General features: G+C 36.4%; 3 protein-coding genes across 3 annotated transcripts in view; 2 read left to right on the top strand and 1 right to left on the bottom strand.

Moving 5' to 3' along the window:
- The first annotated feature begins 915 nt into the window (after positions 1–915).
- LOC149847182 (uncharacterized) lies at positions 916–2678 on the top strand. The gene is made up of 4 exons (XM_089993469.1): positions 916–1134; positions 1223–1372; positions 1477–1630; positions 2506–2678. Exons 1-4 carry the CDS (start codon positions 916–918, stop codon positions 2649–2651), a joined length of 669 nt encoding a protein of 222 aa, XP_089849595.1. The 3' UTR covers positions 2652–2678.
- Positions 2679–14150: 11472 nt separating this feature from the next.
- Positions 14151–41468, bottom strand: LOC149847183 (serine/threonine-protein kinase Nek5-like). Its single transcript, XM_089996861.1, has 15 exons — positions 41248–41468; positions 40870–40977; positions 40710–40776; positions 40541–40606; positions 25702–25748; positions 25553–25598; positions 25324–25404; positions 23408–23450; positions 23273–23322; positions 19361–19442; positions 19185–19234; positions 18798–18871; positions 16642–16693; positions 15893–16558; positions 14151–15751 (listed from the first exon to the last, which is right to left on the bottom strand). The coding sequence occupies exons 1-15, from the start codon at positions 41325–41327 to the stop codon at positions 14300–14302; spliced, it is 2964 nt and encodes a 987-aa protein (XP_089852987.1). The 5' UTR covers positions 41328–41468; the 3' UTR covers positions 14151–14299.
- A 30275-nt stretch (positions 41469–71743) lies between these two features.
- LOC149847184 (NDR1/HIN1-like protein 10) overlaps positions 71744–72089 on the top strand; it is a 1247-nt gene continuing 901 nt past the window's right edge. Inside the window, exon 1 of the mRNA XM_089996862.1 lies at positions 71744–72089. This exon is cut by the window's right edge and continues 901 nt beyond it. Within this exon, the coding sequence (XP_089852988.1) occupies positions 71855–72089 (235 nt within the window). The 5' untranslated portion in view covers positions 71744–71854.

Raw genomic sequence — 72089 nt, forward strand, 5'->3', positions numbered from 1 at the left:
CTTTTTCCTCACGGAAAAAGAGCTCAAAATACATGGGACTCACTTTCAGCGGAAAGGTTTCCCGTGGAAAGAAAAGTGGGGAAGAGGCGCAAACAGACCCTAAATCCTTTTGAAAAAGGATTCACGCAATGTATAGATACCAGACTTAGGTTTGACCCAATTCCCGATTAAGACCAGCAGTCTTTTATTGCGAAAAGCCCTGAAAAATAATGTTTTACAAGAATGAACTGGGTCTGGTTTAACTAATAATTCTAGGTCGCAGGTATGGTTTTTTATGTAGCAGGTATGATCCGATCAGAGTCAAAACCGGCTACCAATACACGTCAGAATTGGATTCAGGTCATTACTCACTGAATCGGTAAAGATCCGACCTGTTGACACCCCCACTCATTGCAAAATGGATAAGACGAAAGGGACACCGGACACGCCTTCGCTGTGTATTTTTTACTAAAATAAAATACACGGAGACACGACACGGGAGGTAAGTTTGTTTCGGACCCGACTTTGGTTTGGACAAACAGAAGCGTACGGACCGTCCGGCGGGTAGGAGCCGAGTGGCGCCGAGCGGGAAGGAAGGATAGCAGGCGGTCACGTGACTCAGCGGTCACATCAACAGCCACAGTCCCTTTAATTTCCGAATGCGCCAAAATCGGATGGCCAGATATACTTCGAAAAGAAAGACTTTTATACCAAATTCATCAATTCAGTAAAGGTGGCAGTTTACGGATCAAAGTCTTGACTTTTATGTTCAATCGTTGTTTACCGCATCACTTACTCGACTCCATAAAAAAGACCCTCAGTCACGGCGCCTCCCTGACCCCAATATAATGAAGAGAGCGTGGCCTCTTAAATTTCCCTCCAAGCCCTGCTTCTCTCTCTCTCTCTCTTCTGCCATTCTTCTGTGGGGTTAGGGGGATGGCGGATTTTTCTCCTAATGTGGAGGACGGAGAGCTCTGGCTGCCGTCCGATGTGTTCTCGGACGAAATCTACTGTCCGAACCGTCACCCTCCCTCCAAATTCGAACCGGAGTTCTGCGAGCTCACGTCCTCCATGGAGAAGCTCGCCCACCAACTTGCCTTTGCCATTCTGGACGATTCCCACCACCATTCTCCCCACCTCAACCCCTTATCTCAAGTAAAATCCCAACGTCTCCTTTCTATCTGTCTCTCACTACCGTTTTTGTTGTTTGAAGGTACTGATCTCTCTCTCCCTCTGGGTTCAGGTGAAGCCCAAAAGGAGCAATGAAGGGTACGCGCGTTTCGGCTACTCCGGTTTTCAGGTAACCGGTTTTGCTAACAAACCGGTTCAGCAGAGCGTCTCGAGGCCGGTTCTCGGTTCTACTCAGCTTCTGATCAAACCGGGTCATAACCAGGTAAAAGAAAAATGGATTGTTTCGGTACATCCTCTTCGCATATTCTCATCTCCTTCTCTCGACTCGGTTTTGATGGGTAACCGGTTTTTCTTCTGTTTATGCAGGGTCTGATGGTTTCGAGGCCCCAGAGCCAAAGCCGGGGGTTGCCGTTCCGGGTGGTCGGTTCGGGCGCGAGCGGTTTCATCAGGGAGTCGGGAGGCACGGGTGTCTTCCTCCCTCGCGTCGCACGTTCTGAGGCTTTCGTCAAAAGGAAACCCGGTAATCCCTCTCTGCAATTTTTTTCCCAAGCGTGTTTGCTTTTACACAAGTGGGTTCATATCTTCCCTTCTTGTTTGGCGCTTGTTTACGAGATGGAATTTCATGGTTTAAGTTCGTCCTGTTGAACGGTTTTGTAATTTTTCAAAATGCCCTCTTAAATTCAGTTATAAAAGTATGCAACCTCAAGCGGTTTTTCGAAATAGCCTTAGGTCGTCTTTTGATATCTTCCCCTTTTTTTTGTCAGTTGCACCGATTTGCTTGATTTCTTTTGATTTATGGCGATTTGTATCTTGTTTTTTAATGGGAAACATGTAGTTGGACATCCCCACAAATCTTATTAAATGAATGCCTCCCTCGTCTTAAAATAAAAAAGGCCAACCACTTGCATCAAAGCGCTTCAGCCCGCTTTTTGCTAATATATTTCCTGTAAACAAGCTCTTATTAGAAATGTTTCCTGAAAAATGTGGGTTTTTTTTTTGTGAGATATTTGTTGCGAATATATTTCCTTATGAAGTAAACTTTCCCGTGTTAGATTTGTTTTGAAGCTTGTTTTCTTGGTGTGAACCATTTTTTTTGAAAAAGAAAACTGTTTAGTGGAGAACCAATTTTCCTTTCCCCCCTCCCAGTTTTGGTTCTCATGGCCTGTGAATGGAAATTCTTGGTGTAGATTTGAATGCTTGCTTGCTCATTTCAAAGTTTTAATGGGATTTCACCAATTGGTTTGTGTATCTTTGTAAAGACTGATACCGATATCTTTTTTTATGATTCCGTGGGGTCTCTCTCCCCACACGAGACATGGGCCCCACGCCACCAAATACCTGGGACGCTGACAACCTTATCTTTTACCCTTTCTCTTTTTACCCATTTATTATCAGCTGTGAAGCCCATTGAAGAGCTGCCCTCCTTGAGAAATGCAGGAGGGGGAGGAGTTTGGAGACATGGTGGGGTTGGTTCCATCCAGAGCTCACGCGGGCACCGCCACCTTTCTGATATGGCGCTTCCTTCCGAATGGACCTACTGACTGCTTTTGCTCTCTGTAAAAGCCTGGTGTGGGCTTCCTTTCCCCATCCTTGTTTCTTTTTTTGGTTTTGTATGAATAAACTAAGAGGTTTGGATTTCGGAAGGAAGCAAAGGAAAGATGAAGCAGAAAAGAAATAATGAATGATGGTTTTGCTGTACTTCTGTAAAAAGAAAAGGTGTGATAGTTGAAAATAGGTCTGAGACGCTGTGCTTCTTCTTCCTAGCTGTCTGTGTGTAGTGGTACTACTGTAAATATAATAAATGGTCTGAGCGTTTTCCTTGGTTTTCATTTATTTGGGGATGAAGTGTTTCACGAGATAGTGATGTTCGGTGCGGGGACTGTTTGATCGGAGGGTGTTCCTAAGCGTTTTTTTAGAAGTACAGCTCTTGGTCTTGGTGGGATGTCTTTATTTGGGCTTCTGTTGTTTTTCATGATCTGCGTTGATGGATGTGGTACTGGTGTCTGCACTATTCCGTAGTGCATTTATGTGGGTCCCCTTCTCAGTTTTTGGGGGGTTGGGGGAAGCGTGGTTTGGTATTAATGCCTCTTATATATAATTATTGTGTTACTGAATGGCTATCTGTGCTGTCTGAAAGTGGTTGTGTACGTGACGATTGTCTGCTGGACTACTGGTCTTTGATTCTTTTTCATTAGTTGTGGTCCATGTATATATGCGGGGAAAAAAGGGTTCCACTCCCAACTATGGTGTTTTTGTACGTTAGAGGATTGAGGTTTATCCTTGTTGCCCTTTTCATTAGAGGGAAGAGTAGGTTTTATCTGGATCAGGGTTATTGCACGAAACTAGGGCCCACTGATCTGACTTGGGTTGATGTTCATCTTGTTTAATCCTTTTGAGATTCAACCTGGATCCGGATTGAACTGATGGTGTTTTTTCGTGGATCCCATGTTGCTGGGATGGGTTTAGACTTTTTATATGTTGGTATTGAGATGATTGTCCATGATATGTTTGATATGCTAAGGCTCTGTTTGGGAGCCTTGCATTGGGGGTGGAAGCATGTTTCCATGTGTTGCCAAAATATGTTTTTACCAAAATGTGGTGTTTGAAGATGGAGTTGCCAAAAACCTCTAAGTGATAGTGACTCGAGTTGAAATGTGTTGGGCCTGCTAACATCACATCACCATGCAGTGTTTTGGCAACACCACTGCTCCCAAACATCCGAGACCAGGAGGGAGCTGGGGGAAACGGCAGCGCTCTCGATTTATGTCTTCCCAAACACAACCTAAATGATGGTTAGCGAAAGCTTGTGAAATTTCCAGGCCAGTTCTTGGAGTTTTGTAGATAAGTGAGTTTCCTAACATTTTGAGGTGGAACAATGATGCTCTCATTCTTATGATTGGCGATAAATTTGTAGCCCACATTCTTTCATTTGTTATTAGCCTAGCTAAAATTGTTCCTTGCTAATCTGGGGTATGATATATATTAATCGGTTCAGTGTTAGTTGAGCCTTGAATATAACAAAATCTTGATCATTGGTGTCACCACTAAATTCCAATTTTGCTTGATCACCAAATCTTGTTTTTGTTTAAAGTTAGATTAATGGGGACCATATGTTTCTGATTATCAGGTGGAAATCTATTTTTTTCTTATAGGTCCAATAATATGTGAACTAAAATATCCAGTCTAGTGTACGTTTTTCCAGTGTGCTAAACCCAAAATGCTTGCATAATCCGAACATCAATCTCCTATGGGTCAAATCAGGGGATCGGTACCAGCTTGAAGCATTATCAGGCCTATGGCTGTCAGCTCAACAGCTGAACTTCTTATGCTAATGCATATATTGGGTAAAAGTCAGCATGACCCGGACCAAGTCCATACCCGTGTCCGAGATGATAATGATAAAAAAGATTATGTAGAGATGATGCAATTCGCCTCATGGTCTTCGTGAGAATTGATAGAAAGGGAGAGGATTTGAAAAGTGAAAAGATCTTTAGGGCACGTTTGCTTGTTTCTCATATCATTTGAAAGCACATGTGAATTCATCTCATGTTTGATTGCACATGAGAAATGGTGGCAAATAAGAGTTGTTGGTGAGTGAATGATCTTGGTGAGAGAACTATTATCATTTCGGGACAAATAAACGTTTCATAGATTGCATCCAATCCCAGCCCAACTTAGTGTTTTCGAAACACTCAGTATCTTACAGTTTCCTTGTAGCAAAATCTGAACATGCATAAACGGCAGGCCTTGAATATTGTCCAAAAAAAATCATCCCCAAAATCCTAGATTTTGGAAAGAATGTTATCCATGTAGTGTCCAAGTTTAGGAATTCAATAGCCCCCCCTTTTTTTTGTTTTTTTTTAAGTCCGGCTAGGCCAAAGGAAAAAGTCCTCTTCAACATCTACACATTGGGAGATGTTCAGTAAGTAAAATGCTTGAGGTCTCCCTTGCTCAGGGCGGAGTACACCCAGCTTCAGCCTTGTAGCAAGGGACACCCATGGGTTTCAAACCGTGGCCATCCCATGTCAGCTGACAAACCAAAGTTACCCTTAACCCGGGAAGGTGAAGTCCTTGTGGGCGAGAATTCAATGGTTTAGTGATTAAAACTCTCAAGAATATTGCTTTTTTTTTAAAGCACTTGTAAGGTAGCGCAGAAAATAAGTATCTCGGGTTGGAAATCGGTTAAGGTGGGTGCCCTGGTTATAAGGTGATGCAGTGAACAAGAGTGTTTCTCGAGTCCCGCATGATTCAATACCGAACTATGCTAATCAACTATGAAAATAAAAGAATAATTAGAAAATGCAAGAAAATAATTGAATTTCATATTTCAACTTTTACTTTTTGATTGTCCATCTACAAAGTTCCTCTTATCTATAAATAGATGAGATTTTTCTTAATTCTAATCCCAATAAATTTCTAATCTAATAACCCTCTAAAAGATAAAACTTATCATGATCTAATAAAATCAAGATATTGAATATAACACATGATCTAATGTCTATTACAAATTAAACAAATACTAAAATGATCCAAATACAAAAGATCCAAATGATAAAAAAATCCAAATTATAAATTAGATCCAAATGGATGTTTATAGTCATGGGTCTTATGCTCCACTCCTGCATCATTCTTCCTGAGTTGGAGAAGACTTGCCCTCAAGTCTGGGTACCGTTTACGTTTCTTCCAATTCTGTTTCACCTGGTGGGTTATGAGCCCACATACTACTCTATAAACCAAACAACATTCACTACATGCATACTAAAGCCAAAAACATTTTTTTGGATCCAACCAAAGTCATCTGGATCATGATACTGGTCTGGGTCAAAGGGATCAAACAGTTCTAGTGTAGGCTTGATCCAATGTGTCGAAGTCCATGAGTAGAGGATTTGGACCTTTCACTCCATCATTTTGCGCTTCATATACTATTGTTGATGCACTCCAAATAAGTTAAGGGTTTAGGGTAAGTTTGATTCAGGTGATTTGGGGTCCAATACGTTTTGGATTTGGTTAACAGACTTTTGATCTGAGATAGGTTTGTATATGGGTAAGTCTTGGGGAGGTCTACTTGAGATTTGATCAAATGACTTGGGTTTAGGCTCAAGTTAAGGTTTTCAAATGTTATGAAATTTGGATCCAATATAAGAAATTTGGATTCAAGGTATGAATTTGGGTTCAAATCTTTTTTAATTAGATTTGGGTCTTTAGGAGTGTCTCGGATGGGTTTTATGGAACAATTATCTAAAGTGGATCATAATTTGGTTTCACTTGCTTGGGTTTGGGTAGAAGTTATAGGAACAAACCTGGTTTGCGTTAACCATTTCATCTCACTCCAATCATGGATCCGTCCAAGTCCTTGATTCTCACGTTTTGTCTGCAACAAATCCCACTACACATAGTTCAAACCCTACAATTGTGACAAAGCCATCAGTGTCTTTCAATGATCTGACACACTATGCAACTCAAAAGATGACTCTATTGATTGGATCCAATTGAAAAGCTCTACATCAAATTTGCCAACGAACTCAGGTACATCCAATTTGAGGTCTTGTGTACTAGGTCATGCATTCTCACGCACACGAAAATGATGTCGCTATGGGGTACCCATCCTCTTTGAACATCTATAAGTGTTGGTACAATGGAAGGCCTGTGATGTGCCCCCCCAAATAGAAGAACATGGATCTGGATCTTTTAGTAGTTTAGGTGCCCAAACCAATCCAAAATTGGGGTTTGGGACAATATAGGTAGGCCTAAGTAGGTTGTGATGGGGTAAAGGCGGTACAAGGTCTATGTAGGGTTGGTTTGGATAGGAGTTGGTTTGAGTTTTGGTTAAGGCGGGGTTTGGATTATAGTTAGGGTTTTGGTATGGATAATATTGGGCTTGGTGAAAATTTGGTTGGATCGTGATCGGATTGAGTATCGGATTAGTCATCTAACCTAGATAAGGATAGGTTGAACCCTAGATAATATCTTAGGGTATATGGACCTCTTTTAGACCCAATCCAAATCCATAATATGCATGCGTCTAGTCTGGACTCGACCCAAAACATGACTAAAGTTGGGTTTGGGTTCTATAAGGTTTGATTTGAGTTGGATTTAACATATTGTGATCAAAATACCCGAGTTTGGGTTGATCCAGACTAAAAACAAGATCAGACCCAATAAATAAAGGTATGTTTTATGCTAGAACCAAGTCTAGAACCATGCAAAATGATTCTGGATCAACAAAACTGACCTAACCTGCTACAGGCAGGGCAAATTGGTTCATGTTGGTGCAAACCGTCAGGGATTCCTTGTTGCTAGGGCACCCGACAATGGGTGGGAATGAACGCCACCCATGCTTTGCGTGCCACCATTGAGGGACCATCTACATGGAGTGGGGCAGCCTTCCCAACCAGCCTCTGTCGGCAAATTCTCCTCGGTAGACAAACGACGACAGAAGTCAGCCAGGCCACCTGTTTTTATAATTGGCAGGGTTATGATTTTTTTACAAAAGCCTGTGATGTTATCCCAATAACATTTTTTATATTGTGATAATTGTTCTTGTATTTTATTAATATTATAAAAAATCAATTTAAATGAATGAAAGTATTGACAAAGTTATATTTTTTATAGAAACATCGGATGTTATCTATATAACAAGGTTTTTATATTATAATAACTGTTGTAATTTTTTAATATTATTAAAATTAAATTTGAATAAATAAATTCATTGGCAGAGTTATGATTTTTTTATAGAAACATAAGATGTTATGCAAATAACATGTTTTTTATTCTATGATCATGTTTACATGTTAGAGTGTGCATACATCAAGGCATACACAGAGTTACTTAACTTCACAAGTGATGATGTTCACATATTATAGTTAACCTCCTAAATGATATTTGCATGATAGAGTTTACAAATATCAGGATATTTACACAATTACTTAACCACCTAAGTGATGAAGTTTGCATGTTAGAGTGTGCAAACATTAGGACAATCATGCAATTACTTAACTTCTCAAATGATGATACTCACATATTACAATTAACCTCATAAATGATGAAGTTTGCATGTTAGTATGTATCAACATCGGGATAATCATATAATTACTTAATCGACAAAGTAATGATGTTTGCATATTAGAGTTAACCTTTCAAATTATGATGTTCACATGTTAGAGGGTGTGGACATCAGAATATTCATGTTGTTACTTAACCTCTCAAGTAATGAGTTATGAATCTCATAAGATTAACTATTAATATGTGTGAATGTTTTGAGGTTTACACAACTCAAATATGAGAACCTCCTCAATTCCTGCTCAAAATCACCTTACAGAAATTTGTTGTTGATACAGTCATTCAAGATGCATTTTATCTATTACTTGTTTACACATTCATTAATCACTTTTGGCATATTACACGTTGCTCATAAACACATTCAACCCTATATATAATCACATGCATATTCATTTGTTAAACACATATGATCTCAAGTTAAAAACTAGTTATTAATACGAAAAAAAAAATATTAACAACACATGATATATAAGCCCATATGGGGTTAAGGATCATCATATACATGTTAAAGTAAACAACAATTCATATCAAATTTTTTCACATTTCTTTAAAAGTAGTTTCTTCATCATACACATGTTAAAATACACAATAATTTATATTAATTTTTCTATCAAGAGTGATTTTTTCATCATACATATGTTAAAGTACACAACAATTAATATCAAATCTTTCCATATTTCTTCTATAGTACTTTATTCATCATACACCTTTGACTCTACCCCACTAGCTATCAACATCATTGGTGTGGTTGACTCTGCATTTTTTGTTGACCTCTTCTTTCTTTGCCTTCTTCTTCTCTAGATCCTCGTAGTATTTGATCATCAACATACTTAAATATTTTATTTACTTCTTGAAGGTATTAACAAATAATTAATTAACTTATATTCCAAAATACTTAATAAAACTATACATAACAATGCACCTACGTGAAATTGAGTTGCTTCCCTTTTCTCAAGTACTTTATGTATATTAGTATAAATATACTTGCAACAATTGCATTATAAAAAGTATGTACGTGTACATATTGAGTTAACAATCATGTATAAAAGTAATTACTTATTATCTTATTGAGGAATCTCTTCCACAAGTCAAATTTGTCATTCAATATAAAGATATTATCCTGCCTAATATAAGAGCATACTAAAAATATTATTGAATAAGTTAACAATTTATACTAGATTTGTAATATCCTTATCTACATTCATTGTGGTCCTAGTAAAATTATACAACTTGAACTTCTTTGCATGGATGTCTATCTTCTAAAGAACTCAATGTTGATTGCCTCAGTTAAAAGTAATTAAAATTTGCAACATAAATAAGGTTGAAGACATAAGCATATATTATATATAGCGTAAATGTAAATGTAAATGTAAGTATGCACTATGACAACCACCCAATACACTATGACAGATATCTTATCAATTTTTGTAAAAGGATGCATCAAGTTATAATTCTCCAAGAAAACATGAGCCCTACTTCGCCTATTGAGTTTGCTAATAATTTTTTGTTAACAATAACATTAAGTAGTTAGTTTCTATGAGTCTATAGAAAAATAGGTTTATTACTTTTGGGATTCATCGAGAACCATGGGTGAAGGTATATAGTCTTTGGCAACTCCTTTCTTATTAACCACTTTTACTTATGGATACATTCAGTTCTGGTTCTAGATGCTATATAAATAATATTTATTATATATTATGTTACATTTAAATCAATGTATAGAAACAAAGAAACTAATATGCAAACCTAACAATTACATCACACCAACAATGTCTCCATGCTAAATGCATACTCGTGCTTCGATTATTCTGGTTGCTGCTTTGGTTGGTTCTCATCCACCTGTTCTCATGGCAAATTACAATTAAATATAAACATGTTACATATAATACAATTAAATGTACAAACGCAAAACTTGTTTTCTTATACATCTTATCAAAATTGATTTTATGTTTACAAGTAGCTATTTGTTTATAACCTTTCTTCTACTATGTTTTTCTTTATGTGCTTTATCCATGTATTGTCCACTCAATGTCCCTATCGCTAAACACCTAAGATATACATAGAAGACATATAAACAATAAATTCATTAACCTTCAACAAAAATATTTGAATAGTTCATTAAAAAACTTTATAAATATATAGAAATAATTTATTTAATAATTCTTAATAGATACACACATTTTACATTAAGTACTCAAATATACTCTTATGCATGATTTTGCCTATTGTGGCCAATCTCACCACATAGATTGCACTTTAATGACATAACATTCTTTGTATTGTTTTTTGTCTCTTCACCTTAAGTTGCCCTGGTTTACACATCACCTTCAGTGGATAGATTGGAATAAGAGTCAATAAAGGATTGTGTGAGACATTATGTATCATTGAAAAAAAGAGAATGCATAATATGCAACTATATACGAATAAACTTTGAAATATTTGGTGTGAGTTCTTTCTCGTGCATATAACAATCACTCTATTACTACAACTCTTTAAGAATTTTATTTTAGAGTTATGCCCGATCACCTATTTTTTCAAAAATTCTTGATAATGCTTTAAATCATTAAATCTTTGGTCAACAACAGTATCTTTATCATTTGAGTCTATTGTTAGCCACTTAAAATATTCTCGATCATCAAGTTTTTTGTTATGCAACTCATCAATCATTTTAGATGCATCTACTTCATTGATTTTCAATTGCTCTTTATTGTATAAGAATCAACTAAATAAGAACCTAGTCAACCATATATTATTAGTAGAAAAAAACTCAATTCTAATAACCAATAAATGCTCATATAGCTTACACAACATGCCAAAGGTTCAATTTTTTAATTACCATTTTTGCATCATTTGCATCCGCTATTAATTTTCCTATCACATGCAGCTTGTTCCTCTCCTATCATTTGAGAGCCACCCTCATCTTACACACTATAGTCACCATCATTATTCGATTCTTCATTATTTAAAGGATAACTGCTACAACTAATTAGTTGTTCAAATGCACAAACTAAATCACATGACATTATATTTATCTTTTTATTTTCTTGTATGGATGCATCATTCCTATATTTTTAAATTTCATCATTAACTATAAAAATAACATATACATCACCTATATATCAAGCATAGATTGCACAATCCAACAAATTGTGCCTTATTATGTCATCCGCCTTAGAAGGTTGGATGTTACCTACATAATTGCATTGAACATCAATAACAGTAGTACATGCATCTTCTAATCATGTACAACATTAATTGTTTGTTCAAGTTGATAATTGTCTGCACATACGCCATTTATATTCCTAATTGGTTAGGACAACTGCATGCTCTCTGTGTGCATGTTATAGACATCCATATTCCCAACTGTTTGAGAGAAATTCATATTTTCTACACGATTTTTCTCAACATATATTGCCTAAGATAAATGCATATTCACCATACATTTTTTATTATCTTTTAAAGCTTTGCTTCTTTAGTGGTTATTTTGTTTATCAACTACTTCTTGAAAATCACTTTTAATTGTTTTTTATTCAACTTTGTCATATAGTGCGATGTAAACAATTAAGTAAACATGACTACTACATAACATAGAGTCAACATTATCGTCATTCATAATGAGTTTTAATTTTTTTTAGTTTTCTATGTTTACAGAATAACTATATCAAAATCTTAGATATTCTTCAATATATTTGGTTTTACAAGACATCAAGGGCATAAATTCCTTAAACCTACTTTTTTAAAGACCATTATAGATCTTCAATAAGGGTCATTAATGGGGTGGTAGTATACTTTAACCCTTTTTACGACCATCATTAACTATCTATATTGACCACACAATATAATATGCATTAAAGGAAAATAACATGTAACAAAAACCCATCCACATAATCTTCATATATTCAATCAGCATAACTGCCTACATCAACCACGATTGTTGTCTCACACTAAAACCTAGTTATTTCAACCCTAACACTAGTACCCCAAGTTAATACTTGTGCATAATCAACCCTGAACCCATTACTCCAAAACAAACCAACTATAAACATATAATTCGATGTCAAATATTAAATAAAATATAAGAAAAAATATATAAATCATTCATAACAACAACCAAACACAAATACTAAAAGGCCATATATATCTATAAAAAACCTTAAGAATGCAAGATAACACATGCAACTCACTCTACATCCTAAGGAAGGCTGACCAAAAAGTTATCGCAATCTTGCTGGATGGTTGCAAAATGAAATGCCCAAGAATCACCATAAAGAGAGCGGAAAAAGGGTTAGGGTTCTAGCGAGAAACAAGAAACAAAAAATAATGACAAATGACTTTATATATGAATTAAAAAGCATGCAAACGTAAGGACATTTGCAAAATAACATTCACACATTAAAATAGATTCACATATAGTATTTGCAAAAATTACGTGTAAACATCTTGACTTAATGTGCTAACCTATTGATCTTGAATCAAAATTATGCGAAGTTAAGAACATTCATAACACACATTTGCAAAGGTCACGATATACATCTGTGACTTTATATGAGTTTTTAGTTAAATGAGGTTTACATGACATCTGCACGAAAGTCAGGACATCCACAAATGTATGGAGCAAACCTGTCGAGCTTGAACTTTTAAATTCTAAAGGTTCACATCGAGCTTGTGAATATCAAAAGATCTGCATATTTCAAAAGCGAATCTCCTGTGTTGGGATTCAAGTTAGCATATTTGCAAATATTTTATGTGAATTTTATCAAGTCCATAAAATTTTTATGTGAATCTCCTTGTTATTGAGATTTTGTGATGAATCTCCTTGTTATTGAGATTTTGTGATCTTCATACGCCGTACATATCTATCACATAAACATCACTAGGTTCACTTTTGAAAAGAGTAAAAATGTCCTTGAATGGTTGAGAATAAAAAAAAATGGCATTAAGACGATTTTGATAAATCATGAGGCATTTTAAAAAATATGCCATTTTATGAGGACAGTACGGTCGTTTTCCAACAGTTTTACTTATTGGTTTAATGTTGTTTTGCATATTGTGCTGGTTATTTGATTTAATCAGATTCTGGGTGTTTTGGAGCTCGAGCTTGGCACTAGGGCCCTCAGCTTGTTCCCAGCTCCTATTTTATCTCCTTGAATGTTAATTATGTTTGGATCTTCAATGATCCATTCTCCAATTGCACAAGTAGGTACCAACGGGAGATCTTGTGGGAGCTCCTTCTGCCATAAAAGTAGGAAACCTAGATGTGGAGATGGGCTTGATTAGAGCTGGACAACAGCCCAGGCTACCCACGGGTATTAATAGCCTGGCCTGTCTATGCCAGGCTTGGGCCTAGTTTTTCATCTAAGGGTCAACAAAAAACACCTACAAAACCTAACTTGGCAGCTAACAAAAATGTGACATGGCTTAAATGTCAGACGGGCAATCGCGCGTGTAAAAAAACCTTTAGTGGCAGTTGAGACTGCCACAAAAGACCTCTTTTGTGCAATTTTTTTTGCGTTGCTGATCCGTCGTGCGTAACTAAGTCTGACTAGCGACGGATGAGATGATATCCACTGTTACATCTCTCTCTCTCTCTCTCTCTCTCTCTCTATATATATATATATATATATATATATATATATTAGGTACATGGGCCTGGCCTTAGGTCCGGGCCCAACCCAAGCCGAGATTAAAACCTGGTCTGACTAGTCGACTGGCTGGGCTTGACCAGACCATCAATGGGCTGGTCAAACCCATCCATAAACTAGGTCAGGCCATCCAGGCCCAGCCCGTTGTCCAGCACTAGGCTTGGTAGGTTTACCATCCAGCTGGGACGTCATTTGTTGTTTAAACTGTGGGGGTCATGCTGAAAGAGCCAGGATCAGGTGCATCACATGGCACACACAACTTTGAGTGTGCCTCTGCACCCGGCTGCCCTCCATCTTTGGCTGACAGTCTGTCAGTTGTGGGTCCAAAAGCAGATATTGAAATTCCAATTCAAATAAAAGAAAATAATATGAACATAAGAACACCTTTTCTTATCGGATGCACTGAGCAAACAAGGCCGAGCTGAATAAAACAACAGAAAGAAACGAGGAAAACTAGGAAACTCAACATTCTGGATCCTGCTATTAATTCAAGCAGGACTCCCAGAACTCCCCTCGTTCATCCCCTTTAGGCTCTTTGCCAACCATATTGCTGTCTCCCTTGGGGACACCTTGTCCTTCCCAAATGGTCTCAGCACCACTGCAAGCTCATCTAAACGCTTCTGCTGTAGCAGGTCTGCAGAAAGCTCCAGCAGCCCTTCCAGTGCATCTGATCTCTGTCTGTATGACTTGACATCCAATGCCTCCCATGCTTGACTCTCATCCTTGTCTGGACTCTCATCCTCGTCGTCGCCCATGTTCTCAACCGAACATTGCTTCACAGCTTTAGTTTGTGAATCCTCCTTCGTCACATTAAGTAGTTTACCCACATCCATACTCTGTACGCCCATTTCCACTGTTTCCAGTACTGGTAGCTCGCTGCCTACTCGAAAACTGCTATGCCTTATTACATGTATGACGTCGTCAAATGCTGGAGGAAGATGTGCTAATGGTTTCTCGGATACTTTGCATTCATTCTCAGAATGCAGGTTCTTCGAGGTAGCTGAGATGGAGCAAGAAGCTGTGTCAGGGACACAAGAACGAAGTTCTGTGACAGTGAATTTGTCATCCCCAGCTGGTGCTGAAGCAGCACTAGGCGCAGGCTCAGTTTTCGTGTCTGACTCACTCTGTCTGATTGAAGATGGTTCGTTTTCATGAGAACCATGATGTTCAAAAGTCAGGGAAAAAGGAGGCGGACTTGACTTCACCTCCTCGTCAATGATAACACTATTTTGAAAATCTCCATTTGCTTGTGGTTCTCTGGCCTTGGATAACAAAGCACTATCCATGTATGCAGTGCTCTCTATGGATTGATTTTCAGACCTGGCAACTGCTATACATGAAGTAGAACATGCAGAGGGATCAAGTTCAGGAATTTTGGTACTCTGTATGTGATCTTGACAATCAGGAATAGAAGGCTTACAGAATGGATTACTCCATTCCCTCTCAGTGCCAAGTTCAAAATCCTGCATCACTGTCTCAAAAGATAATTTAAGACGAGTATTAGATGTTTGAATTCCAAGGCATGGGTGTAACCCTGGACTTTCTGTATGTGAAAGGCAATCGCCGTGACTTGGCATCCACTGCACACATTGCTGCTCATTCCCTCTTATGGTGCCAGAAACCTCAACAGAAAGTTTAAAATCCTGCATGGTGTTAGATGATGATTTTGAACTTGAAACATCTGTTTGTATTTCTCTGCATGCCTCCAGTGGAGCTCTTTTAACCTCTTCGTTGAGCTTACTTTTTGGTCGCTTCATTCCACCTTCAGCATGTTCAGATTGTTTCATCTTCACAGGAGATAATGTTCTTGCCAGACTGGGAATTGCAGGTTGTTGTCGTGGCTTTCCAGAAAGTCCACCTTCTGCAACAGGTTTCAGGGGACCAGATGATGGCACTACAGCTTTTGCTTTACTCTTAGGTGAAGTCTCAAATGCAGTTAACTGTATAAAGGAAACAAAAAGGACAAGAGAAGATGAGGGTTTTCCCTTAAAAGTTGGTTTGCTGACTAAGATGAACTATCCAGGCCACCTGAACAAATTATGTGAAAGAAAAAGGAGAGAAAAAACTTGTCGACATCTCACCACATGCTTAAACGGGTGTGTCTTTAGTGCCTTCTTTGATGGATCAGCATTGGTTTTGGGTGCAGCAACACCATTATCATTAACAGGCTTCGGAGAGGATGTAGCAACAGGAGGCTTGAAAGCAGCAGGCTGTGCCTCAATGTTAGTCTTTTGGCTAGATACTCCATTGCTCTTGGAACGAGAGCTTCTTACAGGTGAGCTGTCTTCCCCAGCTTTGGCCTCCTCTTTCAAAATAGTCTTCACATTTTTTAGTGGTTTTACTTCAACTTTAGGTTTGTGATGATCGCAATGATCATTGATTGTATGTTGCTTTTCTTCTCCACTTCTCTTAATGCATGGAGCACACTCATCATTTGATAAACAAGATGTCTCTGCTGATGAATGAGTGCAGTTATTAGCACGGTCCACCAAATCATCAGTTGAGCCTATTGCTGTCTCACTAGCCTTGTGGTCATCCAGCCCAAGACAGTGGCTGCTTTTCCCACTTGACTGCACACTCTCCCTGTCACTGTTAGACATGCTGCTGTGGTGGCTTTCGGCGATGCTGTTATTATGGTGTGAACTGCAGACGGGCTTCTCAGGTGGAGTGGATGTCACAGAATGCGTTATGGCATGGTATTGATCAACATATGGTTGCAAGTAAGGATGCCTTAAGATCTCAGATGCCTGGAAATTTTGGTAACCCATTATTAAAAGTCAAGGAGAAATGGAAGTATGACTTTGGCAAAGCAGTTGAAGCAAGATCTTACACTAGGACGATGCTCTGGATTCTTTCTCAGCATACTCTTGATAAGCATTTTCCTGCATTTTATGTCAATGTGTGATTCCTCTTACAAAATTGAATATGATCTACTATATCAAAAGTATATGATAAAAAATTCAGGCAACACATTGTGGTATTTAGAGAGTAAAAGTGCAGACACACAATCAGGGATGATGATTGAATCAATTGACAAAAAGGATATTTAGCCAAACTTGATGAGCACAATGCTCAAGAAGAAAAGGTAGTTTGTAAAATTAATTGCATAAAAGCTACACTTTTGCTGATTTAGGCCCATGCAGCAATAAGAAAGGTTGTTTCCAGGAAGCAATTCTCCATCAATCTTCCAATGTCTGGAACCACCTTTTGATATTATTTTTCAAAAATAATAATCAAATAATTCTAGAGCATAGTAAGAATACAAATTAATCAAGCAAATAATTTTGGCAATCATGGGAACGTGCAAAAAAAAAAAGGTTTTTATTGTCTCATAAATGTAGAAAAGGATTCCAGATAATAAATTGATGGGGTTAGATCGCAGTAAGGCATGTGTTTCCTAAAATCTTAAAAATTTATTACACCAAAATTAGAGTTATGCAAGTGTAATGACAACCAAGATATGGCTTTCTCAAGGATAAATAATAGTACAATTAGAGCCTAAGGATTAATCATGAAATGGAGTGTCAATATTCTTATTTGAAGCCCTAAATGTAATATTGCCTTTTAGTATGGTTAGACTATAAATTGAACTATGTATTAGTTGGAGGCCTTGATAGAATCTTCTATTTAAGTTTTTCTAAACTGAATATCCGTGTGTGAAATCCATGATACAAATTGTGTGTCAATCTTTTTCTGCTTGGTTTTCTAATATTACTTTAGAAGTGATGCTAAACACCATGAACTTCAAAATTATTTCGTGGAAATTGTGCACAAGCATGCACGAGCACACACACACAAGCACATGTGCACATGATACTGATGTCACAGAATGTGTAAAGCAAGGTTGCCAGACTAGGAAGCAGAAGCTGAAGCTGAAGCGGGACACGATACGGGAAGCGGAAGCGAGAAGTGATGCATTTTAAAATGTATAGGAAACAAGAAGCGAGGAACAAAAAAAAACATAAGAATTGAATAGGAATCAAAATGGAACACAAATAAAAAATATAATAAAGGTGATTATTCTAAAATTTCATGATTTTTTAGTGTAAGAATTAAATTTTTAACAAAATCTAAAAATGATGACTACCAATTAGAGAAAACACGTGGAAGTGAGTGAGAAGCATGAGAGGAAACCATAGTCACAGATGTCGACGATATTTTCAAAATATTGTGATATTATTGTTGTAAGTTCAGCAAATGATAATATAGGTAAAATATTGTGATATTTTGAAAATATCGCTAATTTGATAATATCACGATATTCTCACAAGAATATCGCGATATTCTTGAAATATTATCACGATATTATCAATTAGTTCTACTGTTTTTATTTAATTTTTATATTTTAAATATGTTTTTCTTCTTTCTTTCACAATTTTTACTTATTTCTTTTATTATTTATGTATTTTTTGTCTAAACATGATGTTTTCTTACTTATTTTTTTATATTTTTTAAGCCCCGAGATTTTCTTGAGATTTATCACCAAACCTATAATAAATAGCCGATAATGATATTTGTGACTATGGAGGAAACACATAAAAACATGAAAACTAGTGTACCAAAACCGTAAACTGCCTCTATTGTCAATCACATCACAACGAGGTTCCTATCCATGCAAGAATTGGAACCAGTGAGGGATTGACCCTGCAAAGTGGTATGATCCTGGGTGAGTTTTGGGATCAGAGACCAAAATCATGCCAGAAAGAGACTTTAAAAATTATTACAAGTTTATAACATAAGGCCTTAGCCATTCAACCATCAGTTATTTTGAAAATCAAAGAGGTGAAACTTTCAGCTCTCTTCACTGTCGTCACACCAAAGGAACTGGAAAACTGAATTCATATTGATGGCTCTCGTTGAAAAAGGACTCTTTCAAATAACGTGTTTCTAGGTTCCATTTTGGAGTTAGATGAGCAAAGCCAGGCACTCTAAAACCCAGAACTAAAAAGGAGTGAAAAGCAAAAACATAGTGTCACACATACTTACAAAGAAGAAGAATAACATGCAGGCAGCGGACCAATTGAAGAACGATTTATTTTGCTTATAAGCCCAGCCATATCCTAAAGCAGATGCATATGACCCAGAATCAGATAAACTAGTATGATTGCTCTAAAGAGGCAAATGTTAATAAAAAGACTAACATTCAGCCAAAAAAGAAGCCAACAGAAAGGGGAAAAAATCATGTATCAGGTATCTGCTCTACCTTTCTGTCATTTTGCAGTTAACAATGCATACATTTACTAGAAATACACAAGTTATTTGCAACAAATTGTATAAAACAAGGACAATTTCTTGCAGAAAGATACTGGATGGCAGCACAGTCTTAAAGTTTAAAAACAGGCCATGGGATGTATCAAGGTGAATATGCCTTACAAAAGCTTTAAATGCTGGACGATGTGCAGCAATCTCATACATACAGCAGCCTGTGAAAGCACAAGAAATAACAATTTTAGTCCAAAATAGGATAATCATACAAAATGTTTAAGAATTAGTAACCACAGAACGAAGAGAGAGAGAGAGAGAGAGAGAGAGAGAGAGAGAGAGAGCACCTAGAGACCAAATATCGGACTTGAAACCATAAGGAATATCAGCCAAAAGCTCTGGACACATGTAATTAGGAGTGCCCACCACCTGCAGAAATCATGAAAAGAGACAAAAAGCTACATAAGTATTAGCTTTTCCTTCCATCTTTCCTGCTCCAATTGAAATAAAATAAAATAAAATATTTGTAGGTTATCATTGTGACAAATATTACTTAAAGTAGTTAACTGCACAGATTCTTGTAAATTTTAAGAAAGTATAAGGTTAAATAGGCTTTTTTTTAAGCTAAGGTTAAACAGGCTCATCAGAACCTTGTGTTCACATTATCAAGGATGAAAATCACAGACCAGATCTTCAATAGATAGCAAAGTAGTATGGTAATACATCATGACAGAAGAAAATTAATGAAGAATGTTTTAGAAATTCAGATAGTAAAACAGTTACTATGTTGCCGGACTAGGTTATGACTTGTGATACACTCTCTAGAAAAGGTGATCCATGAACTCATCTTTGTATCATATACAGGCAAGTAAGAATGGTAGTCACCAAGAGCATGATTTTCAAAGTCTATGTAAGGTATAAACAGATAAATGAATAAATATTATATATATGTCACCGCAAATGAGTTTTTCAATATAGTTTTCAAAATACCAAAAAACATCAAAAAAAAAATTTATTGAACTTGTGTCACAGTTTGTTGTTAATTCCTTTTTCATGTTTTATTGAATCTTTTCCATTTTTTAAACATTTTTGCACAAGACACTAAAAAATATATATTTTTCTATTTCATTTTCCAAAATACCATCCTTTGCCAAAATTTCCAAGACCTTCAAGAAAATGATTAGTTTTAAGAATAGTTACTAGAAGCTTACTAGTAGCTCCAACGCATGCTTCCCAATAAGTGTGCTTTGAAAACATGTAGTGTGAAACTATCTGAAGCTTCAAAGGATATATGAATCCCAAAACGTGAACCTCACTTCCCACAACATTTGAACTTCCTTGATATTGGGAACCTGCTTTCCTTGCAAAGGAATCACGCTTCCCTTTTAGGGCGTGTTGTTGCCCAGTCAAAAAAGTCAAAGAGGGTTACTTTATCATGGAGAAAAAGTCACTGGGGAACCCAGTGGCTTTTTTTTTTCTTCAAAAAACAGGGAGAAAACCCCCTCCCAATGCAAAAAGGAAAAAAAAAAATTCTCCCCTGCTTGAATTCATTTGTGGGACCCACCAAAAAGTGATGGTTTTTATCCCCATTGACTTTTTTTACTGGGAATTCAAACATGCCCTTAAAATTTGTTTTTATTCTATAAAAGCTGAGATATGAGGCGTATTTTTTTCATTAAAAAAGAAAATTGAAAAGATAGAGTAAAACCAAGGTTACCAGACTAGGAAGCAGAAGCAGGAAACAAAACCAGAAGCGAGATATTTTAAGATTTATAAGAAGCGGGAAGCGATGAATCAATTTAAAAGCGAAATAGGAATAAAAGAGGAAGTGATATGAGATCAAATGGGAAGTAAAATACAAATCAAAGGAGAAAGAAAATAAAAACTAAATTAAAAATGATTATTCTTAAATTTTTTTATCTCGTAGTGTAAGAATTAAATTCTTCTCCAAATCTAAAAATGATGGTTGTCAATTTAAAAAAAGTACATGAGAAGTGAGCAGGAAGCGTGAAAGGAAGCACATGGAAAACATAAAAAGAAGTGAGAGAAGCATATAGGAATCATGTAGGGAAGCATGGAAGAAACGTGTGAGAAGCATAGGAGAGGTGTGGGAGAATCAAGATTCCTATCAAGTTTCGGAAGCAAGGAGTTTCACACTTTCGAAACGAGTTTCAGGGAAGCACACTTTCCACCTAGCTATGAAGCTTTTGGTAACTCTGAGTAAAACATACACTTCAATGGCAGCCTATGTAACATGGACACTTCTAAAAGAGCAATGCACCCATGTCACACCCGAGTCCATGCGGGTGCGACATTTGGACATGGCTTATGTAGTGTCATGTGTAGTCAACCATACTTGAGACCATTTCTGTCCAAAATTGGACTCTATTAACCCTAACCAAGTGCAGTTCTACACATAGATATACACATACATATGCACACATATACATACATACATATGCAAGTAAATAAATAAATATATTTACATCCACACCCCCACACCCAAGTTTTTTGAAATTGCCGTGTCACACACTTTGCACCCACACCTGCACCTGCACCTATGTGACATAGATGGCAGCTTGTACCTTCCCAGTTGCTTCCTCTACTGCATCCTGCTGGCTTCTACTATCGGCTTTATAACATTTCCTGCACACTTTCCTCAATGCTGTCCAAATGCCTTATGCTTCACCAATGAGGCCATCGCTTAAAAACTCGCTTCTCGACTCCTGCATCATGCATCATTTGTTGCACCTATTTCTTGCCTTAATAACTGTGCATTTAAGATCTTGTACCAGGTTGCCATGCTAGGAGACTGCTGATAAGATTATTATTGAGTATATTTAGGTGCTGCTAGCATCCACAGCCTTTAACAGAAGCTAACAGTTCATTACAGCCTTTTGGCCCCTTGTGTATTTCAAAATATGATGGTGATCTCCACTCATTGTCACTAGCAAAGGCAAATAAGTAATTTTTAAAAGTAAAAAGAAATTTATTAGTTATACGATACAAATATCTGGAGACTTCTAATGTGCATATAATGTACTGAAATGCCCTTTTGGTGACAATTAACCTAAGGAACCACCACAGTTTTCCAGAATTCAGTAGGGGGCAAAAAGAAGTGTTGAATTAGTTAAGATATCTACACACACATACACAAATACATGTGTAGATAAATACATATATCCATACATACATAAATAATAACAAGTTCACCGCTTCTTTTTCCTCCTATCATATTCTGAAAAGTTGTGGTGGTTCCTTACATGCATCAAAAGCAGCACCTATGTTGTCTCCTCTAAATTCATAATTCTTGTGTCATTATTCATTAAGAATATAATATATCCCATGTGCCAATAATATCAACATACGATGCTAATTCTCTTGTGATTATTGCTTGCACTCTGAATGAACCATAGCAAGGTGGCCAAGAGATGTTCTATCTTATCAAAGAAGGTAAGGATGATTGTATCTGTTGAAGTCCATGTAAGAAAAGGTAACTTTAGGACAATATCAGAATGCATACTTTTAGACATTTTATGGTGAAAACAACTGAATCACTTATATTCTGGAACCAAATTTAGAAATCAATCTGAGTGAGCTGCACATTCTGGCACTTGATGAGAACAACAAAAAAAGTGTGGCAACAGATGTGGTCCATGGACGATTGAATTTTAAGAGTCATTAACACACATCAAATAGGTCAAATCACAAAAGGAATTGCAGAAACAGAAAAGACCAACTGAAAGGTTTGTTAAACATAAAAAACTTGATCAGTTTTCATATAATGAAAAATTGATCAGTTATGAAAAATTGATCAGTACTTAAGTGTTCTGAAGAGATTGACCACAATATTCTATCATGTCAAAAGCTAAAAGAAAACAGATAGAAATGAAGCATTACAATCTGAAATCGCTACAACTTAGGTCTCATCAATGGCTTCCTACTTATCAAACAAGATACTATTCTGTATGTTTCTAACAGAGAGTAATATATCAATCCAACACTAAGGGACCAATATTCAAGTATCTAATGAATAAAATGCTCAACATGATATCTATATCTGTTACATCTTTCATCCTTTTCAATAATAAAAATGATAAGGTAGGTGATGTCAATTTGTAATGATAATTGACTAAGGAGCATATGTATTTTCATCCAGCAAAAAGAAACAGCAGCAACTTGTCTAAAGAGTCATATATAAAGTATAAAAGAAACACTGTCAATATAAGAAATCATGATTAAGAAAAAGTGTGACTTACAGAAGAAGCTAAATCATCTGCCTTTAAAGTTTTAGCAAGACCAAAATCACCTGCACACAGATAGAAGGTAGGATAAAGGATATTCACTATTGACAACAGAAACTTGCCTTTGTCAATTCTTATAGAAGCACTTACCAAGACGAACATCGCGGTCCTTAGTAAGGAATATATTTGAGCACTGAAACCAGGGATACATAGAATCAGCCTAATGCATATATGTGATTGATACATTGTCCAACATATGATTTTAAATGAATAAATTCCTGGTGCAGCCTTCAAACCATGCTCGTGCAAGTAATATCATAGAAACAAATGACAAGAAGATGTTAAACCTATGATCCATGTGACAGGAACATGTCATTTTGACTTATTTATCCTAGGTCTAGGTCAGATAGCACAACTGGCATTTCAAAAAATGAGCTGTACATAGTTGAAGCCATAGTGACAAACGTTTTAAACAGCAATTTCTCATTTTTCGCGAGAAATTGAAAAGATTTCATAAATCTCGCACTTTTTTTGGCAAAATCTCGGCAATAAAAAAATGAATTAAAAAATATAAAATTTATTTTTTTAAGAAAATATTAATAAAAATTATTTAAAAATAAAAATACATGTTTTTTTTAGATAAATAGCCGTTTAAAACGTAAATATCGCGTTTAATTCGAGGTATTTATGTTTTTTCATAAATCTCGCAAGATTTTCAAAATCTCACGACAAATTGCCATTTTAAACTTTCAGGCAATTTCTCGCGATATTATCGCGAGATTTTCATAAATCTCACGATATTTGTCGCTATGGTTGAAGCTTCATCTGATTATTACCTGAGACTATTTAAATTTCAAATCATGAATAAAGCATACAACAACAACTACGCCTTCATCCCAAAACAATTGGGGTCGGCGATATGAACCAAAAAAGAAAATCATTCTGGGTCTTCCACATGAATCCTTCTCCTCCAATCATTTCTATCCAATGCCATGTCCTCGGTGAGGTTCAAAGTATACATATCCTTTCCTATAAAACATAAAATTTTAAAATGTGAAGGTCATATTTTTGACCTCATCAATTTACAAGTTATTCACATGGACAATAAAGAGGTTGTCTCTCGCAACCTTCATAAAGATGATTAGAAAGAAACACTTCACTCCCCTTGATATAGGACTAATATTTAAGGTCCACATAATGCTTATAGATTGTATAAGCAACAATTGGATACGTTAATGCTGCTAATGATGTTGATGATAAATTTGGAAACTTCAATTCACTAAGGTAGATATATTGCATTTAAGGCACCATATATCACTTGAGAGAAATGTTCCAGAGTGGACATGTAATTGACTCAAGAGGCCATGGCTTCAACTCCTTTTCTCTAAATTTATTTTTACATCTCTTTCCACCTCTTTTGTTTTTAAATCAATTTCAAAACCATCATTTTCTTTTTTAAGGGGAACCAACCATTATACATAAGAAAAAACACGAACAAATAATAGTTAGTTTGTTTAAGATGCATAGGAAGTTAAAGGTGTGTGTATCAGTGAATGCCTCGTGTCCTGATATTCACAAAATTCATTTCCATGCCATGCTTGTGTATGTGCAAATGTCCATGTCCAGGACATAGCTAATGGTAGCTCCTCCAACTTCTATAAGCAAGAAATTCAAAAGCAAAATTTTCTAGAGATGTCTAGACTCTAGAGTTTGAAATTATGTCGAACATTTGAAAGTTTGTGTTAAATCCAAACAGTTGTGGTATTCTCATGCAATTTCACCAAGAAATTCCCAACGTCTAGAATGGAGATAAGAAACTTTTCAAAAAAAAAATCCTAATATTTTTTTATTATTATTACTGACATTAGTGTGTGTTTTTCTAGAGAAGTACATGTCTGTAGAAACATATCCATATAAGGGCCCCCATTGATGGCATTCCAAAAATGAGATGATATTATGTAATCAAAAAATTAGTTAATGATTCAACAGAGTCTGTAAGCTGGTAAACAAGATGAAGCACACTAAAGGTTATTGAATTTTTGGAGTCTCCATTACCAGCAACCAACCTTGAGATCCCGGTGCATCACAAAATTTGAATGCAAGTACTCCACAGCCAGTAACAATTGTGTGAACCATTTGCACAATTTCTGACCAGTATTGACACAGACTTATCAGCATGACAAAATTGAAATTGGATGGAAATTAGCAAGAAATAAATGCAAGTATCAAGTGTAAGCAACTCAATGACAATCTTATTAAACATTAACCTCATTGGATAAATTAAGATGAGTATACCTCCTCTGAGAATAATTCACCGTTTGATCTTTTCATCAATTCAGCCCTAAAGACATAAGAAGACATTGCCACTAAGAATGATTTATGATGAATTAGCAGGTCATTTTCTTTAGTATTAGTAAATATTGCTGGTTGGAATCGACACTCACATGTCTCCACCTTCACAATATCCTGTAATAATGCACACATAGCAACCCTGTATTCATGCAAAAGCTCACATAAGTATTTGATATAAAGCTTAAATAGATACACAAGAAAAAGCAAAAAAGAAAATTATCATGGCAAAAGAACAAATACCACATTTATTAGGATAATCAAGTCCACATACTTAACACAACTTACATGATGGATGTTCCTGGTGTTGATTTCAATTCTCTTGGAAGCTACTAAGGCTTAACATATTCAAAAGATTCTCTTTATCTAGACATGTGACCTTTCCTAGCCTCTTAACTAGTGTCTGAAGTACTATAAAATTATAAAACTCACTACAAAGATGACCTTGCTATTATATCAGTTTTTTACATACCACCCATCTTCAAAGAAATAGTCCACTGTCCCAACCTTCCCCCCCCCCCCCCCCCCAGACACACCTAATAACACAGACATGCATGTATATATATGGGTGTTTCTATGGTGGTGATGTACCACCATAACTTACAGTACACCTTGATTTACATAGATATATGATCCAAATGCAAAATCTAACATTTGGATCATGCTTAACATGTTCTGTTTACTATTTCCATGTGTTTAAAGTTGACTGAAATATGATGTTTTATACCATTTCTAGACCACCCTTATTTTCATGAATTGTGAGCAACTGGTTTTCACAGACTCAAAAGTAGGATCTTATGATGTACTAGACATGATAAAACCTTCTAGCATATGAATAAACCATGCTAAACATACATGTATGGTTAGATCCACCATTTGATGGTTACATCTATGCAAACAAGAGTGTGTCCCACCGTAAGGTATCATGGTACAAAACCACCACACACACACACACACACACACACATATATATATATATAGGTTAATCTAATGTTAAACTAGTTGTATTTAACATTAGATAGATTCAACCATTTTTAAATTACTAAAATACCTTTAAAAGAATGGCATTTTTTGAAAACTATAGTTACTTTTGAAGTCGAAAGGTAATTTTGATAGATTCGTCAAGTTATTTTTTTTTTGGAAAAGGTGTTTGACTTTTCATTTCTCTCCAAGTTAAAAAGAATTATAATGCCCAAAAAAGTAACCATGCATTTTAAAAAATACCTTTCTTTTAAGGGTGTTTTAGTCATTTTAATATGATTGAATGTAGCTAATGTTAAATACAACTAGTTCAATGTTAGATAAACCCTATACATACATACATAAAATAGAGAGAGAGAGAGAGAGCAATATGATCATTGCTATGCGCAACCATTTTGTTGGGTGCTTGACTTGTAAATAATGGTCTTGGATGTTTATCGCAGAAGTGTGCCTGACTTTAAGCTTTAACATGAACCAAGACATGGTCCCCATTGGCCTTCCATAGAAACAAGTCATCCAAGATGCAGTCACCCTCATGCATAAGCTCTATTGGCCGCTTAGTAGTGTAAGATTATGATCATTCCAATTACTCGTGAGGATTACAGGTTCCAGCTGAAGTGCATCTCATCTATCAACAAGTTCAATTTCACCTGTAACAATTCATCGCATTTTGGTAAGGTGGGCAAAAACAGGGCAGTTTTCAACTACCCAAGTTTGGCTTGGTAAGATCATGGTTCAAACTCTTTTTCTTTCGACTCAAAACAAGCTTGAACTATAAATCAAGGTTGCTTTGCTAAACCAGCCAAATTATAATGCTTAACATGGTTTTCTAAGGGTTCAAGAAACTCTTTCTCTTTCTCTATATATATAGGAAAAGTGGTAGCAGTCTACCACTTTTCCGGCCTACCATGAGTGAACAGGAGTTCTTGGGTTGTTTTTCGCTAATCTGACCTTGCATATGTGGTCAACATGGTCGATTTGTTAGGAAATGACACTTGGATCATGTTTTTTTTATAAAAATCATGATTTTTAAGCCTTAAATATTTATGAAAATTTTAGACTGTCGTTTTTTAAATCTTATAAAAACATACTTGCATGTCCAAATCAGACGATCTAAGAGACAATTCCTATAAAATTAAGCATGTAGAACTGTTGATGATTAAATTTAGGTTCGAAAGATGGAACTTAGTTGCATTCGCGTAAATCCTTCTTAAAAAGCGTACGAACGCCATTACAAGCTTTGACCGTCCTTCGCCTTGTGGGAAATTAGAGACAGAACAGGTTTTCTTAACTCCATAGCTCGAATCGCCATCGTGGATTCGCAATATGCAAAATAAAAGATAAAATCGTGTATAAGCACCTAATCCGAAAAATAAATATGATTGAAATAAATAGATTAGGGATCTGATGAAAATACCTTTTTTCAAACGCGGGGGTTCGTTTGATCATTTAGGCTTGTTCTTCTGTCTGTAGTAGATATGATCGTTCTTCAGAGGCAATGTTCGGACATCTCCCATTTTCCCCTTGATCATAGGGGTGGACCCTTATTTATAGGCGTTAAGAGATGAGGTTAATTGGGAGGAATCATTGTTAAGAGAAAGTTTATCCGAGGGGAATATTATCTCGGGATTGTGCACAAGTAGTTAGAGATGAGGCAAATATGTTTCATTTGAACGACTAAACTGGTTTGTCCATCCCAAGATGGACGTCTAAACAGGTTTGACCGTCCACCGGAGAGGATAAACCAAATGTTCAATTGGCTGGACAGTTGAACTCAGATAGCCGTTCGGGAAGGACAAGGTGGTTGGACCGCTGAACCGGAGTAGCCATCCCAAGTCGGAGGGCTGAACTGAGATGGTCGTCCAAATGCGGTGGACAGCTGAACTGTTTTAACTGTCCGATAGATTTTCTCGGTTTTCTTGCATTGTTCTCTTTGTAAACTCCAACCTACAACTTGATTCTTCAAAAGATGTTAATATTTTGAGTATCTTAGGAAAAATTGAGTGCCTATAGATGCTTATCTTTGTCATTAATCGATATAATTTGGTTTATGACAAAGAAGTAGACACTCAAGGTTTTGGAACAGTAGGTTGTTGGGACCAGTGTTGTGAAAAGCGTTGAGGCGTAGCGAGGCGCTCTATCAAAATCTGAGGTGAGGCGTAAGCCTCAATTTTTTTAAAAAAAACTTTAAAAAACTATAAAAAATATCTAAAATTATAAATAAATAAAAAATGTTTTATTGATGAAGCAACAACCAACAAAAAATAAAAAATCTCAAATAAATACTGAAAAAATATGAGATTAACATGTAAAAGTAACATTAATGCAACAACTTGATCTACATAAGTATCTAAGAAACCAAAATTCTCTCACAGCATGAGATATTCTTATTTATGTTGTTTTTCAAACATTAGAAACCAAAAATCTCTTCAATTAAATTGATCTTTTGTCGCATTTGCAGGAAAATAAAACAGAGCTAAAAAAAACATAGAATAGCCATCTGTAATAGAGAAAGCATGTGTGTTCAATCCAATTTCAGCAAGCAATGAAGTTAACTGACGCAAAACCGAAGCATAAGTGTTATCAAAATCGAGATAAAAGAACATTTACAGTTCTATAGAATCATTCTCATGGAGCCGAATCATTCAACAACAAAGGAAAAAGACCCAAATACTCAAATGTGTATCAACAACTTAAAACACTCTACCAAATATGCAACAATCACAATTGCATCATTTATTTAGATGAAAATAACATGTATACATCTATGAAGCATCTAAAGCCTGTAGTTTTGATATATTTATATGTATATCTAATAAGTGAAAATCAATATTAAAAGTATATCATGTCATTGGTATTGTGTTTGCTGAATTTGCTAAAGAATCTAACTTATGTCTAGAGACTCAACACAATACACATGCTCTATTTCTCCAACTTCTGTCATCATAATATATCAGCTGAACACCTTTGGGTTAGCAAACTCGGCAAGTTTAGTCCCTAACTAAGATATTGTTTTTTAACTCAGTTAGAGACTAATCCGATCCAACTCGGGCAAGTCACGAGCTGACTCACCGAGTTTGCTAACCATGCTGCAAAGAGCTTGAATCGACCTTTATCTATTGAAATCTCGTTAAAATCTATAAACTATAACTTTTTTCTATTGAAATCTCGTTGAATCTATAAACTGTCACATAGGTATGCATGCAATAACAGAGGAGAGAAGAGGCTAACATAGGAGAGAGGTTCACAGATGAGGCTGACAGAGGAGCAGTCTTCTTCTTCTTCTTCTTAGGTTGATAGATAAGTGAGAGGTGGGAGAGAGAGCAGAGAGTGAGAGAAGGGGGAGACGAGAGGTGGGAGACAAGCAGGGAGGTGGGAGAGAGACGAGATAATGAGGGGCCCCGACCAAGTAACCCTATTTTTTGGTCAAATGGGGGCTTTGACCCCCATTTGACCAAAATAAGGTGAGGTGTATGTACGCCTCACCTTGAGGCGCGCCTCGCCCTGAGGTGTACGCCTCAAGGCGTATGAGGCGTGCACCTCAAGGCTTTTATGTCTTATGCCTGCGCCTCAAGGCACAAAGCCCATCTCCTTGAGGCGAGACACACTTTTAATAACACTGGTTGAGACTAAGTCAGTCCTGTCGAACGAGGTCGGGCTAGTGTTCGAGAAAAAACTAGATTGTTGAGACCGTGATGGGTCTCGCCGAACGAGGTCGGTGCTAGCATCCGAAAGAAGAGTTGGATTGTTTGAGACCATTATGGGTCTCACCGAATGAGGTTGGATCAGTCTGACAACTGGATTGCCAAGACCATTTTGTGGTCATGCCGAGCGAGGTCAGTGCCAATGTCGAGGGGTGAGCCAAGTTTTCAAGACCGTCTTGGTCTCACCGAGCGAAGCCAGGCTGATCCTGGATAACTAAATTGCCAAGACCATTTTGTGGTCTTGCCGAGTGAGGTCGGTGCCAATATTCGAAAATACTTTGTTTATAGTAAAGAGAGAAAATGTTGGGCTTCAAAGAGGGATAACACAAGAGAAATGTGGCTCCCTTTCATTCATTTTTGGCCTGTTTTGATTTTTGGATGCCTTTGATGATTTTATGCTCTAATTTGAAAAGTCAGGCATACTTTGATATGGTAACGACAAAGAGAGGGTAGATCTTTTTGTGTACTTCTTAGACTCAGGATCTCTATGGCTACAATCTTTGATGCATGCAATGAACTTTTATACACTGAGACTTATGCATTTGTAATAGAGTGGGTAGCCTATAACAACTATGAATGATTGATCATATAAGGTCATAAATTTTTTGTTCTTTTTAAAAAAATTAGAACATTCCTAACAAGTTGATTCATGCACTCGCGTCGACGTGACGTGGGTGCGGCTGCGGCACCTGGTGCGACCAATGTGACCCTGGGTGCGGACAACCTGCACCTAGGGTTATTTTTGTCCAAAATAGATATATTAAAAAAAATTAAATTATTTAAAGTTTTGTCCCATATACAAAGCTTTGAATGTTTAAAATATTGTGCATTAAATGTTTTGAGCCACATATATTCTTTTACTCTTTTTAAAAAGCTTTGTCATAAAAAGTTGAGTCATTACATTCTTTTATACTTTTTATAGAGCTTTATCATAAATGCATTAATAAAAAAAGTGAAAACTGCATTAGAATGAATTTCTATATTAAATGGGGAGAGAGCCGAGTAGGTCGAATTATGTATTAAATTTACTTTTGTATTAAATGGGGAAAACCGAGTAGGTCAAACTTTTGTACTAAATACATTAATAAAAAAAGTGAAAACTATGTTGGAATGGACTTTTGTATTAAATGTATATAAATCCAAATCTGATTAAGCAATACCTGATTAAAATCTGATTAAGCAATACCTGATTAAAATCTGATTAAGCAACACTTCTAAATTTTTTATTGTTTATGGTGAAAAACATACTTTTTATTGGGAGCTTGCTTTATGGATAAGTTTTATATATACATATATTAAAATATTAAAAAGTTTATATATATATATATATTAAAATATATATACCCTCCCGCACCCTCGCGCCCAAGTTTTTTTAAAGTGCCGCATCGCCACACGCACACCCGTACCCGCACCTATGTGACATAGCTGACCGGAGACTGCTACATCGTCATAAGTTTCAGAGATAAGTATTGGCTTTCTCCTAACATATACTTTTTGTTTTCAGTCCTTACCCCAAAGGCTGTTTCATGATCGGAGCCTGCCATCACGCTATAGTCTCAGGGGTAAGTATTAGCTTAAATGCACAGTTCTTTTTTTTTCATGATTTTTCAATGTTTTCCTATTGAGATAAAAGGAAAGGCCTCTATGGAGACTGACCTATGAGCAGATCAACATTGAAGGTATTCACCACTCTACTCTTTTCCTGAAGAGTTGGTCACATAGGTGAGTTTCGAAAGGCTTTACATTTATGCATTGATAATAATCTCATGCCCCTATAATTCATTCTTACTGACTCATGGGCTGGAATTATTAGATAAAAATACCTTGGCCTCGTTGTGTCACGGCCTTGTCTTCCTGTAAGAATTAAATGTCGTATATGATAGACTCTCAGGTGCAAGGATTTATTGGAGGAAAAGACTGTTTTTGAAGAGAGCTGGATCCGTCTTGGAGAAGATCCCTAACCTTTAACGATTAATGCAATGATATGCCTTGCATCGTGAAGTTCTATCCTCTTTCTATGACTATTGTAGTCAAGGTGAACGGGGTTGCCAAGACCATTGTAGGTCTTGCCGAACGAGGTCGTATCAGTTCAAGAATGACTAGAGTGTCAAGATCGTTTATGGTCTCGCCGAATGAGGTCAGACCAGTGTCTGGGACAACTGGGGCGTAAAGACCGTTATGAGTCCCTCCAAACGAGGTCGGGCCAGTGTTTAGAGGTATACCAGGTTTTCAAGACCATTTGGGTCTTGTCGAACGAGGTCAAACCTAGTTTTGGATGTGACGTTTGGATGCTTGACTACTAAAGGTTTCTTCTTGTCTAAGATGTTTGAACTTTGAAATGGCTTTCTGATGCCTTATCTCTGGGTTTTTTATAGGTTCAGACTCTTTTGACTTGCCCCCACGTGGTTTTGTCCAAAAGGCATCGTTGAAAATGATTTGAAAACAAAAGCTTCCTTAGCCTCATCAACATGAATAGTATTCTCCTACAACGAGGAGACAACTTGATAGAAGAAAATATTTTTCAATTTTGAGAAATTTTTTATTTTTTCTTTTGAAATTTTTGGTTTTTTCAAATTTTTTGGATTTTATAAAAACTATTTACAAAGTCTAGGTATTGGAGACTTACCAGGGGCTGGGGGATGGTAATTCAGGCTGAAATATTTTCTTTCGCCAGACCATGGTGGCTCTGCCCTGACATGTGGTTGCCATTTTATGGTGACTCTTTCTGAAGGAGAGACAACAAAGTCCAGGTTGCCTTGGAGCTTCTTTTGTTTCAAGCTGAGTCCTTATGCGGGGAGAGTCCATCCCGTGTTATCTAATGTGGTTGATCCTTTCATCGAGGCCCCTCTTGTGAGATGGTCCTTCCGAACCCACATGAGCTTTTCTCTTTTGGCTTTCGGCTTGAGCCTTTTGTATTCGAGACCTCGGGTTGTCCTTCTTGGTGCAGCGAGAAGAGGTTCTTTGGTGACCTTAGACCTTCTGAAGAATGGAGACTGTACGGGGAGGCCGTCCTTTCTGTAAAGGACTTCGAAAGAGGAACTTTGGTGTGATTGTTGTCAGGTGCGTCTGGAATCACATTTATCTGATTGACTTCCTGATTCTCCTATAGAACTCTGCGTCCTTGGACCCTTTGCCCTCCTTGATAACAAACTTGGGATACCAAAGGCATCGAACAAGAACAATTACTGCAGATGATGGTTCGTGGAATGCATACCATTGTGCTGGCAGAGGACCCTTGCTCCATACTGTTCTCTGAGAAACAGTTCTCATTCGCTTCACATGCCCGAACCACTATGGTATGATCGTTGTTGCTAGTCTTTGGTTGTTCCGCGTTCAAAAGCAGTTTCTTGTTGTCTATGTGGTCCTGGATGATATGCTTCAAGATGAAGCAGTCCGCGGTGTCGTACCCCACAACCCTATGATATCGGCAATACTTAGCCAAATCGTTCCTTTTCATCTGAGGAGGGTTAGACATTTTGGGTAGCCTGAGTAGGTTGTCCTGAAACAGCAAATCCATGACTTGTGGCTGAGGCAGCTCAAACTTGGTGAATGTCTGATCCTTGATCCACTCCGTTCTCATTCTGCTTCGTGGAGGCCTTTTGGTTATACGTCTTTTGTCCCTTCTTGCTGGAGTTTTGTTGGCATTGACCTAGTCCTTGGACTGGTCTGACTTCCTGTAGATGTTATTCTCTTTATTGTTCTTAAGGAACCCGTCGCACACTCCTCTCTTTATGCCTACCTCGAAGGCGGAAGCCTTCTTTATAAGTTTGGCATACGTTTCAACCTGAGCCATGCTGATCAAGCTTCGTAGAGGTTGAGAGAAGTTGTCCATCAGGATAACCAGTGCATGGGAATCCACAATAGGCTCTTTCATCCTGCTGGCCATAGACCGTCACCGATTGATAAATTCGTGGGCACCTTCCTCCTTTTCTGTTTGAGATCGTAAAGTTGACTTATGGTAGGAAGGAACTCCACATTAAACCTGAACCTCTTCATGAACAGATTTATCATCTGCTTTAATTCCCTGATGTTTTGAAGGTTCTGGGTGGCAAACCATTCTAGTGCTTCTCCATTTAGGCTTCTAGGGAACCAATTGATCAGCCTCCTATTGTTGTTTTGATATTTGGCCATGGTGCTCATGAACAAGAACAAGTGAATTCTTGGGTCTCCTTTTCCGCTGAATTTCAAGAACTTGGGAGGTGTATTATCGTCATCGTTACATCCCTCGAGTAAGAAGTCGTCAATTGAGTATTTTCTCTTGTCCATATCCATATATCTCATTCTGGATGTTAAGCTCTGGACCATGTCTTCCAATGATTTGATCTTTCTGTCTGATTCGGATGACATGGTTTGGACTGAACGGGTCGGCTTGGACCTATGCACTCTCCTCTCCAAATCAAACACTTGAGACTCTCCCTACTGACTATACTCTTCTCGCGGCTCTAGAGTCCATATGTTCCTTCTTCTGGCCTCCTATCGGATTGTGACCTCTTATATTCTGATTCCTCAGCTCTTTGGGCTCTTCTCTCGGCTCTGATCTTTTTTCATCCCAATTGTTCCTACATCACTCTCATCTTTTGTTCCATCATTTCCATATTCTTTCTAACCTGTGCTAGCATATCGTCTTCCATGGATCGGGCTTTGAAATGCGAGGTCTTAGGGATTCGTCAACTGGTGAACTCACTTGTGCTAGAACTATTAGTCTCGTAACCTGCGTGAGAGAATTTATGAGATTGATGAGGGTATCATTCTTCAGACCCAGCTTTAAAATGCGAGGTCTTGTAGACTCGTCTTTTGGTAGACTCGTCCATGCCAGAACTACCCATCTCATAACCCACGTGAGAGACTTTACGAGATCGATGAGGGAACTGACATGAGCTGGACTTGAGAAGCATCAAGGCCTTTTCCTTTTTTCGGTCGTCCATAGACTTATCAGGAACGTCTGTGTAGGTCCTTTCGTCTGGAAAATCATCGAATATGATGTTTTGCATTATATAGGGTGGCATCCTGTAGGTGAGATTCTCCAGAGGTGGTTCCTCTGAGATGGATTGGATTCTAGTTTTACGGGCTTTGGATCAGATATACATTATACCCCAGACAATTGATTCAAACAGGCCCAAACAAGTAATCGAGAGATTTTTGAAATAATTGGGTACCCTAGAAAGGTTTTATCGGCGAGGTCTCTTCAGGTTCTAGGGTTTTTGGGCTTCCTTCCAGGTCCACGTCGATACACCCCAGCTAATAACTGAAGGGTACTAGTATGAAGAATCTAGCTTTAATGGTACCGCCACTGACAATTGAAAGATACTAGTGGGAGGTCTAAAAATCTAAATGATAGTACAAGAGATTTTTAAAAATTCATAATAAATCAGGTCTCTTTTCCTAGGAGAGGAGTGAGATAAAACGAGAACCACTCAATGTGCCACACAAAACCCTATCTTTTTGGAGGTTGTATTTTCTTATTTTCTACGTGAGTATGCAAGTCTCCAACAAGCTAGATGTGATATAGCCTGACCCTAAATGGAATGCATGTAACTAATGCAAAAACAACCAATTTATAGGAAAAGGCAAATTACATGAACAAAAAAGAAGCCAAAAGAAGGTTGCACACACGAGGGTCTGCGGAGGGCAGAACCTACAAATTTGAGGATTTAAGAACGATAGAGTCTGCAAATACGAGGATCTGCAAATGTAACTAAACGACATTGTCAAAGAATGACACTGTCTGGTAGAAAACAACCAAATGTGCAGACACGAGGTTCTGCGAAACGACCAAATGTTACTAGACGACACTATCAGAGAATGATGTTGTCTGGCAAACCTGCCGGCAAGCGATGCCGGACGACAGAATCTGGACGGCTAAAAGTCGACGGACGACAAAACGTGGTGGACTGCCATAGCTAAGATGTTGCAGAAACGTGGTTCTGCGGCAGTGGCTCATAGATGGCGTTGTCACTAACGACCAAAGTTTGTCGGACGACCAAAGTTGCAGGCTTTGCACTCAACGAACGGCCAAATAGAGATTTTGCATAAACGTGGTTTTGCGAGCAGTGACCCACGGATGGCGATGTCACTGGACGACCAAAGCTACAGGCTTTGTAGTCAGCGGACGACCAAACAGAGATTCTGCAGACACGTGGGTTTGTGAGTAGAGACCAGTGGATGACGTTGTCAGAGGACAACGTGGTCTGTGGACGGCTAAACGCAGTCAGACGACAAAACAAGGATTCTGTAGACACGTGGGTCTGCGAGCAGAGACCAGAGGACAACGTGTTCTATGGACGGCTAAACACAACTAGAAGACAAAACAAGGATTGTGCAAACACGTGGGCCTGCGAGCAGAGACCAGCGGACGTGCTGTCAACAGACGGTATGGTCTGCAGACGACTAAACATAGCCGGATGACAAAACAGGGATTCTGCAGACACGTGGGTCTGCGAGGAGTGACCAGCAAACAGTGCTGTCAGAGGACGGCAAGGACTGCCGATGGTTAAATGCAGTCGGATGACAAAACAGAGATTGTGCAAACACGTGGGTCTGCGAGCAGAGACCAGTGGACGACGCTCCCAAAGGTCAGCGCGGTTTGCGGACGACTAAACACAGTCGGACGACAAAACAGGGATTGTCGTCCAATAGAGACAGAAAATCCGACAAACAAAATTTTCAAGGTTTCCATGTAATGTAATTCTAGCTATATATAAATTAAGAAAAATTACGGCGTCCCATCGTGATCGCCAAAAATTGTTGATGATTAAATTTAGGTTTGAAAGATGGAACTTACTTGCATTCGTGTAAATCCTTCTTTAAAAACGTAGGGACACCATTATAAGCTCCAATTGTCCTTCGCCTTGTGGGAAGGTAGAGATGAAACAAATTTCCTTAACTTCGTAGCTTGAATCACCATCGTGGATTCGCAATATGCAAAATAAAAGATGAAATCGTGTATAAGCACCTAATCCAAAACATAAACAAATTAGGGGTATGGGGAAAATGCCTTTTTTGAACACGGGAGTTCGTTTGATCATTTAGGCTCGTTCTTGTGTCCGTATTAGATGTGATTGTTCTTTAGAGGTAGTGTTGGGACCTCTCCCGTTCCCCCGATCATAGGGGTGGGTCCCTATTTATAGGCGTTAAGAGATGAGGTTAATTGGGAGAAGTCCTTCCTAGGAGAAAGTTTATTCGAGGAGAATATTCTCTCAAAATCGTGCAAAAGTGGTTGGAGATGAGGCAAATGTGCTTCATTTTCTCAAACTGATTGGACAACGAAATTGGTTTGTCCGTCTCGAGATGAACAACCAAACAGGTTTGTCCATCCACTGGAGAGGATAAACCAAATGTTGAATTGGCTGGACGGCTGAACTGAGATAATCGTTCAGAAAGGACAAGGCGGCTAGACTACTGAACTGGAGTAGCTATCCCGAGTCGGATGACTGAACTGAGATGGCCATCCGAATGCAGTGGACGGCTGAACTGCTTTAGCCGTCTGATGGATTTTCTCAGTTATTTCGCATTGTCCTCTTTGTAAACTCCAACATGCAGCTTGATTCTTCCAAAGATGTTAGTATTTTTGGCATCTTAAGAAAAATTGGGTGTCTACAAGAACATGTACGATAAGATTTAAGGAAAACATGAAAAAAAAACCTATGTCACATGGGTGCGGGTGCGGGTGTGACAGGGGCAAACATGTAAATATATATATATATATATATATATATATATAGAGAGAGAGAGAGAGAAGGGGGGTCCAAAATTGAAACTTCTAAATAAAATCATTTAAAACTTCAAAATATGGGTTTAATTTACACGTTGGACTTTAGGAGACCTTTCCTATTCTCAATGAAAGCTTTTAATTTCCAAGAATCTAAATAAAATCATTTAAAACTTCAAAATATGGGTTTAATTTACACGTTGGACTTTAGGAGACCCTTCCTATTCTCAATGAAAGCTTTTGATTTCCAAGATAGATTTTAGGAAACAATTTTCTATTATCAACACTTTCCAAAGTTGCCTTGTTGAGAAACTCGTTTTATGTTTTTGGTGGATGAGAGGAAGTTTTATTACTATTAAATGAGAGAGAGAGAGAGTTTAATGAGAATTTATTCACTTGAAAATAATGTTGTTCAATGCATTTTAAATGAATTTAAAGCAAGGGTCTCTTTTTTTTTATTTTCCAAAGCAGACTTTTTTTAATCCAAAAAATAGACCTAAATGACCCTAGGTGCGTTGACCGCACCCAGGGTCGGGTTGACCACACCGGGTGCCGCACCCATGTCGCATCGACACGGGTGAGGCACCTGTCTAGCTGAATCCCTGTGACATAGAAAAAAACCCTTCAAAATCCCCATAGCCCCTACTATATATATAGAGGGAATGGGGACCGTTCAACCAAAGGAAGGTCCAAAAATCTACAACCAATAATAATCGATGGCATTTTTTCTCTAATGATCGAGTTTTGATCATACTTTACATATTAGATTTTTAATATTCATTTATTGAGTGACATGTTTTGGATTATGAATTTTTGATGTTTAGATGCATTTATGAAAGCAATAAAAATCAACGGCTCACAACACTTTGTATTGTAAAGTTTTAAATGCATTGAAGCTATGTCACAGGGATTCGGCTAGCAGGGTGCCGCACCCGCGTCGACGCGACTCGACGCGGGTGCGGCACTGGGTGCAGTCAACCCGACCCTGGGTGCGTTGACCGCACCCAGGGTCATTTTTGTCCTTTTTTGGGTTTTTTTTTTAAATTTTTTGCCCTATGAAATGGGCTGCGGAATTTAAAAAAAAAAAATCTTTGGGGGGTGGGGGGGCGCTGCCCCCCTATAACCCCCCGCCAGGGGGGAGCCCCCGAACCTCCCTTCCTGCAAGGGCAAAAACAACAAATCAGGCTCCACAACTCATCACTTTCATCTTTGGGGACAACCATATAAGATAAAAAAATGGTAAAAAGTAAGTTGGGCATAAATGTCATGGACCTTAACAGCTACCATACATTCATACATATAGACTATACATGATATATATATATATATATATATATTTACATTTTTGCCCCTGCCGCACCCCCGCACCCAGGTTTTTTGGAAGTGCTGAATCCCCGCACCCGCATCCGCGCCCGCACCCATGTGACATAGCATTGAAGTTTTTTCACATTTCAAAAAATACCTATATGTTGTAAAGTCTTCATGTAAAGCATATTTCTTACTAAATAAATTATAAAGAACAAATATATGAGGTCTGACTGATGAGATGCTCAAGTATTGGAGAAAGGGCACCGTCCAATCATCATTGGTTGTAGATTTTGGACCTTTGGTTGGAAGGTTCTCCTTCCCTATATATATATATATATATATATATATATATATATATATATATATATATATATATATATATATATATATCACTGTCACCAATATCGGTGATATTTTAAAAATATCGCAAGAAATACTAATATTTTAAGGTAGCCGATACTAAAGGTAATATCTCATGATATTTTCAAAATATTGCGATAATATCGCGATATTTTTTGGAATAACTTTTTTTTTTGTTTTAAGTTTGCATTTCCTATTGTTTTGTTTTTTTTATATATTTTAAAACCTTTAAAACATGTTTTTTTATATTTTTAGAAGAAAAATAATGCAAAACTTATTATTTTCTTAGCTTTTTGTTGTTATTTATACTTTTCCAATTTTAAACTCCCGAGATATTATCTAGATTTATCAACTTCTCTCCGAGAAATACCCTCGCCGAGAAATTACCTTTAACGATACCAATGAGTATGATATATATATATGTTCGAACCAAACTCAAGCTTACCTGTTCAAGCTTTGAGCTTGCCTTTAACTACTGAACTTGAGCTCAGGTTCACTACTAATGAACCAAACTTAAGCAGCCTATCATTTTGTTCAATTCCACATTATCCAGGAAAAATGATATCCATATAGCTTGTTACACATGAGTGTTTACAAGGTCCTTAATTCAGCAAACATCCATCCTTTTATGATACTAAGATTCTCTTAGGAAGAAGATACAATTCTGCTAACTTGAGAAATTGAGGAGACTATGCAAAGCAATCAATCTCGATGATCAATGGAAGCATAGATTCATTGCTCCATTGCCTGAAAAGATGCTAACCGTAGACCAGAAGGCTCAAGGACAATTTGCAACATACATAACAACAACAATAAGACACTGTATTCATCAAAAGTCCAGAGGTACTTAAAAAGTTCAACAAATTTTTATACCTTCTCCACCCACGCCTCTTTGAATTTCACAATGTAAGGATGCTGAATCCGTGCAATAAGAGCCATCTGCAAACAGACAACAAGCACAAGGACAGAGTCGAAAAAATGATCATAATGGTGATGATGATGAGCTAAAATAGCCACCATAATCAACAGTATCATGCCTTACCTCCTGGTGTGCTGACATCCGGCAACGGTCTGTTTGCCGTGCCAGACGGATCTTCTTTAAAACATACCTGAAATTTGAAATTCAGAAACAGCCCGTTGACTGACAAAGAGGAAGAAGAATACAAATAAAAAGAGCAAGAGATCTAAATGGAAACACTTACTTCTTCTTCTCTGCTTTGTGATTGACAAGGATCGCTGCTCCAAATGCTCCCCGGCCGATCTGTTCCATTATCTCATACTGATCCATTCTCGATTCCATAATGCCGACACTGCAGCAGTCTCGTTAATCAAATAAAGGATTATTTCCTAGTGAAAAAAAAGATGATAATGCAGGAACTCTCCAATTTCTCAATGAGAAAGCCAGATTTCCTTCCGAAAAGCTCGAATCCACTACATATACATAAGAACAGGATCTTTGATCCAATTCCAAGCTAAAAAACACCAAAAGATATTAAAAAATCATAAAACAAAGACCGATTTCTGACGGAAATCTATTTCCGTGCCAAAACACATATATCTTCAAAAGGAACACCACGAACCGCTGCAATCTACACGGGGGAAACAATGATTTCTTCTCGAGAAGTTCAAATTCACAAAATAATCCCCGATGCAACGCCATGTTTCTCTTGTAAACGATCGAGATCGCTTGATTGCAAGCCCTGAATGAGCCGGCCGTCGAACTTTTCCAGCATTCCTTCCCAAAAGCTCTGATCGCCTGACTCCCCGCAGCGGAAACACATTCCCTCGAACCCCCGCAAAAAAACACAAACTCCGATCGCGAACTCCCCACCAAAAACCACAATCACCGTCAGAATCTCCCGAACTCTTAAAACTCAACTCAAACAACTCAAAATCCGATAGCAAACAGCGGGAAACAATCATTCCTTCACAAGCACAAACCTGTTACCGCCAAAAGCACAAAACGCGAACCAGACAGCCCTGAAACAAAGAATTCCTTCCCGAAATGCGAATTCGTTACCGCGGAGACACGACGAAGAAAATACGATCGATTGCTTCGCGTTCTTCCGATCCCTTTCTTCAAAGAGAAACACCCTAGTCTCTCCCTTTTGTCCTTCTTTCCGAGAGACGATTTCTCTCCCTTGCTTGCTAGCGTGAACTACCGAAAGAAAGAGGAGGATCTGAGATTGCTTTTTTTCTTGGCAGTTAACTCTCGTTAGATAGTAGATACACAAGAGAGAGAGAGTTTGACTTCGTTGGCGTGTACCCTTTAATGGAGATGCTGCCTCGCACGCCGACACTTCCAGCTGGTCTCTCTCTCTCGACCGCCGTCTTACGCTCTCGTTGTTCTTTGTGACTTCGTGCGCACGCTTCCCCCAAGTCAAAACCACGCCTGCCTTGTCACATCCCATTTTGTTAATGAGCCTGGACCGAGATGTAAAACGGGTCCGGGCGTACGCAATACTGGATCTTACATCTTTAGTTGTGGTTAGGGACTTGGGCTGGAAACGAGACGAGCTGCTGGTGGGTCGACTCATGCTTTTCTTGTAGAGAGCTGCTCGAACTTGTGAAATAGGCTCAGCGAGCTCGAGTATGAAAATTCATTGCTCGGCTTAGCTCGGGTCTCTCATAAATAAGGATGCAAATCCATCGGATCTATGATGGGGGTTTGATGAATTTTGGCTGTTCCAACCCTATCCAGATCTGACTCTATCATATATTTAGCTGATCCGTATCTGATCCATTTGTATCCTTACTCATGAGTGAAAGAAGAGTACTTTGGTGCCTCTATATAAGAATAAGGGTGATATACAAGATTGCACAAACTATCGTGGTATAAAACTCATGAGTCATACTATGAAACTTTGGGAGAGGGTGATTGAGTTTAGGTTGAGGAAGGTTGTCATGATATCAGAGAATCAATTTGGTTTTATGCCTGAAAGATCAACTATGGAAGCTATATATCTTCTTAGACAACTTATTGAGAGAAATAGAGAGAGGAACAAAGATTTGCATATGGTTTTTATTGATTTGGAGAAGGCATACGATAGAGTACCTAGGGACGTTCTCTGGTGGACAATGATGAAGAAATGTATTTCTCTCAAGTACATTAGTATAATTAAAGATATGTATGAAGGAGTTGTAACCAATGTCCGCACTTGTGGAGGGGTGACAATCAATTTTCTTATAACGGTTAGGTTACATCAAGGATTTGCTTTAAGCCCTTTCCTATTTGCTATAGTGATGGATGAGCTTACGAGATCAATTCAAGAAAATGTGTCGTGGTGTATGTTGTTTGCTGATGATATTGTTTTGATTGATGAGTCTAGAGCTGAGGTTAATGCTAAGTTAGAATTATGGAGATAGACATTGGAAGCAAGAGGTTTTAAGTTGAGTAAGAGTAAGACAGAATACATGGAATGTCGGTTTAGTAAGCAACGAAGTAGTGATGGGAGTGTAGTGAAGCTTGGTGAGCAAGAAATACCGGTGGATGATTGTTTCAAATATTTGGGATCTATCATTCAAAAGTATGAAGAAATTGATGGAGATGTAAATCATAGGATAAAGGTTGGGTGGATGAAATGGAAGAGTGTAACTAGAGTGTTGTGCGATCGTAGAATGCCATTGCGGTTGAAGGAAAAGTTTTATAGGATGACTATTAGGCCAGTTTTACTATATGGTACAGAATGTTGGGCTGCCAAGAGACATTATATTCAAAAAATGAGTGTAGCTGAGATGCGTATGCTGAGATGGATGTGTGAAAATACAATAAAAGATAAGATTCGGAACAAGGAGATACGTAAGAAGGTAGGCGTTGCACTCATTGAAAATAAGATGAGAGAGAATCGTTTACGGTGGTTTGGACATATTCGGTGAAGGCCTAATGATGCTCTAGTTAGAAGGATGGAGAAACGATAAAATATATTAGTTAAAAGAGGTCGGGGTAGGCCTAGGAAGACATAGATGAAGGTGATAGGAAAGGATATGAATGCTTTGAACCTCAAAGAGGACATGGCATTGGATAGAAATGATTGGAGGAGAAGGATTCATGTGGAAGACCCAGAATGATTTTCTTTTTTGGTTCATATTGTTGACCCCAATTGTTTTGGGATGAAGGCGTAGTTGTTGTTGTTGTATTTTATACCATGGACTGAGTGAAGATGGTTGAAGGCTTTGGCTTGCAAGCAATATAATCTTGCTTACAAATTTAAAACAAACATTTAATTTCAGTTGGTGACGCGTTCTCCAGGTGAGCTTGCAAATGCCACTATCTATAGGTGGAAGTGACTACGTCAGCATAGACTTGAGTAGATAACAAACGTGGACTATACGGGAACCAATCGGGTTCTATTTAGCACCAGATAAGAAGGCCACTCCCAGATCCGAATCCAATTACCACGGCTTTCTTTTATCTGCCTTAAGTCAGAGAAATCACGTCCCACAAAGGGGTGTGTTCTGAAAATAAGTCCTCAGGGCACTTTCCTGCCAAGTCTGGTAATTTCTTTGCCCCTGATAACTGCTTCAATTTTTTCTCAACATACGGCTGTCAACAAGATAAGATAAAACTCGACTTACATGGTTAGGGAGGTGAACGGTTCTCGGGTTGGATGCAGAAGATACCAAATCCGGATATTGGCTAATCAGATTCGGATTCAGATGGGAGAAAAGCTAATACAGAATCCAAAAAATACAAGTAATTGGATTCAGATATCAATTGGATTTGATCATGAAATCCTTATACTGAATCCATATTCTATTGCTAATCGAATTCAGTTTGTTAATTGAATTCCACTAATCATTCAGTTTGTTAACTGAATTCGACTAATCGGATTCGGAATCGGGTTTGATATCTGATATATATCATTAGCAAGCGCAACTTGAGATAATTTGGATTATCTTGAGAGAGAGAGAGAGAGAGAGAGAGAGAGAGAGAGAGAGAGAGAGAGAGAGAGAGTAGGATCAGTGTTGAATTGTTGATCCAATAGGACTGATCCATCTCAGTTGGCGTGGAGTGAAAGCGTGTGCCAGGCTAGGCCATATTGCGGAGAACATCTCCCCACCTTCATATAACACCAATGAGCGTCCATAAAGCCCCTCTGGCCCATGTGCATACATTTACTCAACATTGTAGGGCACGCATGTGCGACCTCTTTAAGGACAAGGGCTCAGACCTGACCTTCTTAACTAGGCTAATCCAAGTCCACTGAGAACCAGACCCACTTGGTCTAGCTGTTATCGAGCCAATAGTGGCTTGGGTAAGTTGGTCTGGACCGAGCTGGGTATGTTTTGTTCATCTTGATTGAATCAAATTGGGATAGTGAGGAGAAAATTAACCATTATGGTCTGGTCATCTTGTGACGGACCAAGAGGTGCAAGTTGACCATGGTCCTGTTTCGGTCTCTGCAGTGTAAAGCTCTATTTGCTTGTTTTTTTTTTTATAATCGTAGGGCATTTAATAAGCAATAAGGAGCATAAATTTCTTTCGACTTATTTTGGCTTTTCTCAACAAGGCATTAAATTTTTTTTTTTTGAAAGGCAAGCTGGGGTTAGGCAGACCCTTATATATATAACTATATACCATTGGGTTTTGAATCTGCAACGCCCCCAACACAAGCTGACGTGCACTAGCTTCTCCTACCAGACAAGCGGAGCCCCAGAAAGGCACTATTTTTTTATCTCGGTTGTCTGGAATACTAGTTGTTAAGAGGTCATTGTTTACTAATCATTAACATAGGCTTGGGACAAACAGAAAACTTATCCTTTGGAGATTCTTGTTTCTTACTACAATTAGAGATTGTGCTTAACCAACTAAACTCCATTATTGGTACTTAAAGTATCATAAAGGAAATGATGTTTGACGAGAGTCGCTGCATGTTTGTTTGTGATGCATGGTAAAGACTCATTTTCTCATGAAAACGTGGCTCTTTTATAAATCCCAAGCCTAACGGTGTGTCACACAAACATAAAGAGTTTTCTCATTATAGCAATAATATCATGTGGAATGGACAGTCTCTTTCTCTCTCTCGTCAAATAAGAGTATTTGATAGTGACTTTCGAAAATTCTCTCATTTTCAAAGTTGTGCAATGTGGCACCCCTTCTCATAGCAAACAGCACTCTCTTCCCTCCATAATGAAAGACCCTTGCCCCGCTTCTTATGCCTTTTTTTGGATGGGACCTGAAGGCCTTTTTCCTTTGTTCTCTGCAGGTTCTTTCAAGAATCAACCAACCTTCAAATTCGTATCCCAACCAAAGGCGTAGCTGGGGGGTGGGGGGGCGAAACAGTTAAAAAAAATTTTTTTTTTTTAAAAGCCCAGTCCTAGCCCAGCCCTGATTCCATACGAAATAGATTTTTATCCATTTTTGTAGCCCAGCCCAGTCCAGCCCTGACTGCAGCAAATAGTTTGATTCGTCCATATGAAATATATTTTTATTAATAATTATAGCCATTTTTTATTTTATCTAAAAAAAATTTTTCGGGGGCGCTGCCCCCAATCCCCCGACTATCACACACAATTTTTTTTTTTTTTGCTACACCCCTATTTGCCCCCCCCCCCTCACATGAATCCGAGCTACGCCACTGATCCCAACTATCAACCCCATTGATGCATCGTGGACTGATTCTACAGTTTTGGGTCAGAACCATAAGCTTGCTATTTGGGTTCTTAAAGTGGATCTTTTTACGGATGTATAACCTAGTTGTGATAGCCTTGTGAGTATATCCAGTAGGTCGGCAAAGGGGCAAAGAAAGCGAGTATTTAGTGTTAGTGTTCTTAAAACAGAACCGAAATATAAAAAGCAAAAAATACATACCGGTATACACCTTGGATGAAAGGAGTGATGGCGCAGGTGCACGACATTCTCTACCTATCGACGCCCACGATGAGCCCAGACCGTCAAGTCGATGGTGAGGAGGACCCTGAACCCAAATGATAAAAAGAAGACACTTTAATTGCACTCATCAAGCAACCATGCCTTAATTTATAGTGGGAGGAGAGTGGGGGTTACATACATGGCATTCATGTATGTAAACCCTTCACATGCCATATTGAATGTGAACTCTTCACATTCACGTAACCCCTTCTCCGCTAACTCTCCACTAATATTTTCATTAGTGCCTTGTGTCAAACCGGGTCAGTTGGGGTTAGACCCGATCCAAAATATTCAACATTCTCCCACTTGACCCATTAACATTAAAATACATAAAAACAAAGTTTTTTACTGTTATCTCTGTAACACCTGTGATTTTGTTTTAGTTTTAACTTTTAAATTTAGGTTAAAATTGATTTTTAATTTAAATAAAATTCGAGAGTCTAAGTTAGCTAAGTAGTGTTTTGGACTCAAACCAGGTTCCAGAAAAGGCTCAGAGGGATCACTCCCAGCCCAGTGAGAGTGCCAGGCATGATCAGTGTGGCCCACAGGGGTTCAAGGGTGACTCAGAGCTATATGGATCTTGGATGTGCTAGGTTTGAATCCAAACCTGAGTTTGAATCCAGTGTTATTTGGATCTTTAAATGGATTTTGGATTTGTATTTCTTTATTTAGTTATAAGATTGGATCTAGATAAGACTTTTGGATCTAGATAAGACTTTTAGATCTGGATCAGGTTTTTGGATCTGGGTCATTTTAAATTTGAACCCAAGTGAGATCCACTCCAAACTCTAGAGACTGCATTAGGAGAGTCTTTAAACCCCTAAAAGGATCTAGAAAGGATGGGACGCCCCCCCTAGTGGACCCTCTTAACTAAATAAATTAATTAATTAGAAATTAAAGATACATTAATAGCTAACTAAATTAATTATTTAATTAGGTAATTAATTAGTGAAATTCTAGAATAGGATTCTTAGGGATGAGATTATGTTAGTTTTGAAGATGATTGGACTCTAAGGAGGGAACACCTCCCCTCCTTTTGTGGACTTTCTAATATAAAAACAAAAGAGAGAGAAGTCTATCTATTCATCTTCTTTCATATTTCCTTCTTCTTTCTTCTTCTTCTTCCTCCTTAGGGTTTTTCCAACAACCATTGAAGTTGCTCCAAGGTGCTAGGACAGGAGACGAAAGTGTTGGTGATTTCAAAAACACGTTTTAGGTATGATTCATCTTACGCATAGTATAAATTGAATGCAAACGCATAAACCATGTATCTTGCCGATTCTACAGGTTGATCCATGATGGATCAGATCTGAAATAGGTTTAAAAGTGTTTTTAATTCAATACCATACAAAATCATTTTTGGTAAATCTATGCCCGAACGGCTAAACCGAGAAATCAGGTAACCCGAAACACATAGTTTTGTGTTTCTACATAATTTTATATGGTTAAATCTTTGTTTCTAGCATGAATTGATGTATATTTGCTTTCTTGCGTGTGTTTACAATATGAATCATATTTTTGCAAGTTTATTTTATGTGTTTTATGGTGTTTTCGCATGCTAGCATCTTAAACTAGTTATTCAGTGCAAAAAATATGATTTATTTTGATAGTTTAGATTTCAAAGCATGTAACATGATCATATGACGTCTCTTTATGGTTGTAGATGATGTTTAGATATTGTCTATGTGTTGATGCATGATTAAAAATCGATATTCCATATTTATGATTGAGTTTTCTTATTTTTCTCATGATTTATATTATATTTTTCATGCTTTCTTGAATTTTTTTTACTGATCCATTGTGATAAAATCAGATCACCAATGGCCAAACCCTTTTATGAAGACCTTCCAGACATCTTAGAGGTATCTTAAAAAAATATTGGGTCTTATTGGTGGTACGAAAGTGAGAGTTATGAATATTGTTGCAACCCATGACATAAATTTTGTCCTAAGTATAGAGTGATTCTTGATTGTTGGTTTTGCAAAAAATCTAATAAATCAATGGTTTTGAGTTAATAGTTGATTTTTTGATATGTTATACATATCATATGAATAGATCTGGAAAAAATAAATAAAAAATGTGTTTCATTTTCTGTAAATTTTGAAGACTCATACAATTCATGAAAAATTCAAGATTCTGAAAAAAAAAATTAGATCTTGAACTGTCTCAGACAGGGTCCAATCCAAAAAAATCAAAAAAAAATTATATGATGGATTTTTTGACAAACTCGGATGATTATAAAAGCTAACACGCATACCATTCACCAAAAAATTTGAGACGACGAAATTCCACTCGGATTGAGTCTAGTAACTGCTTCTTTGGGAAGCAAGATTCTAGCAGGTTTTGTCAAGAACAAAAAAATAGTCTCAGGCCCGTAAATTTCTACGGGAAAATAAAATCATTTTTCTGAGATCTACCACTTAGAATTGAACGTTAATATCCTTTGATATGACTGTAAAGTTTTATAGAGTTATATTTATTCATTTTGATGGCCTGTTAGATCCGTGAACAACATATAAATTCTGATATTATACAGTTCTTGATTTTAAATAATATCTTGACTTGTAAATTTATTTTTCTAAAATCATGTGCTTAATTACGATGTGAGAAGTTAATCATGTATATATTGATGTGAGATTTGTCATGAATATGTTGTATGTATGCATATGGGTTATTTATGCATGATGGCATATGAGACTGCATGCTAAACATGAGAATTAAGCATGATAACTAGGCCAAGTAGTGTGGATAATCATGTATATGTTATTCTATAAAATTTATGGTTAATGCTAAATTGAAATGAGTCTCATGCATCATGGAGTATGGTCTGTGGCATACGTTATGTTGTAAGTCATGTGAGGCATGCATACATGAGACTCGAATACGAGTCAGGTTCGATGGAACAAATGGGGTGCTTGTGAGTACCTGGTTTGACTTTATTAAACATGCTCATATACACACACTTTAAATAGACTCGTGATGGCTCCTTATTAGAGAGCATGCACCTTGAGTTGGGTTTAAATGAGCTATGTTAGGACACCTCAGTAACTGTAGGAGGTGTTGGTTCTTGCCTTGTGAGGTCGTGGTTTAAGATGTTTATAGTAGAGCTTGGGGTTGTTGATCCTGATGCAGAGTGCACCTAATGTGTACTTGAATCTATTGTAAATAACATCTAATAGCTCATTTGTTCTAGTGACCTACCTTGGAGAAGATAGGAGGTATACTCGCCAACTGACATGTTTTGAGAGCATTGACACCTCTTGGGCCCCCAATCATCGATGTAGGGGGCTAGGACTATCAATTTATCCTAGGTAGATAGTCAGACTCTACAGAGTAGGAATCGATTCCTTAGACCACTATTAAGTTCTCTTTCGGTTAAAGACTGCTTCAGTAGAAATTTGGCCTGACTCTTCAAATCAATGAGTTAATTAAAATACATAGCATAATAAACCCCCATCTGATTGCTGAGTCAGGATTATATCCTGAGTATGTATCCTTCAAGAAAAAAAAAGAAAAATAATGCATTAAATTAGGTTCACCAGTGGTTAAATCATTAATTGAATATTGGCATAAATTTCTATGCATGTCATGTATAATTTCTAGTTTTTGCATATGTTGGCATACATGAATCATTTTGATTGCTAATGATATGATGCAGGTATGCTACTTAATGGTAAGATTGAATTATTGTGAAATCTTGCATGATTAAATTATTATTGTTGTGATATTTAACTGTGTTGGGTTTATATGCTATGACATGCTATGATTTATTTGCATTGAGAAAGATGTATGTTTTATATCTTTATATTATTTTCATGTCTATGAGAAGGGTGTTTTCCTATTGGGGTTGTGGCTAATGCCCCTACATTTTAATATTTTAGGTAATGAATAAACTAGAGGGTGATAACAAGAGTCTCGAGGTAGTGTAAAGAGGGTCACATTCCTTTAGGCTTGTTGGATGGACTAAATGATTTTAGTTACTTTATTATTTTTCTTTAATCCTGTAAACTCTGATATTTGGAAGACTGGTATTTGATTTATTACAATTTAATTGATAGTTTGATTCTATTATTCTAGTCTTTCAAGTGTGTGTTGGTAACTGTAACCTGCCCAAGATTTGAACCGAATAAAAAAAAAAGTTTGTGTCATGTTCTTAAAAATTGTGTAGAGAGATTTAAAAAAATCTTAAAATTTTTGGTTTAAAAAATGGGGACGTTATAGGTATGGTATTAGAGCCTAAGTTAAAGGATTAGTGACTCTTGACTCGTCGAGCATTCAATCATCATTGTAAGTGTGATTCAGCTTAATTGTGATTTCTGCTGGTGTTATTATTGCTTGAAAATTGTAGTGTGATGTATGAACTTAAAAATATACCAAGGACACTGTATAGGGAGTTTAGTATAAACTCATTTGTTTCTTTACTATTTTTCACATAGATGGCTTGGCAGTCAACGTGCAATGACATAATGGACACGCTAAATAACCTGAATAGGGTTGTTTAGCAGCATGCCATGGGCAACAACCCGCAGCAGGTTGCCTAGGAGAGACAACCTCTATCGGTAGTAGGTGGTGGTACCACTTACAAGAAGTTGATGGATATGGATCCACCTGCTTTCACAAGAAAGAGGGATCTAGATTTGGCTGAGAATTGGGTATAGGAGATCAAGTGGATTTTTTGAGTTATGAAAGTTTTGAAGGACTGTCAAGTCTGTTTCGGGAGTTACAGGCTGAAGGAGCATGCAGAGAGGTGGTGGCTGACTACACACGCAGTTCGTTTCTAGGGCAGACCAGTCACTTGGGCCCAGTTTCTTGAGGTTTTTAATGAGGCTTACTTTTTGAAGCATGTCAGGGATAAGAAGATACAAGAGTTTCTATACCTGCAGCAGATGGGTAATCTTGAGGACTACATCATGAGTTTTTACGGGTTGGAGCGCTATTACCCCAATCTGTATACTGAGGAGACAAATCGAGCTATGAAGTTTGTTCGAGGATTGAAGCAGTCTTTTAGTACTAAGGTCTACATGAGTAGACCTAGGACATTGAGTGAGGCCATTGAGGTGGCCAATCTACTTAATGATGACTGGGTAGAGACCCAAAAGTTTCAAGGAAAGCAGCTGCAGTAGAAGTCTCGTAGCCAAAGGAGATTTGGCCAAAAGAAAAAGTTTGGCAGGCAACATTCTACAATACCTGCCAAAAAGGGCGTGAGGCAACAATAGGACCAAGGGACACCATGTCAGCATTATCGTTGGTTTCATCCTAGCAGACAATGCCCGATAAAAACAAGTGCATGCCTGAATTGCAGACAGAAGGGACACTTCTACCAGGAGTGCCCATAGAGGAAGTTGGACAGGGGATATCAGTAGCTGGAGGTTCGCATCAGCAGCCTTTACAACAGCAGTAGCAGTATCAGCCATGCTAGTAGCAGGGTCAAAAGAAGTCTATCGGTCATGTCTATGCCACTTCAATGGAACAACTGGAGCAGGATGCAGATGTCATCGAAGGTACCCTCCCTATTGCAGGCTTTAGTGCTAGGATCCTCTTTAATTTAGGAGCGACCCATTCTTTTGTTTCTACTCGGTTTGCTTATATGTTAGACCTACCTCCTATAGTTTTGGGTTATGTACTTGAGATCATAACGCCTTCAAGTGATAGGTCTATTGCTCTAAAGTTTTTACCCGAGATAGAGGTTAGTATTGTTGGGCAGAACCTACCTGCCAACCTGATCATTTTAAATAAGATTAGGTACGATGTTATCCTAGGGATTGACTGCTATACAAGCATTATACTTGTATGGATTATCGTAATAGGAAGATCAGTTTTATGTGTCCATATCACCCTATCTTAGAGTATCGAGCGGGAAAGCCATTGGAGAAGGTTAAGTTGATCTCAGTCCTAAAGGCTCAACAATGGGTCAAGAATGGTTGTGAAGCCTTATTGGCTAGTGTTACCTTGTTGGAGCCTAGACCGACTAGCTTGAGAGACCTGGATGTGGTGAACAAGTTTGAGAATGTGTTTTTTGAGGAGCTACCTAGGTTACCTCCTACTCGGGAGATTGACTTCGCTATATAGTTGGTGCCTGAAACGAATTCAATCTCTAAAGCCTCTTACCGAATGACACTAAATGAGTTGAAAGAGCTGAAAAAAGCAGTTACAAGAGTTGCTTGACAAGGAATTTATTTGACTTGTTGGGAAAGAATCAAACAAACCCATCTTTTTTACATGTTGGGAATATAATACCGGTGCTAGCTCTTTAGCAAGGGGATCCACAGTCATTTTCTTCATACCGATTATATCAATACACATTAGATGATTCTCAGTCCTTTCTTTAACAACAAAATACTTTAACTTCATGTGTTGACACGAGATTGAGTTCTTATTGTTATTTGAGAAGGATACCACAACTTTATTATCACACAACCTTCATAGGAACCATATTTAAAATATGCACTATTGTCCTAAGAGCTGCACCCCATAAGGTCAAGAAAAAGTTTAAGTGTTTCAACATCGCTTGAACTATTTCTTCAAGCATACAGTTTCTTTTTTCAGCTACACCATTCTAGTAAGCACTACCAAGTGTAATATATTGAGGTACAATACCTTCCTATTTTAGAAACTGCACTAATGGCTCTTCCTTTTGTCTCATCTTAGTGAAATGACCATAATATTTGCCACCTCTATCAGACCTAACCACTTTAATAACTTCATCTGTATGTTTCTTTATTTTTTTTTTGAAGTCCTTAAAAACTCGAAAGACTTCAAATTGTTTTAAATAATAAGTAGAGATATATATACTGTGAGTAATCGTCTATAAAGGTGATAAAATATTTTTCACCCGTGTAACACGAAAAAAAAGGCCAACAAACATTCGTATGCACGATCACCAATTTTTCATTATTGCATTTGACATCTTTCTTATATATGTTAGACTGTTTAGCCTTTATGCAATCAACACATGGTTTTGTTTCTGTAAAACCAAGAGATCTAAGAATTCTTTCTTTTATAAAACTTTGGACTCTCTCTTTCGAGATGCGTTCTAATCTTCAATGCCAAAAGAAATAGGATTGATCCTCCTTTAGGCCACATTTATTACCAATTATTGTGATTTCAATGGAGTGAGATTCTCGAATTTGAAATTTGGTTTTCAAATTATACAAACCATTACATGCATATGCAAAACCTATAAGAATAATTTTTTTAACAATAATAAGTTTGGAGTTTTTAAATTTAAAAATAAAATCAAACTTATCAAGTTTTGAAATCAAAATAAAGTTCCGACTATAGGATGAAATATAAAATATATCAACTAAATCCAAAATAAATCCTAACTCCAACACAACTCTATAGGTCCCAACATTCTTGACATGTAGATACATCTTATTTTTTGAAAAGATGCCTCTTTCATGCTTTGTTAGTTCCTTTTTGTTCAGAAATGCATACAAAGAGTTGACAATGTGTACCGTGATACCAGAATCAATCCACTAACTATACAATTGAACATTGATTAAATTGCACTCATGAGAAATAAATGACTTATTACCTTTATTCTCGAGCCATTTATTATTCTTTAGGCAGTTCACCTTCTTATGTCCTTTCTTTTTACAAAAGAAACACTCTATAGAAGAACCTTCTGCCTGGGATTTGACTTTTTCCTGAGAGTTTGAACTTTTTTGGTTTTCTTCCTATTATTCTTCTTGAAGAAACTTTTTTTGGCCCTCGACTTATGTTTTTCCTAATGAGAGGCCATATATGCACTCAACACCCTCTCACCCTTCAATCTCTATTCCTCTTTAACACACTTGGTCAAGAGGTCATTAAAAGACCACTTATCGTTATGTATATTGTAGGAGATCTTGAAGGATGCATATTCAATAGACAACGAGGTCAAAATCAGATGAAACAAAAAAGAGTATAAAATGACAAACTTTATGTCATTCAACTGAGATGCAATATTTTTCATCTCCAAGATATGCTATCGGATGTTACTATCACTAGAATATTCATAGACACCAACTTGAACATTAATGTACTGGCCCTAGCCTTATTAGAAGTGATGAGTTGAGCCCTAATGGCTCCCAGGAATTCCTTCATTGTCTTTTAGTGAGGGATGTCACATCAAATATTCTTAGCCACTCGAGATTGCAAAAACAACATGCTAAGTCTATTCGAGCGCTATCACTTCTCAGAGGTAGCCTTTTGTTTGGTTGTACTCTACTCTGTAATAGCAGGAGGTTTGTCAATTCTAAGAGCCAAATATAGGTCCATGTAACCCATAGTAAATAGTACTATTTCTTTTCAATCCAAAAAATTTAATCCATCTAACATGGGGATGCTAGTAGAACCATCAATGATTAAAGAACCTAGTACAAAAAAAAATGAAAGAAAAAAACCTTATAATTTCTCAAATAAAACTCATGTTGAAAAGGTAAAAATTGAGACCCTTTATTATTTATCTTTTCTGAGACAAGCATAATTGGATCATTATCATTTCACTTTGGTGAAAACGATAATACCCATAGTTGTTTTGTCTTCTTAATTCACAAGGAATTAATTTTAATTGGTGAAACTAGTAGATCATGTAACCAGAGACAATTCAGCACTGTATCTTTAGGTATAAATATGTTTTATGGGCTAGTATACACATCTACTATAACACCCTTTGTGAATTTAGAACACAATGACCTATCATTGAGTAGAATCATTGCTTTATAAAGTCATACACAATCATAATATCAAATCTTAACATGGTCCAAAGAATCCTTAATAAACACAACTCTGATCACTTTGGTGATTACATGAGTCAGTTAATCAAGATCTTTTACCGCAAATATATTTGTATTATGGAGCATGCCCATGCACACATGATAATGCCTATATATTCATGACAAAATATGTATTATATCATCAAAAAATACAAATTTATGCTTTAACTTATATGCATAAATAAATTTTTGATGCAAACACATCACATATGTCATGAATTTAGTCATAATTCATGCTTAAATATCATGCATAGCTTAAAAAGTCATACTTTTATGATAATAAACACCTATAAAATATTAAAAAATGATAAAAAATATGCTCTTATAGGTAAAAACCCACGGTTGTTATGCTAGAACCAATCTAAAAGTGCTCTGAACCGGTCCCAAACCAGTCAACTGAGAGCCTGAACCTGTCCCAAAATAGTCAAACATGTTTGAAACATGTATAAAAGCCCATAAACCCCTAATCCCAAATGAAAAAATCTTGTTCCTTCACTAATTCAAGAAAACAGGGTCTACATTCAGGAACCGATAAGAACTAGTCAAAAACAACTTTGAACCAATCCTGAAATACCCCGTATCAGTCACAGAACCAATTTAGTCTTTTAGAGGTTTAAATAGTACATGAACTTTATTTCGAACCTGATCTGATTCAATCTGGATCTAGATCCAGTTCCAATGGATCCCAGTTCGGATCCCCCCAGTTTGGATCTAGAACCATTAATTATCGATTCATGAGTTGGATCCCATGATCCAAACTTGATTCAGATCCAGATATGGTCTAAATAGGGTTTGGGTTGGATCTGAATCCATAACCCTATCCAGATCCAAACCAGGTCCAAAAAGGACCTGGGTCAAATTCTGGAACCCGACCCAGTCCAGATCTGGACTGATCCATAATGGTCCGGGTTTGATCTGTATCATCGACTCGATCCAGACCCAATCCATAAAGGGGTTGTCAGGACCTTGCAACAGGTAATGAAGGATGTGATTCAACAAGTGAAGGAGCAGATGATGCACACTCTCAAGCACTCCGAACACCCGGTGGTAGCTAGATAGAGGCACATCCGACATTGGGATCCCTTCCAAGGGGGTGGATAAAGGTTAGCATCTAAAGTATCTTTCATAACCACACATAAGGTTACATAAATAAAACATCCACAATAGGAAAACATATATAATATATCTACAACAACAACCAAACAAAAACACTACAAGTATATCAACTGCTCATATCTACAGGAAAAAAAAGTTTGGAAACAGAGATAATTGCCACAATGAAGCGAAAAAACTAACTAAAGAAGTCGATGAGCATCATAATAGAACAATTTCACAGTAATTGCCGGAAGGTAAAAAAACAAAGGTTAAGGTTCTAGAGAGAAAATGATTATTGCATTTTCCACATGCAAACAAAAAAAAATGAACACAAACACCTATATATATATATATAAGTAATTTTGCATACTAAAATACAATCTCACATCACTTAAAGTTGACAACATGCAAAATTTTGTGAATTCCATAAACTTTTATGAGTTTCTCATTGAAAGTAGGGTTTTGTAACCAACAATGCAAAACTCTTGACGAAATTCACATTGCAATTGCCTATATATATGCACGTAAATTCGCAAGTTAAAAGAGAATTTTGCATCACTATAAATCGACATGCAAAAGTCTATGAATTTCACAAACTTTTTATGAATTTTGCATCGAAAGGCAAACTTTTGCAACCACCAATGTGACTCTTGACAAAATTTGTAAGCAATGTTGTGATATTCATACTATTTATGCAAAATTCATGATTTCTATAGAAATATCATGCAGATTTTATTTTAAGTGAGATTTTTGTGAGATTGGGAGAGCATTGCAACATAACATGCAAAAATTGAGAGATTCGCTTGTGCTAAGGGTAAAAAAGATCCTAAAAAAGCCAGGAACTTGCAAAATTGGATATCGAGCATATTTTAAAATTTGTGGGGCATTTGAAAAAATAGATCAAATTTGTCGTACAACACAATTATTTTTTAAAAGAAAAACTCCATGTCTGCATGATCTATTTTCCATTAAATTTTTGAACTTGCGAGTTGTCACAAGCATGTCCTTGTGTCCATGTGTCTTTGTGACATAATAAAGCATCTTGGCAATAATGAGATTTGCATCAATTTTTCCATCCAAATCGATATCAGAATGCAAACCATATATGAATCCACTTGCATGTGAAATGCATGTGTATAGTGATTTAAGCTAGTTAGGTATGGATCACCATTAGCTAGCTTTCTATCTTTCCAAATCAAATTCAAATCCAAATCCAAATCTGATTAGAGAAGGTCCAATTACGTCAGATTCAGTAATCCCTACAGTCAAATCAAATCCAACCTCTTTAAATACTTACATATGGTCAGACCTAGTAGCAAGGTCAATAGTTAGGGTTTGGGTCGAACCCAATCAAGCATGTGACAAGGCTTATAGCCAGCCACTGAATGGCTATGTCTATTGTGAGCCACATTGAGGCATGGTTCAAACCTTTTACAATTTGCATGAAGTGGCTTCTCTTAGTGCATGAAAAGCATCTTTCGCATGAAAGGCACCCTACGAAGGAAAGTAATGGAGTGGTGCTTCTAAAAAAATGATTGTACTATCCTTATAAAATGGTGTGCTTCCTGAATTGCCTACTAATTTGCCAAAATAGATCATATATCCAAAATATTTGATTCTCGACTTTCTAGGACATTTTTTCCTTCAAAAATATACTATGACCTTCACAAATATAGTATAACATTCACAAAGATACATTGTAAATCTCCTTTAAGTAAATACTCCTCAAGGAGCTCCACAAATATGTGTTGACATTCACAGTCACCTATTGCAAATGTCCTTGACATTCACACTCTGACTCAAGCTCCACAAATATAGTACAACCTTCGCAAATATGCTACAACCTTCATGAAGAAAATCTGCAAATGTGTGCTAACATTCATAGTCACTTGTCACGAAAGTCCTCAACGTTCACACTATGATTTGAGCTCCACACATCAGAGTTTGTGAACCTTAAGATATTTGCAATATATGTTTTCGAAGTTCAGGAATATATTTGCAGAAGTTATTTTTTAACAACAAGAAAGTTTACAAACAATTAACAAATATTTGTGAACCCAAAACCATATTTGTGAAAGTAGACACATATTTACAAATGTCCCCTGTTTGCGAGTTACGAAAGTCAAGATGTTTGCATCACATATCTGAGAACTTAGGCATGTATTTGTAGATGCCATTTTTTAACTTTAAGTTATTATATACTTAAATGCAATCTACATGAAATTAATGTGTTAAGTTCCTTAATTCCGTAAATTTATGATGCGAAGATGTATACCTCATCCTTATCATGAAGTTATGAAGGTCAAGACGTTCACACCGCATATTTGCAAACTCAGACATATATTTGTGAAAGTCCCCTATTTGGGAACTATGACCTATATTTACTAATGTTCTCTATTTCACATAATATTACATGCAAATATCACCGCGATTGTCAAAACTTGCTCTTATCAAGGTAACCATTTGCATAACTTCGTTACTATCATTCACAAGCTAACTATACAATAAATTTTATATAAATAAGGTAATATATAGTAAAGATTTATTAGTAATCACAAGTTAATATCAGTATCAAATTTGTAAAACATCTAATTACATATCAACAATGACTAAGATAATTTTATATATCCTTCATCTCAATTTTCTCATTAAAGTCCTCTGCCTCCTCTGATTTCTTTTGTTTGTCGTCCTTTGCTTTTTTTGGCATGTGGACCATTTCTGATATTTAGCTTCATTCTCTTGCATTTGTTTTATGCTGCAGTCCTTTTTGCTATTTTGCCTCCTTTTCCTTCTTTTTGGCTCGCTCTTTTTGCATCACTTTTTTCTTTAATTTTTTATAGTATTTGAACATGTGCTCCTTGCACTATGCTGCATTAGCCTAAAAAAAAACTTATTAACTAAAAAACTAAGTAGCTTATATCTAAAAAACACAACAAAATAAAACATATAAACATATACCTAAATGAAATTGAGTTCTATGTTTCTACCCAAGTAATGCATGTATAATAGGACAAATGAACCATAATCAACCATATAACAATCATATATAAAGTCAACATGTACATATATGAATTGGTTTAACAAATATGCTAATTGCCCATTATCTTGTTGAGGAATACCACCCATGAGACAAGCTATTCAATCAGGGTAAGCATTTAAGCCAAACATCTTTGCAAAAAAAATGGAAACCAATATTAATCCTACCTAAAAAATAAAGATATTATTGAATAAGTAATGAATTTGTACTAGAACTTTGATGTTCTCATCTGCATGAGTTGTGGTCTCCATGAAATTATACAGCCTGAACTCTCTCACTTTCATATTCATCTCTCAAAGAAACCAGTGTTGATTGCCTCAATTGAGAGGAATTATAATATATAACATAAATCAAGTTTTAAACATAAGCATACAGTGTATATGGTATAACCATAAATGTAAGTATTCAATGTTGTTCAATAGATACCATGTCACATTCCTTAAAAGAATACAAGTTTTGGTTTTCGAAAAAATAACGATCCCCTTGTCACGTAATGGGACATTCGATCGTTTATTGTGAAAAATGTTAAGCAATTAGTTTATGTTAGTCGGTAGAAAAATATGAGAACTATTGCTTTCAAAACTCACTAAGAAATAAGCGGTAAGGTAAATAATCTTTGATAGTTTTATTCCTGTTGTCATGTCCTGTTTGTGATTCTCAATAATTTTAAGTATGAATCTTTATTGATGCTATATAATCAATATATGTGATACATTTATATTAGATTCAAATAAGTACATACAAACGTAACAAACAAAAAAATAAGCATGCAACTATTGTACACTTACATCATTGATCAACAAAGCATCCATGAAAAAATCATGCTTGTTTGCTTTTTCTGCTTGTTGATCATTCATAGTCTCATCAACATGTTTTTATGGCCAATTGGAATTAAAAATAAACGAATTAAAAATAAACATGTATATGTAGTATCACTGATTGTATATATACACAATTTATTTTATTATACATCTTACCACAATTGGATTTGTTCTTGACGATGTTTGGTTCACTTTCTTCTACCACGATTCTCTTTAGTTGGTTTATCCATGTTATTAAACACTTAAGATTTACATAAAAGATATAAGGCATTGGAACAGTTCATTAACAAATTCTCGATAAATATATAGAAGCAACATTGTTCAATAATTCTTAACAAATACACACATAGAAAAACACACACAAACACACATTCATTTCACAACAAGAGGTATTCAAATATATTTTTATGTGTACTTCTATCTATTGTAGTTATCCTTATCACATACACTGCACTTGTATGGCACAACATCATTTGATATTTTTTGTCTATTCACCTTAAGTTGTCCTGGTGAACGCATCAACTTTATTGGATAGACTAAAATAAGAGTCAATGGAGTATTATTGAGATATTATGCACTATCGAAAAGAATAAAAATACATTGTATACAACTATATATGATTCAACTTTGAGAAACTTGTCACAATAATCCTCTAGTAGCTTGCCCTCATATAAAGTGATGTGAATTGTATCATAAAATATGTCGTGGTTGATAGGGATGTTAGTAGGTTAGATTCGATACAAATTTAGGTAATACCAAATCCAACTAAAATCATCTCTATTATTCATATTTCAAGTCAGGTGTAAAATCATAAGATTGAATCCGAATCCAACCAAAATCTGATTAAATACTTGGATTGTTTTCTCATTCATATGTTTTATATTGATTATTTTTCAATATTTGAACCTACATTTTGTTTAATTCATTCTGTAATCTAACAATTCTTAATGTCTAAATTAATCTTAACAAAGCGAATAAAGGGAGATCTGAATATCTTAGAAAATATTTATCTACCTTATGCCAAACAAGCAAAGTGAGAAAATAATCATGGCTTAGATCTCTACAATATCGTGAGAGGAAGAGATTAAAAAGTAACTTGCTTGATATAGCACATTCTACTATGAATAATACAGGTAATGACTAATATGATAGATTTCAATACAAACACTATAAATATGTTTTAGGTATTTAACTCTTTTTAATGACTATCGACAAATATAATTTTAACATATGGTCAATCATCTAACAAGCAACTTACAAATAGACAAGCCTCCCATGAACCAAGTATGTCACATACAAATTTAAGTGATGAACTACAAATTTAAATGAATTGATAGCTGAAAATGATCTCAATGTTGATGATGCCATGGTATAAGCTATTGTGTTGAGCCAAGTGAAAAAATTAGTGGTAGGTACTTTATTAGTAATTGTTAGGTAACTTTTATCACTTATTCATTGGATTACAAAAAAATAACATTATTTTGTGCTACAAGAGTGCGTTATTCCAGTGTTAATTTTACTGAAAATGAGTATGTATCTGAAGTTGCATATTTCAAAAGAGAAATGCACACAGTCGATGATATCTTGGATGGCATGGAACATGTTCATCATAATTCTGAAATACCTCCAATTGATTCCAATATAGAACAAGACATGCCTAATAATGGTGATGTAGCTGATGACTTATTTGGCATGAACAATATGGCTCATGGTGCATTCAAAGTTGAAGATATTGATGGCAATATAGATGATGATTTCAGTAAGTTTTATATTTAACTCTTCTCATATCATAAGTAAATTGGCATTTTATGACATACTCTTAATGTAATATCAATCTTATTCAATCTTATAGGTGATGACAATGATAGTTCAACATCATATGAAGCATTTGAGTTTAATCTAAGTGAAGATTCAAATAGTAGAGAAAGATTTGGATGCTGAGTGCAAGCAAACATGTGTTGTCTATATTGCAATAGCATTCATTTTGAGTATGAAACAATCTCCTCTTGATGTGCTAAGGGAATTATAAAAGTCATCATTGGTGCCATTACCTACTCCCCTTCAGAAGCTTTATATTGAAGATAATGAAATTTTAAAGGAATTTAGGAAATAGATATGATGCTATAATTCTGCATTTTATTTTACATCATTTTGTGCAAACATTGACAAGAAATATGCAACATGCAAGGATTTTATACTTTACGAGTTCAAGGCACTGTGTATCATTAAATAACCTGAGTTGCCTCTGATAAATGATCATCTAAAGTTTTTACAAGTTTACATATATGACATAGATAATGAGATTGCAAATAGAAGGCATTTTTTCAAAGACAATAGCATATTGAAGTATGAACTCTTGATAATTGTTTAAAATATATTGGATGAGTGTAACCCAATTGTAAAAGTTCTCCGAACAATAAGAGATTTACCTGATGGAATTCAATTTGGATTGTCGATACAAACTCATGACACTCCTAGTCACGTAGTATACAATGCACCATCAGAAGGACAAATCAGTGGAATATGGGTTGAAGAAAATGATCCATCAGGTATACAAGAAAGATAAGTTTAAGAAAAAGGTATTGAGCGATAATGTTAGTAGGGTCTCAGTTTTGTATCCAGATCCAATACCCATATCCAATGTATAAATGATATGACATTACTTTTGTTTCTTTATTTCTTTTATTCTTTCCCATACTGTCCCTTTGTAATTAGTTTTATGTATTGTACAAGATATGAACAATTATGTAAAAATTGCATGTATGTTGATTCTTTAATATGTAGTAATGTTCTCACAAGATCTCCTTATCAGGAATCGTTATTCTGCAACAACCCACCTTCTTGACTCTTCCTATTCTTCTTTGTGGCCATTTTGGACATCAATAGATACCAAAAATTAACATGGTATCAGATCAATTGATTCAATCTATTGAGGCATGTTTTAAGAGATCTTAGGTATTTACCTTGCTTCTTCTCCAAGTTTTCCCTTCCTTTCCTTTATTTTTTCTTCTATATTTCTTCAATTAGTCCTAAATCCATTTATTCCCAATCATTTTTCATGTTGTTATTTGATTGCATAAACTTCCTCATCTTAATGTGATTTTCAGATTTTCCCTAATTGTTTCTTGATTGACATCAATTTCCCAATCTAGTTTCTTCTTTTTCTCTCCTATTTTGACATCACATCTTATTTCATCTTTTTGTTGTTAATATTATTTTTTGAATCTTGTTCTTCCCTTTTCAAATTTATGGATTTGAATTAAGATTTACAATTAAAATTTGATTTTATTGTGTTTCTTCAATGTCACGTCATTTTAATCTATTAATATTAAAATATTTTTCCATATTAGAAACTATGAGTTTCTTCTCAAACTTAGAATAGGAAAATAACTCTTTTTATTAAGAGTCAAGATCTCTCTGGGCAACTTGATGAGTCCATTGTCCCTCCGGATGAGAATAGAGTTGTGATTTCATATGTTCCTGCCAGAAACCCAGAGTTAATTTCATGGATGAAAAGGGATCAGGCTTTGGTTGCATACATCATTTCCATTATCGCAGGAGGTTTTTATTAGAGTGCTTAATAATTGCACGGCTCTACAACTTTGGACTAGATTCCAAACATATTCTCAAATATCAGAATCCAAGGTTAGTTTTTTGAATAAGGAATTTCATCATATGAAGAAAGGTCCCATGTCCATTATAGAATATCTTAATAAGATGAAAAATATCACTAATTATCTTTTCTTTGTTGGTTATGAAGTTTCATATAAGAATATGGTCTAATAGGCTCGTAGTGGTTGGGCCGGCCTGACCCAGTATGTTTGAACCTGGCTCGGCCTGACACGGGCCTCTAGCCTGGCCTAGCTCGAAGTGGGTTGGGACGACCTGCTCAGCCTGGTCCAACGTGTCATTATATATATTATATACATTATATATCTATATAGTATATTATATATAACATAATATATTATAATATTATATATATAACATAATATACATAATATATATAATATAATATAATACATTATATAAATAATATATGTTAGATTTTATATATAATATAATATATACTATGTAATAGGCCTGACCCAACCCAATTAGCCCCATGGGCCTAACGGGCAGGTCATGGGCTAGGGTTTTCCCAACGGGTCGACCCGAATTGAGCCTTTGGCCCAATCCATCATTGATGGGCCAAGTTGTTGATCGATCAACAATGTGGTCTATTAGCAGGATGAGTAGGGTCAGGCTGACCTGATGCCCACCCCTACTCTTTACTACCTTGCAGTATTCAGAGATGCTTCCTATATTTGAGAATCTAAAGACCAAATTGTTGCATTATGAGATGATTCACTACTGATACAAATACCTTCAATGATACTCAAGAAGTTCTTGTAACTAATGCCTCACGTGGTTGTGAAAGAGGTGAATGTCTTAGAGGAGGTCAGAGATGTGGTCATGGAGGTAATCGAGGAGGCTGAGGTATACTTCTCACACTGAGTATTTTCTCTAACACTGTTGCACAAGGACAACATTCTATTTCTACTTATTTTATATGTAAGAAACCAGGGCATGTTAAAGAAAATTGCTTGTTAAAAAATGATCACAGGTATAATTAGAAGATAAGTGGATAGAGTAGTAGTAAAAAACAACTGCCTATAGATAGCACTTATTATTTGTTGCCCTTATAGTACTCAATCTGAAGCAAAATGAGCAATGAGTGTAGTATCTTGATTCTGAGGTTTCTATTAACATCACGAGTGATGAGAGTAAGTTATTGACATTGATTCCTTATCATGACAAAGATAGTATTTTTACTAGAGATGAGACTCATCATCCTATTACACACTAAAAAAGTGTTAATTCCCTTGTCCAAATCTAGTTCTCTGAATATTTTCAATGTCTTTTTTGTTTTTAACATCAAGAAGAATCTTATTTCTATTTCTAAACTTCTTGATAATTCTAATGTGTGTGTTGTATTTACTTTATTCTTTTTTATGTCAAGGATCTTTGCACGAAGGGGATATTCACTAAAGCCAAATATTAGAAAACATGTACATCCTCATAGAAGATCTTGTGTCCAAGTCAGCTGGTTCTATTTTGAAGCTTAGTCTAGTAATCGAATCTATCTATTTTGTTTAATACTTCTATTTAAATAAAGCCAATGTTTGGCATAGTCGTCTTGCTCATTGTAGTCGAGGTTTTATTGAAAAATTGGTTTCTAGCAAACTTACTCTTGAGTCTAGGTTAGAATGTGAGTCTGCAAATGTTATATGTCCAAGTTACCAAATTTCAAAGAATCATGTACTTTCATCTAATTCTTTGGAATGAAAGAGCTTCAAAACCTTTTGAAATTGTGTATTCTGATGTATGGACTCAACACCTAATGTCTCTTTTTCTGGTAGTCGTTACTACATTTATTTCATTGGTAACTTCTCTCATTATATGTGGATATATGTCATGAAGCGTAAGCATGAAGTGTTTAATATATTAACAGAGTTCCATATGTTGGTTAAAAATTAGTTCTCTATGTCTATTCTGAATTTTCTATGTAATGGTCAAAAAAGTAATTCTCTATATAATGCATAGAAGAATTTTTTTGTTTTTGAAATGCAAGCTGGGATTAGGCAAACCCCTACTAGTTATTAATCAATGAACCACTGGGTTTTAAACTTGCAACATCCCACCATAAGGAGACGTGCACTGACAGCTCTTATGAACCACGCAAAGCCCCTGTTGGTATGCATGGAAGAAGTTGTAATGCCACAAACTTTGTGATGCCCATTTGCAATATTGTTGATTTTTTTGTGAGGTGATTAATGTCAGAAATTTATGGGACAAGTTCTATGCAGATATGTCAAAAAATTATAGACATAATCATGATATGGCTGGCATTGCCATATTAAATAGAACAATGCTACATGTGTACTACTATTTGCAAATGATAAACAAATCTTTTAACCAACTATGACCTCCCATCTATAGTAACTCCCATCTGTAGTAACTGATAGATCAATTGAGAATGCTTTGGATCATAGTATCTTCACTGATATTAACATACATGTTTTAGATGATCAAAGGTTTGACTATAAACTCTGAATGATGAACAAAAAATTGCATTTGATGAGATTATGAGTGTTATCCGACAGGAAATGGTTGGGTTATATTTTGTTGATGGCCCGATAAGGACATGAAAGTCTTATTTGTATCGTGCAATCATAACAACTTCGCATGATAACAAGTTGATGATAATTGCCACATCATCAGGGGTTGTTGCTACTGTTTTACCAGGAGGAGGAGGACGAACAACTCAATCAAGATTCAAGATACCATTACAAGTTATTGAATGTTCTATATATGGAATATCCAAGCAATCTAGTCTTGCAATGACTCTAAAATTTATGAAGGTTATTAATTGGGATGTAGCACCTGGGTTACAAAATATGTTTTTAAGGCATTAAACAAAACTCTATGAGACATCTTAGAAATTAATATACCATTTAGTGGGAAAACACTCATTTTGGGTGGGGATTTTAGACAAGTTTTATGTATTGTTCCTAAAGTTTCAAAAGGAGGTATAATCAAACATTCACTTTATAGATCAAAGATTTGGCCATTTGTATATGTTTTGTGATTGATGAAGAATATGAGAGCAGTAACTGATACCAAATTGACAAACTACGTTCTTCAAATTGGAAATGGCCACAGTTCATTGGTGGGCGAAAACATGGTTCATATTTCCAAAAAGTTGCTTATTGATGAAACTGGGGATGGAATCGGGTTGACCAAGTTGATTGAATTTGTTTATGATGGCATTGAAACCAATCATGACAACTGCCAATGGCTGATTGATAAAGCTATGTTTTTTACTATAAATGAAAATGTTGATATAGTCAATAATAAAATGTTAACTTGATTTCTTGGAGATAAGGCAATGTACTATAGATTTGATAATGTTGCAGAAGATTCTCAAATTCCAGAGGAGTTTCTAAATACTTTATGCCCATCCATATTTACACCACACAAGTTGGTTATGAAAAGGGTTTCCCGGTTATACTTCTAAGAAACATCAATTTAAAGGATGGCCAATGTAATAGAACAAGATTAGTTTGTCAAGACTTTAAGCCTAATATAATTGAAACAATCATTATGACCAATCTAAAGTGGGGAGAACATGTTTATATTCCAAGAATTCTATTGAGTATTAAAGAAAATGTCCAATCAATTATAGTATTTCGTTATTGCTCACTCATTTGTCATTATTACCTTTTTGAAATGTCCCATATTTTAGATGTTGGCAAGCTTCAAAAATGTGCGCCCAAGCCCATTTTTGTCTGTTTTTATAGCAAAGGACACCCTCCTCTCTTAATGACATTTATTAAAACTAAATCCTACCTCCTAATCCCCTTCTTGAGATTAAATTTTAGCCATCGGTTTGAATTTTTTTTATTTCAGCCCTAGATCTTGTCCTTGATCTCGAATATGTAGGAACATATTCAAATCTACTTTAAAATGTATAAATAGGGGAGTTATTCTCCCTATTTAGAGGATCTAAAATCAAACTCTCAAGCAACACCTCTCTTCTTCCACGGCCTGCCCTAGCCTAGCTGAACCTACCAAGCCTACCTAACCTAGCCTAGGGTCCAGATCACCCGACTTACCTCTTTTGGAGCTTAAACCTAGATGAAGTGCTTTCCTACACTCAACGATCATAGAGAGGGCTACCTAAGCCCATGGTAAGTTTGATTTGCTTATTTTGTTGTTTATTATATAAGTTTTGATTATTCTAATTTTCACATATTTGTTATTTTCTTAGTCCTTTTTCAAGTTTTGGTGGTTACCACCACCAAACTCATTTTTTCTAGGAATTCTTGTCTGAGGTACGTACCATTGCAACGCAGCTCCAACGATAATGATTTGATGTCCCTAATTCGGCTGATTCCTGCTCAACGGAGGAGGAACGACTTGAGGTCTTGAACAACGATTCCCCATACTCTTCACAAATTCAGATCCGGATCTTAGATCTATTTTTTAAATAAATTTTCAATGAAAAACCTGCACTTTTGCTTTCAAAAATCAAGGATCCACTTTTACCGAGCAAGTTAGGCAAGCAAGCTTAAGCATCAGTTGGAAGGATAATTGATAACTTTAGTTTCATTAAAGAACTAGATTAGAATAGTTGCTCGTCCATATAGCAAGATTCAATAAAATGAATAGATCGATAATAAAATTCTATCATTATAAAATAATAAAAGAATTAATAAACAATTATAGAATTTACCTTTTTTTATGCCACTTGGATGAAAACAATCGTAGAAAAAGATTAATCTAAGAATCTTACTCAATCTTCACCCACCATAAAGAAAAAGAGAAGGGACAAAAAAAAGTCAATTTTAAATATTGGCACCATGCTTAAATGTTAGGTAGGGACTAGAGCAACTTTCCTCAAAAAGTATTAAGAGACAAATGTGTCTTCTAATATTTTAACTATACTAAAAAGTAAAAATTCAATAAAAGGTTAATTTAGTCAATGTTCAACATAGTCTTAGTGGTTAAACAATGTTTGCAAAAAAAAAAAGAAAAATGAGAGAGAAGAAAAGTGATAAATGAGGCCATTAAGAAGGAAAGCCCCTTCTAAAAATATTAAAATATTTTGTGTAAATTAAGAAAATTTGATAAAAGTATCATATATGCTGTTTGGATGAGTGCATATGTAACATTTTTCTATAACAATGTCGTGCAATTGTAATTTTTATTATGTTCAAGTCAAAATTTGCAAACCATGTTTGTATTTTGATGCCTAACTAGAAGTTACAATCCAGTGAATATTTGTGCCAAACAACACAAGTTTGATGATCTACCATGGAGCTCGCAATAGAGATAAGAAGATTTGGATCTACATTAGGAGTGGAGCCATGAATCTAAACTAGGGTGGGAACAAATGTGCCAAGATTTTACCTATGTGTTCAGATATACAGAATAGAAACCCTAAATTTAGCACACAAACACACTTAGAGTAAAAAAGCCAAATCTAAACCATATTTTCTACAAACATTATAAATTATGAATTTATGCTAATTGATAAAAAATCCTAATATTCTAACCAAAATAAAATCATGCAATATTGATGGATTCATGACTAATGGTAATTGAAAAAGAAAACACAAAAAACCCCTAAAACCATAACTAAACATTTATGTCATTCTAAAAAATACCAAATCAAAAACCTTAATTCTAAGTTATGCATTTTTTATAATTGATAAAAAAACCTAATATTCTAACCAAAATCAAATGACACAATATTTATGGATTCTTTCTCAATGATAATTAAAATAAAACACAAAAAAATCCCTATAACTATAACTAAATGTTTATATCATTCTAAAAAAACCAAATCAATACCTTAATTCATGCAAAAATCATAAATTATGCATTTATGTTAATTGTTAAAAAATGCTTAATATTTTGACCAAAATTAAACCATACAATATTCATGGATTCATGCTTAATGATAATTAAAACAAAACACACAAACACAAAAAAAACATAAACCATAAATTAAACATTTATGTCATTTTAAACAAACCAAATCAAAACCCTAAATCCTAACAAACATCATTCATAGATAATACTAATTAAAAAATCCTAATGAAATGTTTATATCATTTGAAAAACCAAAATAAAAAACCTAAATCACAACAAAAATCAAAATTAGGGGTTTCATAATCAAAATCAAGCATTCATTAATTGAATCATGCTTAATTACAATTGAAAAGAAAATAGCACAAAAAAACCCTAAAGCCCTAATTGCATATTCATGTCATTTGAAAAAATCTAAATCAATACCCTAAATCCTAAAAAGAATTCATACATTTATGCTAAGTGAAAAAAGATAAATAAAGCCCCTAATATTCTAACCAAAATAAAGCATTCATTATTCATGGCTAATGCTAATTAAAAAAAACTAAACCCCTACTTAAACATTCATGCTATTTCAAAACTAAATAAAAGATCTAAACCCCAATAATATATTATTCTAATTGAAAAAAAAAACTAAAATTAGAACCCTTTCAAGGCATTTTGAAAAGAAAAGAAAAGAAGAAGAAGAAGAATCACAACTACCAAGGTCAAGGGCATGCGCCAGGGATGCCATCGGATGCTGGATGGCAGTGAAGAATTTGCCAGAGAGAGAAAGAGAGTTTTGGGAGGGGTAGAGAAGAAAGGGCCTAAATAGGGTCGGGTCAAGGTGTGCCCACCCTGATCCGACCTTATACTAGTTCAGGGTGGACACTTCCTATTCTGACTCGAAGCCCACTATAGGAAAAAAAAATTGGGTCAGCACCTTGGCCCCAAATGTCGCTCGGCCTCTAATCTGCATACAACCATGTAGTGGCTTTGGCATTGATGGATTCATATTGGACTTGGATGCACATTTAGGCTATGTTTGTGTGCTGAAAAAGTATTTGGAAGAAATAAAGTAGGATACAAATTTTATAGAAAAAAGCTGGATATCCTTGCATTCAACTTTTTGTTTTGGGATAAATGAGGAAAAACTGACTAAAAAGTTTAGGTTAAAGTTTTTCTGTTTGCTAAAACATGATGAAATGTATAACCCCACTGTTTTGGAGGAAGTTTTTCCTTCAAAAACTTTATCCTACAATGAAACATGACTTAGATATACTTATGTTTGCAACTAAAAGTTACATAAATCAACTTACATTCATATATTGCAGAAACCTTTTTTTTTATATTTACACGAAGAAACCACTCCAAGATCAGAGACCTAGCTGGGATGGCTTTGCCTGCCGTACTTATGGTCGCTATCTTGATAGCTTAAAACTCTATGAGCTTACCTCTTACCCTTAAAGAGTCGCCATGTTTTCGCCTGCGCAAGAGGTGATGTCCATGAAATTTGAACCTAGACCACCAGCCTAGTGTCCTAGGTCCCATCCCACTATGACAAACCCCTTTGGGGCTATATGTTGCTGGGGCCTAGGTTCCAGTCTTCCAGACCCAAGTAACCAACACCACACGAAACTTGTATTGTAGGAGCCAAGTCGAGCAGAATATTGGTTGTCTTTGTTCAGCTTACCCAACCTATTTCACGAACGTGAGCCCAGCCCACGAGGATGTCGGATTCTTTCTCAAACAACACACGAAACTTCGTGGTCCATGCTTTTTAGTTCTCCTTTTTTATTTCTTCGCCAGAAAGAAAACCCAAAATTTTGTGGACGGTGAACAGCATCCGAGTACCTAACAGGTCACGAAACGAGTTGTGATTTTGAAAAAACGCGATCTTAAAAGAGTTTTGTCCTCCCTTCATGTTTCGTCTTTTCACATTTTCTCGTTTCTTCTTCAAAGGATAAAAACACTTCTTTAATTTTAATATCTCGCTGGAAATCACGATTTTCCAAAACTACGGTCCTTACGCGTTTTGTCCGCTGCTTCCTCCTCACTGTTTGTTTAAAAGGGGGTCCTCTCCCAAGTCTTGCTTTTGTCGGTTCTCAGTTTCTCCCTTCCTCCAGCAAAAAAGGGGTGAACACCTTAAAATTTGTCACCGGAAAAACCTCTCCCTTCTCGTCTCGACCCGTCGGGAAAAGCAAGAAAATGGCAGAGCAACCGAAGCCCTCCACCGGATACCCTCCAGCGTCCGGCCAGTATCCCCAGGGATACCCACCGCCTCAGTCGTACTACCCCTCTGCCTCCAACGGCTACGCATCCTCCGCCTATCCGCCGCCTCCGTACTACCCTCCTCCACCGCCTCCCCAGCCGAATCAGGCCTACTACTACGGCTCAGCTGCCGACGGCGGCTACCGCTCCTCCACCTTCCTCCGGCGCCTGA

Source organism: Nuphar pumila, chromosome 2 (genome assembly GCF_984573655.1).
Source record: "Nuphar pumila chromosome 2, dmNupPumi1.hap1.1, whole genome shotgun sequence".
Taxonomy (NCBI): Eukaryota; Viridiplantae; Streptophyta; class Magnoliopsida; order Nymphaeales; family Nymphaeaceae; genus Nuphar; species Nuphar pumila.

Coding starts and splice junctions, on each gene's coding strand:
- LOC149847182 (XM_089993469.1), top strand. CDS start 916: ATGGCGGATTTTTCTCCTAATGTGGAGGACGGAGAGCTCTGGCTGCCG. Junction 1,373..1,476: donor TCAAACCGGGTCATAACCAG/GTAAAAGAAAAA, acceptor CTGTTTATGCAG/GGTCTGATGGTTTCGAGGCC. Junction 1,631..2,505: donor TTTCGTCAAAAGGAAACCCG/GTAATCCCTCTC, acceptor ATTTATTATCAG/CTGTGAAGCCCATTGAAGAG.
- LOC149847183 (XM_089996861.1), bottom strand. CDS start 41,327: ATGGCGTTGCATCGGGGATTATTTTGTGAATTTGAACTTCTCGAGAAG. Junction 40,978..41,247: donor CCCCCGTGTAGATTGCAGCG/GTTCGTGGTGTT, acceptor AGACTGCTGCAG/TGTCGGCATTATGGAATCGA. Junction 40,607..40,709: donor GGATGTCAGCACACCAGGAG/GTAAGGCATGAT, acceptor GTCTGTTTGCAG/ATGGCTCTTATTGCACGGAT.